This window comes from Sorex araneus, chromosome 3, assembly GCF_027595985.1.
Source record: "Sorex araneus isolate mSorAra2 chromosome 3, mSorAra2.pri, whole genome shotgun sequence".
NCBI lineage: Eukaryota > Metazoa > Chordata > Mammalia > Eulipotyphla > Soricidae > Sorex > Sorex araneus.
This window is the reverse complement of record NC_073304.1, coordinates 111,140,149-111,211,549: the sequence shown is the minus strand read 5'-3', so window position 1 is coordinate 111,211,549 and position 71,401 is coordinate 111,140,149. Positions and strand designations below refer to the sequence as shown.

The 71,401-nt window shown below is 46.8% G+C and overlaps 1 protein-coding gene across 4 annotated transcripts; it reads left to right on the top strand.

The window, feature by feature from the left end:
* Positions 1-47,481: 47,481 nt before the first annotated feature.
* Positions 47,482-71,152, top strand: ENTPD6 (ectonucleoside triphosphate diphosphohydrolase 6). 4 transcript variants are annotated; one of them, XM_055130051.1, is made up of 15 exons: positions 47,485-47,619; positions 50,174-50,276; positions 55,269-55,592; positions 57,399-57,475; positions 60,577-60,720; positions 62,745-62,820; positions 63,817-63,852; positions 64,277-64,365; positions 64,781-64,860; positions 65,382-65,446; positions 66,238-66,348; positions 68,143-68,283; positions 69,255-69,311; positions 70,426-70,538; positions 70,623-71,152. In XM_055130051.1, exons 2-15 carry the CDS (start codon positions 50,228-50,230, stop codon positions 70,719-70,721), a joined length of 1,461 nt encoding a protein of 486 aa, XP_054986026.1. In that variant the 5' UTR covers positions 47,485-47,619; positions 50,174-50,227; the 3' UTR covers positions 70,722-71,152. The 4 variants fall into 4 exon arrangements, with proteins under 4 accessions (XP_054986028.1, XP_054986026.1, XP_054986027.1 ...); XM_055130052.1 differs by having other exon boundaries at positions 47,486-47,619; positions 50,174-50,292; XM_055130053.1 differs by lacking the exon at positions 50,174-50,276 and having other exon boundaries at positions 47,482-47,619.
* Positions 71,153-71,401: the final 249 nt, after the last annotated feature.

The window sequence follows — 71,401 nt, the reverse complement described above, 5'->3', positions numbered from 1 at the left end:
TATGTGCAGGCCAGTGACTGACTGGGCCATGCAGGCAGAATGTCCAATCCCTTTCCTGCCACCTCTGGGAAGATGGAGGCGTGTTGAGCAGGATGACAGCAACACTGTCTGTATAGATAATCTTTCACCTCTCTCTGCATTTCCACCACCATTCTTACAACATTACCTGTGGATTAGTGCTCAAGCTCAGGGGGAAATGGTGTGGACTATCCCTACAAGAAAAAAGAAAAGGACATACACCTGGAGAAACAAGAAAAGAAATCAAATTTACTAGTACTCATGCCAATCCAGCAGAACCACCTCCAAAGGCTGAGCACTTGGCCTAAGGTTCAGGTTGCATCTATACAGATGTACCAATGTTATATCTCAAGCAGTGGTGTGGCCTCTGCTGGGGACCTGCAGCGAAGGAGGGGATTGACTTTGTTATTTCTCCCTATTCCATTTCATTATTTACATATCAGAAAAGTTATGAATTTCTGCTTATTGATTTTGAAGGCTGCCATTTTACTGGGTAAGTCTGCTATTTATAGGCACCACTTTGTAGAGGCTTTAGGGTTCTCTAAATACTGAATCATATCACCTACAAATTGTGATAGGTAGACTTCTTCTTTTCTGATCTAAATGCCTTTAATATCTTTCTTGCCTGATTGTTTTTTTGTTTTTTATTTTATTTATTTTTTAAAATTTTATCACCATGTGGAAAGTTACAGAGTTCTCAGGTTTATGTCTCAGTTATACCGTATTCAAACACCATCCCTTCACCAGTGCCCATATTCAACCACCAAAATCCCCGGTATACCCCCCGCCCCCCACCCCAACTGTATAACTGATGAATTTCACTTCATTTTCTCTTCACCTTGATTACGTTCCATATTTCAACACAAAACTCACTATTGCTGTGGGAGTTATATCCCCAAACAAGATAATCTTAATAAGGAGGCATTTGATAATTAGTTTTCCATTAAAAGATTGTATGTGGGGCTGGAGCGATAGCACAGCGGGTAGGGCGTTTGCCTTGCACGCGGCCGACCCGGGTTCGATCCTCGGCATCCCATATGGTCCCCCAAGCACTGCCAGGAGTAATTCCTGAGTGCAAAGCCAGGAGTAACCCCTGAGCATTGCTGGGTGTGACCCAAAAAGAAAAAAAAAAAGATTGTATGTTTTCAGGTTTTAGAAAAGGTCGCGCGGCTGCATAAGCAGCCGCGCGGCTCGGATGTGTCCCAGTCCTGAATCCTGGAGCCGTGTTAGTTGCTGCTCAGTGTCGCCAGGGCTCCACCTAGAGAAGGTGTGCTGGCGGCACCTCCTCCTTCTGGCCCCCGGTGTTGCTGGCCCCGATTCGGGTCCGGAGCATTTTCCGGGCCGTGTTGCTCACCAGAATGCCTGCCGCTTCTCTGTGGATTGTGACTTGCCTGATTGTTATTGTAAGAGCTTCCAATACTATATTGAAATAGTGGTGGTGAGAGTGGGATATGTATTATCTTGTCTCGTGCCTGATATTATAGGAAAGGATTTCAGTTTTCACCAATGAGTAAAATGTTTGCTGTGGGATTATGGTAAATGGCTTTAACTATCTTGAGGAATTTCCTTTAATTCCCATTTTATTGAGAGGTCATATCATAAATGAGTGTTGATCTTGTTGTGTGCTCTCTGTATCTATTGATGTTACCATATGATTTTTACTTTTACTTGTGAAAATAAGAGCTTTAAATGAAAAAAATAGAACAGATAGGCTTAGCAGAGACTTACAGAGTATTTTATCCTAATACAGCTGAATTTACAATTTTTTATCCCAATAGACCTGAATTTACAATTTTTATCTCAATACAGTTGAATTTACAATTTTTAAGGGCACATGGAATTTTTTGCAAAGATAGACCATTTTATGGGAAACCAAACAAGTATCCATATACTAAGGAAAAAATAAAATAATAACATGCAAATTTTTCTAACCATAACATAAGCAGGTAGATGGGAGGAGGGGAATAGGAAGATTCTGGCAGAGTTCTCCAGAAGCAACAAAACCAAGATGGGACTTCAGAGTAGTTACCCTGTCATTAACCCTAAAGCATCCAAAGAGCATTATGACTGAATCTACTTCGTAGATACAGGATCAGAAACCTGATTAGACTCCGACTGACACTTGTGCCAGCTCCATAGAGATAAGGACACCTGCATGAGATGAGAAACTTCAGCAGAAACACAGGCTGTGATAAGAACATGAAAGACGCCCAAGAGTTCAAAACTCCTACTCAATGACAAGACCCCAATTAACTTTTATGTCTACAGAAAATTCCAGGCAGAAGTAATTTGAAGAATATCCATATATAAACTTCACCCTAAAAGCCATTCAGATGCCATGCTCTCTCTTGAATGCTATTCTCTCTCTTTTCCTTCTTCACTGTATTACTGTCATCCTCTTGTTCATCGATTTGCTTGAGTGGGCACCAGTAACGTCTCCATTGTGAGTCTTGTTGTTACTTGTTTTGGCATATCAAATACACCACAGGTAGCTTACCAGGCTCTGCCATATGGGCAAGATACTCTCATTAGCTTGCCGGGCTCTCCAAGAGGAATCGAATCCAGGTCGGCCATGTGCAAGGCAAACGCCCTACCTGCTGTGGTATCCCTCGCACACACCTTTCTTAATCCCACAGTGGAATCTTCATCTGTCTGTACAGAGGTCCAAGCAGTCCGCAGCAAAGGCTGCACCCTGGAATGACAGAATGCTCCTAATTCAACCCTGCACATGTCTCTAACACCCCAGAAAACCCAGTCTCAGGTATTTTTTGAATCACCGTGAGAGACACAGTTCCAAGGTTGTTCACGACTGCATTTCAGTCAGACAATGTTCTAATACCCATTACCACTGGACACTGCCCACCACTAATTCCCCATTTTCCTCCCAACCCCAGCCTGCCTCTATGGCAGAGAATGAGAGAGCTTTTCCTTCTTCACACTTACTAAATAACTTGTTTTACTTCACTATTCTTCTCCTGAAATTTTTTTCTGTGAGATCCAGAAAATCTGGGTAAAATTTAGAACTAATTTTCCTTTTCTGCAAAGAGCAATTCCCAGATTCCTATTGGGTTCCACGGACCCTGAGAAATTGGGTGGAAAGCAGGGATCAAATTCCATGCCAGGAAGAATAAGTGGAATCCAGTTGCAGTATGTTGATCACCTCATGAGGTCAGTGAAATGTCAGTTCGACCATGCAGGGGCTCAAAGCAGAATCTCATCAATCGAAGATTTCCCAGGAATGTCCCTGGTGATCTAGGTGGGTAGATAAGGAAGCAGTGGACTTCCTTCTCTGGACTGACATCTTTCTCCTCCCATTTTACACATCACCTGCAACAATCACAATGCTATAAAATTAGAAACAATTATGGAAAATAGAACTCAAGTTTAAACATGTGGACACTAAACAATACGCTTCTCAGCAACCACAGATCAGTAGTGGTTAAAATCACTGTATCACTGTCATCCCGTTGCTCATCAATTTGCTCAAGCAGGTACCAGTAACATCTCCATTGTGAGACTTATTGTTACTGTTTTTGGCATATCCAATACACCACAGGTAGCTTGTCAGACTCTGCCGTGCGGGCGGGTTACTCTCAGTAGCTTGCCAGTCTCTCCAAGAGGGACAGAGAAATCGACCCAGAGGAATCGAACCCAGGTTGGTCGCATGCAAGGCAAATGCCCTACCCGCTGTGCTACAGAGAATCTAAAATATCTGGAAACACATTTGGAGTGCCCCGGATCCGGGGCAGGTGAGACCCCACCCTGCCCCAAGGGACCCAGCCCCGGCAACTGAAAACCTCCAGAACTCAACCACTGCCATGCTCACAGTTGCTCTCCACATGCTCAGTCTGAGCCTCACCCACGAGTGAATCTATTCCTAGATGTAGCCACGCAACACTTCAAACCACACACCCTACCCATACTCCAAGAGTACAGCACCACATTTGATGGGGTTCAAAGTAGAAGGCAACCAATCATAGAGGGAAATATATTTTTACAGATACACACACACACACACACACACGCACGCACATATAAGTACACAAGGCTCAACCTTTAACAACATGTCAGTGATCTCTTATAGAAGAAAGATGAAATACAACAGTCTTCACACTCTTTCCTCAAAGGAATTTTTTGGAGCATTTTTCAGTGGTTTTTCAAACTAACAATACAAAATAAATTATTTCAGTTCTGCACTGGAGCAAGGGTTGGGGCTCGGAATGGAAACATTTGAAATATAGTGATGGGAAGGTGTAATGGTAGTAGGATTGGTGTTCAAATATTAAATGTAATCAAATATTGTGAACTACTTTATAAAATTTTTTAAATTAAATACATAAATAAAATAAAATACCTGGAAACAAAGGACAATGAAAATACAATTTATCAGAAACCCTGAGACACAACAAGAGCAATGCTAAGAGAGAACATAAGGTCAACTTGCCCTCTGCTGCCGCCTTCCAGTGCCTCCACTTTCCTCCTCCAGGTGCGCCAACTTCCCTGACCAAGTGCTCCAGTCCCTGCCAATGAGCCCTGGCCTGGCAACCAGACAGGAACTCATCCCAGCATCCCACAGGCCAGCAGGGGCGTGACCTCCACAGTAGTGAGTGTGGCCTCTGTCGCAGGGGGCGTGGCTTCTGGGGCAGCCGAAGTCATTTTTCCCTCTTCCACCACTCTGGACTCACATCTCAATTCCTATCCCCTAACTCTGTGGAGAACTCCCTGGCTATCTCAAACACAACAGGACAATGGGCCACTAGCCTATTCCAATTGCACCAAAATACCAGTGAACACAAGTCTATTCCAATTTTACCAAAATACCGATGAACACAAGAAGCTGTACAAGCCCAATATAAAAGAACACATCCTCCAAACCTTCAATAGAGGCCAAACATAAGTCACAGAGAAATACCTGACAGGAAGGACATACTCTTGAAGGAGAAAAAGGCAACAACCATCAACCAAGTTCTTCAAGAACCCTTTCTCGCAGTAAGAGGGAACAGTGCTAGTGAACTGGAAGGTCCCACCTCCATACAACCACAACAGCATGAAGAAACAGCACAAATCCCCACCACGAGGAGAGGATGAAGAAAAGAGTACAAAAGCCTCAACAGGGGTTACCCACAAATACCATCTCTCCGATAAAGAATTCAGAGATAAGAATGATGGCCACTCAATACCTCTATTGCAAACCACAACACCCATAAGGAGAGAGAGAGAGAGAGAGAGAGAGAGAGAGAGAGAGCAAAAGGGAATTCCCTGGCATAGAGGTGGGGTGGGGTGTGGTGGAGGAATACTGGGATCATCGGTAGTGGAGAATAGGTACTGGTGGAGGGATGGGTACACGATCATTGTATTACTGAAACGTAAGCACGAAAGTGTGTAAGTCAGTAACTGTATCTCACTGTGATTCATTAAAAAATAAAAAATAAATAAATAAAAATAAAAGAGAGAACATAATAGTGATTTAGGCCTTCAGAAAGAAATAAAAAAAATACAGATAAAAATATAACCTTATCACTGTATCACTGTCATCCCATTGTTCATTGATTTACCTGAGCAGGCGCCAGTAACGTCTCCATTCGTCCCAGCGCTGAGATGTTTTTTTAATTTTTTTTTTTTATTGAATCACCAAGTGGAGGGTTACAAAGTTCTCAGGATTATGTCAGTTATACAATATTCAAACACCCTTCCCTTCACCAGTGCCCATCTTCCATCACCAACCCCCCCAGTATATCTGCCGCCCCCTCCCACCTCCCTAGTCCCCACCCTTGTACGTGATAAGTTTCACTTCATTTACGCTTATCTCGATTACATTCCATGTTTCAACACACAACTCACTACCGTTGCTGGGGTTTCCCCCAAAAAAGAAAAAGACAGTCCTATTGCCAATGAGGCATTTGATAGTTCTCCATTACTAAGAATATAGAGATATTAAGTCCTGCTGTTTGTTACATAACTTTTCTTTTTCCCCCTTGCCCCGCGCCACCGAGTTCACGCCTGTTTAGTAATCGCCACGCTGTCTGACAAAGGGAAAAAAACCGAAGAGGATGGTTATTTCCCGTCATCAGCCGGCGTGGGGCTCTGGCTTAGTTGATAGTCTAGTAGAGTGTCTGGAAGCAGTTTCTGGAACCAAAGGTCTTGCGCTGATATCGGCTCCGGCTCGAGATACCACCAGCGTCCCGCTGGTCCATGTATCTAATTTTTCCCCTTATTTCCCATTCCCACGCCACCAGGTCTGTTTGCTTAATGGACATCACACTATGTTTGACACCACGCCACGTTTCTTCCCGAGAAAGAAGGATATTTCTTCTCAGCCGGCGTGGGGATATAGCTTAGTTCAGTCTTGAGAGATGGCTACCATTTTGATTGCCTACAATATTTCAACAAAATACTTACTATTCTTGTTAGAATCACCCACAAAAGTCCGACCCATTAAGAAGGAACCATTACATATTGCTGATACTAAGATGACATTAGGTCGCGCGGCCGCGGCAGCGGCCACGCGTTTTTGGGTTTCTGTCTAAAGTCCAGGGAAAAAGTTGAAGGAGAGAGAGAGAGATTTCCGCACGGGGGACCTGGCGGAAACTCTCAAGTCACATACTGCAGGTTGCTGGTGGGCTGCTGGTGTCCCAAGCAGCTCCCTCCTCTTTGTCAGTCATTCTGGGGGTGCGGGCGCGGAGAAATGGAAAAGCCCACGTGGCTGCACTCTCTTTAAGTGTCCGATGTGGGCGGAGACCGGTACTTCCCCGCCCTCGATCCCCCGCCAGCCGCGCCGCGCATTTGGGTGCGTCTCTCCATTTTGTGCTCAGAGAAGTGGAGTAGATGCTGTGCTGTGCCCAGGAGAAGTTGAGAGAGAGAGAGATTAAAGAAAAAAAAAAAGAGAAACGCCGGGCCCCCGCTCGGGGGACCTGGCGGAAACTCTCAAGTCACATACTGCAGGTTCCTGGTGGGCTGCTGGTGTCTCAAGCAGCTCCCTCCTCTTCGTCAGTCATTCTGGGGGTGCGGGAGCGGAGAAATGGCGAGATGTTTTTTTAATTTTTTTAAATTTTTAAATTTTTTTATTGAGTCACCATGTGGAAAGTTACAAAGTTTTCAGGTTTAAGTCTCAGTTATACAATTTTCGAACACCCATCCCTTCACCAGTGCACATATTCCACCACCAAGAATCACAGTATAGCTCCACCCCGCACCCCCACACCCCTAGCCCCCCCCCGCCCCTAGCTCCCCCCTTAACCCCCCTGCCTGTGTAACTAATAAATTTCACTTTACTTTCACTTTACTTTGATTACATTCAATATTTCAACAAAAAATTCACTATTATTGATTTGGAGTTTCTCCCCCCTAAAGTCGATCTGCTGAAAAGGAAGCATTAGATAATTTGCTTTCCATTGCTGAGAATGAAGAGGTATGAGGTCGAGTGACCACACTTAGCGGCCTCACGGTTTTGGATTTCTGTATTTCAGTATTTTAGTAACTAAGTCCAGAGAGACATCTGCCAGAAGTTGCATCATTGCCAACTTGTACTTCTCAGTTACATTATATTCCACATATGAGTGCGATCTTTCTATGTCTGTCTCTTTCTTTCTGACTCATTTCACTCAGCATGATACTTTCCATGTTGATCCATTTATATGCAAATTTCATGACTTCATGTTTTCTGACAGCTACGTAGTATTCCATTGTGTAGATGTACCAGAGTTTCTTTAACCAGTCATCTGTTTTGGGGCACTCTGGTTTTTTCCAGATTCTGGCTATTGTAAACAGCGCTGCAATGAACATAGAAATACAGATGCCATCTCTACTATACCTTTTTGCCTCTCCGGGATATATTCCCAGGAGTGGTATTGCTGGGTTAAATGGAAGCTCAATTTCTAATTTTGTGAGAATCGTCCATATTGTTTTCCAAAAGGGCTGAACCAGTCGGCATTCCCACCAGCAGTGAAGAAGAGTCCCTTTCTCCCCACATCCACGCCAACACTGGTTGTTTTTGTTTTTTGGGATGTGGGCCAGTCTCTGTGGTGTGAGATGATATCTCGTGGTTGTTTTGATCTGCATCTCCCTGATGATTAGTAATGTTGAACATTTTCTCATGTGCCTCTCAGCCATTTGGATTTCTTCTTTGGGAAAGTTTCTGTTCATTTCATCACCCCATTTTTTGATTGGGTTGGCAGTTTTCTTCTTGTGGAGTTCAACCAGTGCATTGTATATCCTTGTTATCAACCCTTTATCTGATGGGTACTGCGTAAATATCCTTTCCCATTCTGTAGACTGTCTTTGTACTTTGGTCACTGTTTCTCTTGAGGTGCATAAGCTTCTTAGTTTGATATAGTCCCATTTATTTATCTCTGTTTTCACTTGCTTGTCCAGTGGCGTGTCAGCTTTGAAGATACCTTTGGCTTCAATGTCGTGGAGGGTTTTGCCGACCTTGTCTTCAATGTACCTTAGGGATTCTGGTCTGATGTTGAGGTCTTTAATCCATTTTGACCTGACTTTTGTACATGGTGATAGGTGGAGATCTAAGCCCATTTTTTTGCATGTAGCTGTCCAGTTTTGCCAGCACAATTTATTAAACATGCTTTCCTTGCTCCACTTCACATTTCTTGCTCCCTTATCAAAGATTAGTTGGTCAGATATTTGGGGGGCTATGTCAGAGTATTCAACCCTGTTCCATTGGTCTGCTGCTCTGCCTTTGTTCCAGTACCAAGCTGTTTTAATGACTACCGCTTTGTAGTAGAGTTGGAAGTTAGGGAGGTTGATTCCTCCCATTTTCTTTTTCCCAAGAATTGCTTTAGCTATTCGTGGAGGCTTATTGTTCCATCTGAATTTCAGGAGCGCTTGCTCCATTTCTTTGAAGAATGACAAGGGTATCCCTATAGGGATCGCATTGAATTTGTACAATGCTTTGAGGAGAATTGCCATTTTGACAATATTAATTCTTCCAATCCATGTGCAGGGAATATTTTTCCATTTCCCCGTGTCTTCTTTTATTTCCTGAAGTAGCATTTTGTAGTTTTCATTATACAAGTCCTTTACTTCCTTAGTTAAGCTGATTCTGAGGTATTTGATTTTTTTGAGGCACAATTGTGAACGGGATTGCTTTTATCATGTTGCTTTCTTCTCTCTCACTATTTGCATATAAGAAAGCCATGGACTTTTGGGTATTGATTTTATAGCCTGCAACTTTACTATATGAGTCTATTGTTTCTAGGAGTTTCTTGGTAGAGGTTTTCGGGTTTTCTAAGTATAACATCATATCATCAGCGAATAGTGAGAGCTTGATTTCTTCCTTTCCTACCTGAATGCCCTTAATATCTTTTTCTTGCCTAATCGCTATTGCAAGCACTTCCAGTACTATATTGAACAGAAGAGGAGAGAGTGGGCATCCTTGTCTTGTCCCTGTTCTCAGAGGGAAGGGTCTTAGTTTTTCCCCATTGAGGATGATGCTTCCGTAGGCTTGTGGTAGATGGCTTTGACTATATTGAGGAAGGTCCCTTCTATACCCATTTTGGCCAGAGTTTTCATCATAAACCGGTGCTGGATCTTGTCAAATGTTTTCTCTGCATCTATTGATATGATTATATGATTTTTATATTTTCTTTTGTTGATATGATGGATTATGTTGATTGATTTCCGAATGTTAAACCATCCTTGCATCCCCGGGATGAATCCCACTTGGTTGTGGTGTATGATCTTTTTGATGAGTTGCTGAATTCTTTTTGCTAATATTTTCTTGAGAATCTTCGCATCTGTGTTCATCAGGGATATTGGCCTGTAGTTTTCTTTTTTTGTGGTGTCTTTGTTTGCTTTTGGTATTAGGGAGATGTGAGCCTCATAGAAACTGTTTGGGAGGGTTTCTGTTTCTTCAATTTCCTGGAAAAGCTTGAGAAGAACTGGCAATAGGTCCTCTTTAAATGTTTGAAAGAATTCACTAGTGAATCCGTCTGGGCCTGGGCTTTTGTTTTTGGGAAGACTTTTGATTACTGTTTCAATTTCCTTGATGTTAATAGGACTATTCAAGAACTCCAGGTCTTCTTAGTTCAGCCTTGGGAGATTATAGGAATCCAGGAATTTATCCATTTCTTCTAGGTTCTCTTGTTTCGTGGTATATAGATTTTCAAAGTAGTCTCTGATGATCTTTTGAATTTCATTGGTTTCTGTTGCGAGGTCCCCCTTTTCATTATTTTTTTTTTTGCTTTTTGGGTCACACCTGGCAATGCACAGGGGTTACTCCTGGCTCTGCATTCAGGAATTACCCCTGGCGGTGCTCAGGGGACCATATGGGATGCTGGGAATTGAACCCAGGTTGGCCGCGTGCAAGGCAAACGCTCTACCCGCTGTGCTATTGCTCCAGCCCCATTTCTGATTCGACTTATAAGTGTTCTCTCTCTCTCTTTCTTTGTGAGTCTTGCTAGTGGTTTATCAATCTTATTTATTTTCTCAAAGAACCAGCTCTTGGTTTCACTGATCTTTCGAATTGTCTTTTGGGTTTCCATGTCGTTAATTTCTGCTCTAAGTTTTATTATCTCTTTCCTTCGGCCTGGTTTGGGCTCCTTTTGTTGGTCCTTTTCTAAGGTCTTGAGCTGTGAAGTCAAGTTATTTATGCGGGCCCTTTATTCCTTCCTGAGATATGCTTGCAGAGCTATAAATTTTCCCCTTAAAATGGCTTTAGCTGTGTCCCACAGGTCTGGTAGCTCGTGTCTTCATTCTCATTTGTTTCCAGGTACCTTTTGATTTCCTCCTTGATTTCCTTCCTGACCCACTCATTGTTCAACATCAAGCTATTTAATTTCCAGGTGTTTGATTTATTTTTCTGCATCTATCCATGATTAACTTCTATTTTCAGTGCATCATGGTCTGAAAAAATAGCTGGTACAATGTCTATTTTGTTGATTCTGTTGAGGTATGTTGCGTGGCCCAGCGCATGGTCTATTCTGGAAAATGTTCCATGTGCACTGGAAAAGAATGTGTATTCCCCTTTTTTTGGATATAGAGCCCTATATAGATCTATTAGCCCTCTCTCTTCCATTTCTTCCTTCAAAGCCAGTATTTCCTTGGTGAGTTTTAATCTTCTTAATCTGTCCAGAGATGATAGGGCGGTGTTGAAGTCTCCAACTACTATTGTGTTGCCCACAATGTCCTTCTTAAGATCTGTTAGCAGCTGTTGTAGGTATTTAGCTGGCCCCTCATTGGGTGCATACACGTTTAGGAGTGTGATTTCTTCCTGCTGTACATATCCCTTGATTAATAAAAAGTGGCCTTCACTATCCCTTCTAATCTTTTTCAACCTGAAGTCTATGTTGTCTGATACTAGTAAAGCCACCCCAGCTGTTTTGAGGGAGTTGTTTGCTTGCAGAATTGTTTTCCATCCTTTGACTTTGAGTCTGTGTTTTTCTGGCTATTCAGATATGTTTCTTGCAGGCAGCAGAATGTTTGGTTGAGTCTCTGAATCCATTTTGCCAGTCTGTGTCTCTTAATTGGTGAATTAAGACCATTGACATTGAGAGAGATTATTGTCATAGGGTTTTGTGCCATCTTTCTGTAAATGTTTGTTTTGCTTGTAGGGGTTTTTCTTGTCTTATAGTAGCCCCTTTAGGCCTTCTTTTAGGTTTTGTTTAGAGTCTATGGAGTTCCTGAGTTGTTGTTTATCCACAAAATAGTGTATAATTCCTTCGAGTTTGAATGAGAGTTTGGCCGGATAAAGTATTCTTGGTGAGGCATTCATTTCATTGAGTTTTTTCACTATATCCCACCACTGCCTAGCCCTGAGATTTTAGCAGCTTCTCCTTACTTATCTTTTCCAGCGATTGGAGGCTTCTTTCAGGGTCAGGGGAATGAGATATATTATAACCTTATAGCTAATGCAAATTGAAAACAACAACAAATAAAACTGAAAATCAGTGGAAGGAAAAAAAAATAAGAAGAATCAGACCAGAAAAAAATAGAAAACAAAACAAAATACAAGATCAACAAAACTAAAAGCTGGGTTTGGGGGGGTTTAGTGTGGAGTTGTTGGGTTGGTTTTGGTTTGGGGAATCACGCCTGGCATTGTGTAAGGGCTACTATCTGTTTTGTATTTGGGGGCTACGTTTTTAGTGGTACTTGCCAGGAGAAATGGGGCTTGTAGTACCTGCTATAGAACCCAGGCCTCCTGCACACAAAGTAAGCACTATTGAAATGTCTCTATAGAACCTGCTACATTTTTAGTGGTACTTGCCAGGAGAAGTGGGGCTTGTAGTACCTGCTATAGAACCCAGGCCTCCAGCACATAGAGTAGCCTATTGAAATGTCTCTTCAGTCCCTAGAGATGGATTTTTTAAAGATAAATAAAATTAACAAGCCTTTTATCTAAGCTTATAAGCAACATGCCAAACTAATTAATAGAATCAGAAATGCAAGAGGAGATATTACAACAAACATTATAAAAATAAAAAAAATTTAAATTGGCTACTGTGAATAACCATATACCAATAAATTTGATAACCAGAAGAAATTGATACATTTTTAGATTCCAGAGAAACAGTGCAGGTGCTTGTCTTGCAAATGGTCGCTCTCATCCAACGCCTGGCATTGCAGAGTCCCTGGAGCACTGCCAGGGGTGATCTCTGAGCAGTCAGGAGTCAGCCCTGAGAGCCATAGGGTGTGCCCCAAAAACAAGAATTTTATTTTATTTTATTTTTTGCTTTTTGGGTCACACCCGGCTATACACAGGGGTTACTCCTGGCTCAGCACTCAGGCATCACCCCTGGCAGTGCTCAGGGGACCATATGGGATGCTAGGAATCGAACCCATGTCGACCGCGTGCAAGGCAAATGCCCTACCCGCTGTGCTATCGCTTCAGCCCCCAAAACAAGAATTTTAGATAAATACAACCTTTCACACCTGAAAGAAGAAATAGCATTGATTAATCATAAATATGGAAATTGAAACAGTCATTAATAAATTTCCTAAAACTTCATATAAGTCCTGAAAAGATGGATTTATTAGTAAATTTTACCAAATCATTAAGTGAATGCTTTATCTTCTCAGACTGCCCCAAAAGATCAAACTGCCCAAAAATATCAAAAAGGGAACATGTTCAGATACATTTCATGAATCTAACACTATAATGACTTCATAGTAAGACAATGTCACCACAAAATAGAAAACTATATACCAATATCTCTGATGATAATATAGGAAAAAAATTCTCAACAATGTACAAGTAAATTGAATTAAAGACTGCATCCAAAAGACTGTTTGTCATGACCTAGAGTTTATTTCAGGGATGGAAGGGCAGTTCAACAGATACAAACCCATCAATGTAGTAATCTGTATCAGTGAAAGGATACAAATGGCATCTGATAATAGACAAAAAAAAGTCCCATCCAACAACAGAACTGAGGTTACCAGTAGTGGCGGGAGTGGACTTGGGTGGCAGAAAGAGCAGTGATATAAAAGTGACATAGGTAGATGGTCTCTGGAACTTTGATTATGATGCCAAAAAACACAAGCAAAAACAACAAAAACACATGCTTATTCTTTGTACACCAAAGAATAAACATACACATTTTTGTAACTGTGTAATCTCAAGCACAATATAATAAAACATATCATTATAAATCAATAAATTATATTAAACACATTTCTTTTAAAAATCAATCAATGCAATACATAATACTCATACAGCTGAGAACCTGCAGCCTCTCAGGTTTTTTCTTTAGCAATTAGAAAGTGCTTAGGAGCTGGAGTATATGCTACACACGCAGGAAGCCTGAGTTGGCTTAACTACTTTGTACCAGTCAGCCTGATTTTCAGGAAATAAAATGAAAATGGAAGAACAAATCCATCTGAAGAAAAATAATCTAACAAGGAAGTTGTTATTCTCCAAGGGACGCACTCTCAATGTTTGACAATCAAATTCCAGATTGTCCCATATTGTGGTAACCACATTTTTTTGAAGTCCTGTCTTAATAGGCCTATGGATTTGAGGGTGTCAAGTGAGAAAAGGGAGAGACAGAAAGGAGAAGACAAACGAATGCTTGTTTTATCTTCCATACCATGATGGGTTTTTGCAAAGGAGGCAATGTGTGTTGACATCAAGAAAAGCATCTCTGTCCCTGTATCTGTCTCTCTGTCTCTGTCTCTCTTTCTCTCTCTCTTTCTCTCTCTTACCGTTTCTTTAAATAGAACTATTTTACTTCACTGAAAAACAAACAAGACAGAAGAAGTGGCCTCTGCATAGGCCCCACCTAGGTTCTTCTGTCATGCTGACATTTCAAAGGACCCTATTACACATCTCCTGAACCTCTGTCTCTGTCCTCCCCTCCAGTGAGATTAATCTCTTGGCTTTTTCAGAACAGGAGGCAGAAGTCCCTCCTTTCTGCTTAGGCCCTAGCAGCCTCCATGCCCAACCTTCACCATTTCACCAGGCCCCGCTCCACATCTCATGAACCACATTGCCACACACACAGTCATGCAATAGATTTACTCCTCACACTTACACGACGTGTTGCTGAGTAAAGACTAGTGGGAAGAAACAAGAGTTACCAGAACTTATGGGACATGGCAAAAGCAGTGTTAAGAAGAAAGTTTGTAGCTCTATAAGCATTCCTCAGGAAGGAAAAGCGAGCCCACATAAGTAACTTAACCTCACAGCTTAAGATCTTGGAGAATTACCAACAAAAGGAGCCTAAACTAGCCAGGAGGAAATAAATAATAAAACTTAGAGCAGAAATTAACAAGATGGAAACCCAAAAAAAGACAGTCCAAAAGATCAATGAAACCAAGAGCTGGTTCTTTGAGAAAATAGACAAGATCAATAAATCACTTTCAAGATTCACAAAGAAAGAGAGAGACCCATAATAAACAGAATCAGAATGAAAGGGGGACAGCACAACAGAAACCATAGAAATTCAAAGAATAATCAGAGATTACTTTGAGAATCTTTATGCCATAAAACAAAAGAACCTCAAGAAATGTATAAATCCCTGGACTTCTTTAATCTCCCAAAGCTGATCCAAGAAAACTTGAAATACCTGAACAGACCTATCACCATCAAGTAAAATGCAATAGTAATCAAAAATCTCCCCCAAAAAAGGGGGCCGGAACAATAGTATAGCGGGTAGGGCATTTGCCTTGCATGCGGCCAACCTGGGTTCGATCCTCGGCATCCCATATGGTCCCCCAAACACTGCGAGGGGTAATTCCTAAGTGCAGAACCAGGAGAAAAAGAGAAAATTATAGGCTGATACCCCTGATGAACAAAGATACAAAGATCCTCAACAAAATACTAGCAAATAGAATCCAACGACTTATCAAAAACATCATACATCACGACCAAGTAGAATTCATTCCAGGGATGCAAGGATGATTTAACATTCGCAAGTCAATCAGCATAATACACCATATCAATAAAAGGAAATATAAAAACATTATGATCATATCAATAGTTTCAGAGAAGGCATTTAACAAGATCCAGCATCCGTTTATGATAAAATCTTCTTCAACAAAATGGGAGTCAAAGGAATTTCCATCAATATAGTCAAAATCATCTACCACAAGTCCACAGCAAGCATTACGCTCAATGGGATAAAATTAAGAGCCTTCCCTCTAAAATAGGGGACAAGACAAGGTTGCCCACTCCCACCATACCTATTCAATATAGTACTGGGAGTACTTGCCATAGCAATTAGGCAAGAAAAAGATATCAAGGACATCCAGATAGGAAAGGAAGAGGTCAAGCTATCACTATTTGCAGATGACATGGTATTATACTTAAAAAATCCTAAAACTCTACAGAAAAGCTCCTAGAAACAATAAGTTTGTATAGTAAAGTGGCAGGTTACAAAATCAGTACCCAAAAAAGTCCATGGCTTTCCTACATACAAATAATGAAAGAGAAGAAAGATATTTTTAAGAAAATATCCCATTCACAATCCCTCAGAAAATCAAGTACCATGGAATCAGTTTAACTAAAAAAGTGAAGGACCTAAAAAAGAAAATTATAAAACACTACCTCAAGAAATAAAAGAGCGGGGTATGATGCTGCCGACAGGTCAACCTGTACCTGTGGGGCGAGTGCATCAGCAGCCTGATGGTGTCTTCAGGCTTTCTGGCACCCCAAAACTGCTGCTGTGCCTTTGGCCATAACCCAACAACTTGGGAACAAGTTTACCAAGAAATTAAACAGCCAAAAGGTAGGTATGTGGGAGCTATGCCCATAAACTAGCTCATTTATTGGCCTTATCTCAGAGACCCATAGATAAATCTCAAAAGAGACCAAAAGCCACAGTTAATCACAGACCTGTGCATGGCTGAACAGACTGGGGTAAATCGGAGCAAATCGGAAGGGGGCAGGTTGGTCTGTGCCTGCCCAAGCATAGTCCCTAGCAGCTGCTTGCTTCCACAATCCAAAATCACTGTCGTACTCCCAGCCTGACTCCACCATTTCAGGGCTGACCTCACCAAGATATAATGTGCTAAAAATTCGGGTATGAAGGTTTTGTGTCTAAAATCTCCAGGCTTTCACGGAGTTGAGGTGGGCTACTTTTCCCCACTTCCCAGTATTCATGGAAGCACTGTCAGTTATCCCCATGAACCAATTCCAATACCACCCTGTAAACTCTATTACTGGCCTTCTGCAGAGGCCCATAAATAAATCTTGAAGGAGATCAAAAGCCAGAGACACAGCAGCGAGTCCCGGAAGACACCACAGAACCAGAGATCTCTCCAGTCTCCATACAGAGCCAGTTTCACCGGGGCACCCCAGATGAAGCAGGTGCATTCCCCACCTACTCCAGAGGGAATCCCTGCAACTAAGAGTTTCCAGAAGCAAAGCCCAGGTATGCGGGTTCCAGGACTAAATCTCCATCCAGCATGGTGGCAAAGGTGCCAGGCTAACCCTCCCCAGCTTCCCACCCTCTCCCTGCATGGCTGTCATTCATGCCCACAATGTGCCTCTGGGCACCATCTTAGTGCACCAACCGCCCTGGTTCAGATATGCCCAATTGAATCCAAAATGGATTAGTGTCCTACAGAATTGTCTCTGGCTATTTCTCCAAACCGTGTGGGGGCACTGGAACTGGGAGATTCCATCCCAGCTTCCAGCCTGACCCTGCCCCCAGAAGTCACATCCTCAACCCGCCCCTTGTGCCATCTTGCTGCACGCAGCCATAAAGAATGCGGGCCGTTGGGCACCACACCAGAGAATGCTCCGGGCCCCAGACCAGGCTGACAACACCGGGACACTCCAGATGGAGAAGGTGCAGCCTCCCCGCCTTCTCCAGATGGAGTTCCAGCAACACTGAGCTTCTACTAACATGGCTCCGGTATGTGGGGACTGGGACTATTTCTCCAAATCGCGGCCGCATGACCTTTCCTGATAAACAAAAAGCCGTTCAGGAATGGCTCCCCTGCCCCTGTGTGACCATGATCCCAGAGGCACAGAAAACAATCTCGGAACTCAGCGGCTGCTGCCAGATATACTCCTGGACTGTGAACTGAGCTATGGCCCTGTGCAGCCCCAGAAGGGGAAGGGTTTTTGTCCCTCGACCTTTTCCCCTTTGCAGCAGCATGGTGACCGCCACCTTTCAGAGTCAATTGGACAGAGAGGTAGGAGCTTGCAGTGATGGGACACGTGGGGAATCTCTCGATGGCGGGGAGGGCAGAACCAGCCCTGCTCCCCACCCAAATGAGATCCCAGTGCCCGCCCACAAACAGCAACTCCGCTCCGGAACAGCCATGATCCCAGAGGCACACAAACCAATCTAGGAATGCAGTGGCTGCTGGCAGAAATACCTCTGGAGTTAATTACTAAAATAGCAGAATCCCAAAACTGTGCGGCCACTTTCGCAGCCATGCAACATCATATGGTCTTTATTATCAGCAATAGAAAACATATGATCTAATGATGCCACTTTGACAGGTCTGATTGTTGGGGGGGGGGGAAACTCCAATTAATAATAGTGGGTTTTCTGTCGAAAATTGAATGTAATCAAAGAGAGAGTAAAGTGAAAATCATCTGTCACACAGGCGGGGGGGGCCTGGGGGGACTCTACTGGGGTTCTTGGTGGTGGAACATGTGCACTGGTGGAGGGATGGGTGTTTGGTCATTGCATGACTGAGACTTACTCCTGAAAGCTTTGTAACTGTTCTCACGGTGATTCAATAAATAAATATATATTTTTAAATAAGATAAAATAAAAGACGTAGCAGGGGAAAAAAAGAGAATTGTCTCTGGAACCCAACAATTTACAATCTAGGATTCCAGAAGCACATGGCTGCAGCACTCAAGATATTCAAAATGAGCAATGGACAATAAATGATCTAGCATCTGCCCCTGGCAGGCAGTCTCGAATGATGGTGGGAAAATTCGACCAAAACATAGTGTCCTAAATTAGAGAGAGAGTATTGGGAAACTGTCTGCCATAGAGGTAGGGTGAGGTATGAGGTGTGTGGGGAGGGGAATACGAGGAGGAGGATACTGGGGACATTGGTGGTGTAAAATGTGCACTGGTGGAGGGATGGGTGTTCAACCATTGTACGCCTGAATCTCGAACGTGAAAGCCTTATAACTTTATCTCAAGTGATTCAAAAAAGAAAGAAAGAAAAAGTAATATGGAATCCATGCCCAATTCAATCAGCTTAATCAGTAGCTGGATAAATAGCAGTACTCCTGCATTTAAAAGCAAAGAAAAGAAATAAAAGAGGACACTAAGAAATGGAGACACATCCCCTGCTCATGGATCAGGAGGATTAACATTGTCAAGATGGTAATACTCCCCCAAACAATATATGAATTCAATGCAGAACTTATAAGGATACCCATGATATTTTTCAAACAGAGAAAACCCTCCTGAAATTCATATGGAGCAATAAACACCCAAGAATAGCTTAAGCAATCCTTGGGGAAAAGAAGATGGGTGGCATCACCTTCCCCAACTTCAAACTGCACTACAAAGGTGTAGTAATTTTAAAAACATGGTATTGGAATAGAAACAGACCCACAGACCAATGGTGCAGAGTTGAATATTCTGACAGACTCTCAAATATAGTACTGTAGCACTGTCATCCCGTTGTTCATCGATTTGCTCAAGCGGGCACCAGTAACGTCTCCATTGTGAGACTTGTTACTGTTTTTGGCATATAGAATACGCCATGGGTAGCTTGCCAAGCTCTGCTGTGTGGGTGGGATACTCTCGGTAGCTTGCTGGGCTCTCAGAGAGGGGCAGAGGAATCAAACCCGGGTCAGCCACGTGCAAGGCAAACGCCCTACCTACTGTGCTGTCACTCTCAAATATATGATCACTTAAACTTTGATAGAGGAGCAAGAAATGTGGAATGGAGCAAGGAAAAACTTCAACACGTGGTGCAGGGAAAACTGGACAGCTACATGAAAACAAAAACCTCAGACCTCTGTCTAATGTCAAGCACAAAAGTCAGATCAAAATGGATTAGAGATTCAATATCAGACCTGAATCCATAAGATTCATGGAAGAAAATGTAGGCAGAACTCTCCATGATATTGAAGCTAAAGCCATCTTCAAAGATGAAACACCACTGCACTGACCAAGGAAGTGGAAACAAATATAAACAAAATGACTACATTAAACTAAAAAATTTCTGCACCTCAAAAGAAACAGTGATCAAAATACAGAGAGATCCCATGGAATGGGAAAAATTATTTACCCAGTATCCATCAGATAGGGGCTTAATATCCAGGATATACAAGACACTGATAGAATTTTACAAGGAAAAAACCTCCAACCCCATCAAAAAGCAGGGAGAAGAAATGAACAGAAACTTCCTCAAAATATAAATACAAATGGCCAAAAGGCACATGAAAAAATATCTACATAGCTAATCATCAGGGGGATGCAAATCAAAACAACGACATATCTTACATCACAGAAACTGGCACATACCAAAAAGAACAAGAACAAGTAGTGCTGGTGCAGATGAGGGGAGAAAGGAACTCTCATTCATTGTTGGTGGGAATACTGACTGACCCAACCTTTTTGGAAAGCAATATGGACATTTCTCCAAAAACTAGAAATTGAGTTTCCATATGACCCAGCAGTACCATTTCTAGGAATATATCCCGGGGATGCAAAAAAACACAGTAGAAATAACACCTGCACCTGTATGTTCATTGCAGCACTGTTCACAATAGCCAGAATCTTCAAACAACCTGAGTGCTCTATAACAGATGACTGGTTAAAGAAACTTTGGTACATCTACACAATGGAAAGACGAAGCCATGAAATTTGCTTTTGAGTGGATGGCCATGGAGAGTATAATGCTAAGTGAAATGAGTCAGAAAGAGAGGGACAGACAGAATGACGGCACTCATTTGTGTAATATAAAATTACATAATATGAGACTAACTCCTAAGGATAGTAGAGAAAAGAGCCAGGAAAATTGCTCCTTGGTTTAGAAGCCTGCTTCATGTGTTGGAGATAAAGGCAGTCGGGATGGAGAAAGGACCATTAAGTCAATGATGGTTGGAGGGATTGCTCAGGATAGGAGATGTGTGCTGAAAGTAGACTAAGAACCAAAGATGATGGCCTCTCTGTATCTGTGTTGCAAACCATAATGCGCAAAAGTAGAAACAGAATAAATAGGAAAAGGCAGGGGGTGCAATATGGTGGGGTGAGATGAGGGAATACTGGGAACATTGGTGGTGGAAAATGTACACTGGTGGAGGGATGGGTGTTCATTGTATGACTGAAACTCAATCATGAATGCTTTGTAACTGTATCTCACAGTGATTCAATAAAAAAACATTTTTTAAAGGTCACCAAAATGTCTCATGTGCCCAAGAGCAACATCAAACTCCTGCTTCCACAGGGGAGTTCTCAGAGAAGCCCAAGACTCCAGTTGGCCTTTTTCAGGAGAGAAAGTCTCCATACCACTGATTAGAGAAGAAGAAGCTGAAGACAGAGGGGACTGAGTTATCTTGGGATGGAGGAAAGTGCCCCATCTGTCCCCATTCTCTGGACCATAGAAGTATTCCCTTTCTAGACTCAACAATAAGATTGGTTCAAAATGTCTTTGCTATCATATTGAAAAATATTGGGAATGATAACGAGAAATATTATTTGTAAGAACAGTAAAAACTAACAAAAAGTTCAAGGGAAAAGTACTGAACTTCTGAGAAATTCCATTATTAATAGATACTCTCTACCCCCTCCAAAAAAAAACCCGAAATTGTTTAAAGGAAAAGAAAATTAAAAAAAAAGAAAATTAAAATACTGCATTTTTATAAAACTTGGAAAAAGTAGTATTTCAATTGCATAGTTCCCAAAGTCCATGGTAACTGAAAGGCACACACATGACTTGGTTTCTCCAGCACCTTCTGCTTTCCGTGTCTGGGAAGTGGACTGTTTTGATTTCAGATTTTTATTTCAGACTGTTCTGAAATCTTCACTATCTGCAGTTATTACCATCTTTGCCAACACCAACCTTCCCCTTATGCCTTGGAGTATGGGAATAAGATACCTTAGATACCACATACCTCATATACCTTCTCTCCCTTCCTTTGAGAGGGAAAGCTTTGTAGGTGCAGCCTCTGGGTCTGCTGGAAGCATAGCCTTTGGGTCTGCTGGACAATTAGGTGTAGCACCTAATTGTAAACATGCATTGTCTCCTGTATTCTTTATTCCCTTCAGCCTTTTTAGTTGTTGTGACCTGGTTGGTTTGGGTTCACAACTGACTGTGCTCAGGGATATTCCTGGCTCAGTGCTCAGAGTTGGCTCTTGGTGGTGCTCAGGGGTCCAGGTGGTGCTGGACATCAAATCTTTGGCTCCCACATGCAAAGTATGAGCTCCAGCCATTTAAGCATCAGTCTTTCTCTTGAGAAAGGTGGCAGCAAGTGCAGTTAGACAGAGCCACTAGGTGCAGAGGCAGAAGAGCCTGGATGGGTCATAGGGGTCATTCTCATGTCTTCCTCATATTTCTGGGGTGGGGCTGATGTGGGCAGCAATTCTGTTGAATAAATGGAGGGCAGGAAAGGTGGTACAGGAGTTAATGTGCTTGCCTGGCACAAAGCTGGCCTGAATTCAACCTCTGCTACTGCTCACAGTTCCCTAGGAAGGACCCCTGATCACAGAGCCAGGAATAACCACTGAGTATCACCATCCACGGCGCCAAAACCAAAGTGGGGAAAAAAGGAAATCCTTATCTTTGCCTAAAACTTCTCTAGAAGGAAGCAGGAGAAATGGATAGAGCATTGTCGTTCAGACAGAAGAGAACGGAGTGGCTATGTGCTTGTTGTGGGAAAAACAAGTTGAAGGAATCAAATGTGCTTGATTTGATTAAGGCTTTTTATTTTTTTTAATTAATTTATTTTTAATTCGTGAATCACCATGAGGGCACATTTACAGATTTATACACTTTTGTGCTTATGCTTCCCTCATACAAAGTTCGGGAACCCATCCCTTCACCAGTGCCCATTCTCCACCACCAGTAAACCCAGCATCCCTCCCACCCTCCCCGATCCCATCTCCCCCCACCCCACCCTGCCACTGTGGCAGGGCATTCCCTTCTGTTCTCTCTCTCTAATTAGCTGTTGTGGTTTGCAATAAAGGTGTTGAGTGGCCACTGTGCTCAGTCTCTAGCCCTCATTCAGCCCGCAACTCCCTTCCCCCACATGGCCTTCGACTACATTATAGTTGGTGATCCCTTCTCTGAGTTGACCTTTCCCCAGAATGTGAGGCCAGCCTCCAAGCCATGGAGTCAACCTCCTAGTACTTATTTCTACAATTCTTGGGTGTTAGTCTCCCACTCAGTTATTCTATATACCCTAGATGAGTGCAATCTTTCTATGTCTGTCTCTCTCTTTCTGACTCATTTCACTCAGCATGAAACTTTTCATGCCCATCCACTTAAATACAAAATTCATGACCTCCTTTTTTCTGGCAGCTGCATAGTATTCCATTGTATAGATGTACCAAAGTTTCCTCAACCAGTCATCCGTTCTAGGGCATTCGGGTTTTTTTTTTCCAGATTCTGGCTATTGTAAATAGTGCTGCGATGAACATACATGTGCAGATGTTGTTTCGATTATACTTTTTTGCCTCACTGTCTGTGTTGCAAGCCATAATGCTCAAAAATAGAGAGAGAGTATGAGGAATATTGTCTGCCATGGAGGCAGGGGGAGGGTGGAAAAGGGGGGGTACACCAGGGATATTAGTGGTGGGGAATGTGCACTGGTGGAGGGATGGATGTTTGATCATTGTGAGATTGTAACCCAGACATGAAAGCTTGTAACTATCTCATGGTGATTCAATATAATTTTTAAAATTGAAAAAAAAAGAAATCAGACTAGGGTTGTAGCCTACATGTCTACATGCAAGTCAAACATCATCCATCCTGAACTATCTCTCAAGACCTGTCCACCTAAGTTTTTAGGTAAGTGAAACACTAAAGCAGTTTTTGAACCTTTTTCCAACTGTGATCCCCTCCAATCTTGTTTCCTTCCTGAGGACTGCTGTCCTGCAGGTCTAGTCTTGTACTGTGCCCCCTGTTTGTGTGATATTCATCTGTGGCCCCTTTGGAATATTCTGGGGGCCATACAGCCTTAAATCCCTGATCTGATGCTGGTTTACAGAAATTTCCTGGTGGTTTGGGTGTGTTTTCTTTGACTGTTTAAATGTGTTTCTTGGAGGCAGCAGAGTATTGGGTTCAATTTTCTAATCCATCCTGCCACTCTGTGCCTCTTGATGGTGCATTTAATCCATTGACACTGAGAGAGATTATTATGATAGGGATCTGTGCCATCTTTATGTAGGAGTTTGGTGTGCTTCTGAGGCTTGTCATATCTTAAAGTAGCTCATTTAGTTCTTCTTGTAACAATGGTTCTGAGTCTATGAAGTTCCTGAGTTGTTTATCTGTGAAGTTATATATTGTTCCTTCAACTCTGAATGAGAGTCTGGCTGGGTAAAGTATCCTTGGTGAGACATTCATTTCATTGAGTTTGTTCACTATGTCCCACCACTGTCTTTGGGCCTCGATGGTTTCATCTGATGAGTCTGTTGTGAATCTTAAGCAAACTTCACAGATCTTGCTGCTTTCAGCATTCTAGCTCTGTCTATGGTTTTCATCAATCTGATTAGGGGTATTTTTATTTGGATTTCCTTAGCTGGTACCCTTCAGGACTCCTGTATCTGGATGCATGCACTCTTTAGCTCTGGGAGCTTAGCACAGATGACTTTGACCATTGCTTCTTCATCAGGGTTTTCTTTCTGCCCCTTTAAGACCCCCAATGATTCTTACATTGTTCCTCTTCATCCCAATGTTCACTTGACATATGTTGGTTTATTTTGAGGTTCTTTTCCATCCGAAACCAAAAAAGGTCCCAGCAGTTCCATTTTCTAATAGATTTTAAGCTTTAGGAAAGATTTTAAACTTTAGGAAAGGAGTTTAGATTTATCTAAACTATTTACCTAATAGGGGCTGGAACGATAGATAGCATAGCCGGTAGGGCATTTGCCTTGCACGTGGACGACCCGGTTCAATTCCTCCATCCCTCTCAGAGAGCCTGGCAAGCTACCGAGAGTATCCCGTCCGCATGGCAGAGCCTGGCAAGTTACCAAAAACAGTAACAAGTCTCACAATGGAGACGTTCTGGTGCCCGCTCAAGCAAATGGATGAACAACAGGTGACAGTGCTACATTAATCTAATAGATTTTAAACTTAGCCAAATGCTCAGTGATTTGTTAAACTGGGTAAGCATTTTACTTAGCAAACAGCCACAGGGCGATGAGTGCTCCACAGGTCACTATGCATAGGATTAGTGCATAGTGTATAGATTAGTGCATAACCAAGCGAAGTGGTGCTTTATTTTTGAAGATCTCTCCAACACACACAACAACCCTCCATTTTCTGGTAGAGTATGCCACCTAGTGTCCCCACAGCAACATGAAATTGTGAATTAGGTATCATGGAGTGAAAATTGAAAAAGATACCATATATGTATATTCTTGTGTGTATACAATATACCACTGAGAATACAAACAAGCTGTTAAAGTCATCACCAGGAAGGAGAAATAGGTGAGTGGGAAAATTATCAATTCTTTATTAATTTCTCTTAATTTTCATAAAATTTTAAGAGATGCACAAGAAGGTATTGCTAACTGAAAATTTTTAGAAAGGTAATATTTAGAAAATAAAATCTCTAATTCAGTAAGCTCACTAGAGACTATCTTCTCATCAGTGATTGACTAATCACTACATGCTTTTGATACTAGATGCTATGTGGTAGACACTATCTAGGAGACAAGGGTGAAGTGCTCAGCTGCCTCTTGCTGGTTTTAGACACCTTGGCCTTGGGCAGCACGTGTTATGGAATCCTGTACTTCTAGGGAGGTGTGGAGTCCTTCCTGGGGCAGTGTCGTGGGTAGAAAATGTCTTCTTGTGGGGGCTGGAACAATAGCACAGCGGGTAGGGCGTTTGCCTTGCACGTGGCCGAACCCGGGTTTGATTCCCAGCATCCCATATGGTCCCCAGAGCACCACCAGGAGTAATTCCTGAGTGCAGAGCCAGAAGTAATCCCTGAGCATCGCTGGGTGTGACCCAAAAAGAAAAAAAAAGTCTTCTCTTCCATCAGGCCAGAATGGGGTGCTGCAGCATGGTAGTTCTTTGCTATGGCCCTACACAAGTGCAATTTAACGGGTACCTTAGTTACCCAAGAGCTGAAAAACATACATTCTTCTCAAATAAATGCAGAAATTTTACAAAAAGCAGACATAGGGGCCGGAGCGATAGCACAGCGGGTAGGGCATTTGCCTTGCACGCGCCCGACCGAGGTTCGATCCCCGGCATCCCATATGGTCCCCCAAGCTCTGCCAGGAGTAATTCCTGAGTGCAAAGCCAGGAGTAACCCCTGAGCATCGCTGGGTGTGACCCAAAAAGCAAAAAAAAAAAAAAAAAAAAAAAAAGCAGACATAAATGCGGTCAATTACAATGAATGAGTACTACTAAAATTATAAATAAACCACAATATAATCATGTGAAACTTCACTAAATGGGAGGTTTTCAAAATTCACTCAAAAAAATTAAAAACATTTCTAGAGGCCAAAGTAGCACAGCAGGTAGGATGATTACTTTGCCTGCAGCGGATCTGGGTCCTATCCCTGTCACATGTAGTCCCCGAAGCTCCAGTAAGGTGATTCCTGAGCACAGAAACAAGAGTAAATCTTAAGCACTGTGTATTCACAAAATAAATGTGCAAGCATGGGCTCTCCCCCACCATGTGCATTCGGTGGCCATGAGACACTTCCCCACCCCAGCCTGCAACTGCCTACAACAGACGCATGATAGAACAGGGCACCAAGCTAATTGGACATTTTATAACAAAGAGTGCTCTGGGTTCAGGAGTGGGTTGAAATTTCAATTTTTTTGTGTTTTGCAAACAGAAAATGGGGAGGTGTTGGATTACATTGGGTTATCCTTGCTCCTTCCGCAGGGAGCTTAGGTTTATTGAGCTACTCCTACTACAGTGCCCCAATTCCATCAAGCACTAATAAACCTATATGGCTTTTCTCTTTCCCTTATGTCATTTGCGTGGTTTATTTAGCAATGTCCTTTTTTATAGACACAGGAAGACAGTTCATGCTATGCTTTTGTAACATGAGAGTTAATTGACTCCAAATATTTATTCCTGGGCATCCATCATATTAACCTGACTTAAGTCTCAATTGCCTTTAACTCCTAGCACTCCAAAAGCAGGGTCCCAATGAAGGGACTAGACAAAGACTAGAAGATGAGGACCAAACAAGGACTATGAGACTACAATGAGACGAGGGAGAAGACAACGAAGTAGAGCACTTTGAGGTCTACAAGGAGACTAGGTTGATGGAACTATGATGACTGGGACTATGACCAAAACTACAACTACAATTGTGCTGTAAGGGAGAGATCAGACTATGCTGCAGAGAAGAGAGAAATAAACTGACTGCCAACATGCTCAATTCCCCTGTTTCTCCATTCCTCCGGTCTTTCATCTCTTCATCGCTGTGGGCCAGCCAGGGAAATGATTCTCAGCCACCAAATGCTCGAGTCCCATGCACCTCCATGCTTTCTTTGAAACTCACAGTGATCAGTCACCATTTATTCCAATCTCTGTCCTGTTGTTTATTCCATTCTCCCAGTGTTGGTGCTAAGCCCAGATCATTAAGAATGAGTCCCTGGACTCTGCCCTGTAAGCAAGAAGCAGAACTGGGACCCCACGTTTAACTAAGTGGGCAAGCAGAAGCTTGTGAGTCGGATGTCGTTCTGGAAAAGTACAGCATTTTCTCAAATGCCCATCTGATCATCTTGGCAGTACAAAGCAGCAGTTTCCCTCTCTCTTACACTTCCTTAATCTGGTTTGACTGTCAAGTATCAGTATGAGCCTTCTCTTTACCCCCTGTGTAACTGACCACAAGAATGTGGGGGAAGTAATTTGTAGAGCCTATGTGTCCATATCTTCCTCACGTTTTAATCATGACAGCATAGCTTTGACACGGCTATGTATAGTCTGATGTTCTTTCAACAAATGCTCATCCTATAACTGTACTCTCGTTAGTGAGTCTCTCTGTGATGAAGTCATTAGGATGTAACTGATAAAAAATAGAATAAAAGGAGGCCTCTGGTAGCCACTCTTTGTCATGAGCTGCAGTGATGCCATGACTCTCTGTGCTCTCTACATTCCTCTCACATATCTTGTCTCTGAGCCTCCAACCAACTGATATCTCTTCATACAGCAACCCAGCATGCCTGTTCCAATCTCACTGAGCACCTATTCCAGTGTCACACACCCCTTATTCCTATCTCCTACTTTCCCCCATGCTACTCTCCCTACACTCAGTCTTGAAGCCTAGTCTAGCGCCCAACCTCCAAGCATTGCAGGTAGCATCTACACTTAAGTCACATATGTAAAGCCCTTCTTTCCAGGGAAGCTCTTCTAGGACAAAGATCTCCTCTACTAGGAAATCTGCTCAAGGGTAGAATTACATCTAAGGACACACTTCTCCTTTCCTTAGCCCATAAACAATCATAGATTTACTTCTTAATAATCTTTCCAGTCATTTTTTATGGACACAGTGAGAGTTACATAAGCCAGTCTTACAGGTGGCCCTTCTGGGAACATCTTACTATAGACTCAAACTAAAGTCTCAGGCCAGATTAGTCCTTCCTAACCCTGGCAGGGTCCTTGTCCAATCACTTCTCTTTGGGTCATGAAAAAAATTGTCCACAACCGTGCTTTTAAATTATAAGTTTTATGGCATTTGTCCTGTCCCATTTTGATGTCAGGGTAGTTTATCGCTTGCCCTGGGTCTATCCAGTCCCTTCATCTGGACCCTGCTTTTGGGATGCTAGGAACTAAGAGCGACTGAGGCTAAGTCGAGTAAATATGACATATGCCCAGGAGTGAATATTATTCGGAGTTAATTATCTCCCAAGTTACAAAAGCATAGCATTAACTGTCTTCCTGTGTCTATACAAAAAGGACATTGCTCTAAAGTAAACTATGCAAAGGATATAAGGGAAAGAGTAAAGCAATATTTCACTTACAAATACAAATCTAAAGATTTCTGAGGAATTTGACTTTACATGTCATAGGTGCTGCCTTGGGGATAAAAGTGACTAACCAGCTGGAGAAGCAGAGCACAGAGAAGAGGTTAAGGACAAACACAGAGAAATGGGAGTGCCTCAAGAGCACTGTGATGGGTGTAAGCCAATCAACCTAAGCTCCCTGTGGCAAAGGAGAAAGGACAAACCAATGTTATCCTACAAAGCACCATTTGATGTGGCCCCAAAACATACCAAAAAAATCAAGGTAATTTCTAGGTAACTCTTGGGACAGAAAACTTTAAAAAGATGATATTGATAAAATTTTTCGAACTAACTGTTCGAAATCAACAGAAAATTATAAACTACAACATAACTGGGCCAAGAGGCAGCTCAAAGTCCCAGGTCCAACTGCTGGCACCCACCATTTGGTGCCTCAGGCAAGCAACCAAGGACAGTGACCTCCACTCCCCCCAAGCACCAAGCCGGGAGTAGCACCTAAGAACCACCAAGTTGTGGTTCCCAAAAAGCAAACAAAATAAACTGAAGAAATAACAATGAAAGAAATTTTAAAATACAAAACAAAGATAAAACAGATTTCTACGAAGCCAGTTAGCTCTTGGCAAGGAGAGAGTATAAAATTTAAAGTTTTCTGGGAATATTGATAAAGAGAGAAAAGGAGCAAGTTTAGAGAAATAAGAGTGAAATAGATAAAATGTGATAACATCATGCCAACAAAGTTGAAAATGAATAAAATGGGCAAATTACTAGAATGGTGCCAGCACTGCCACCCAAATAAATAGAAACCGGGGCTGGAGCGATAGCACAGCGGGTAGGGCGTTTGCCTTGCACGCGGCCGGCCGACCCGGGTTCTAATCCCAGCATCTCATATGGTCCCCTGAGCACCGCCAGGAGTAATTCCTGACTGAAGAGCCAGGAGTAACCCCTGTGCATCACTGGGTGTGACCCAAAAACAAACAAACAAAAAAAACCAAATAAATAGAAACCTTGAATGGTTGGAACAGTTTTTCCCAGGGGACTGGGGTGTGGCTTAGTAACAGCAAATGCCTTGCTTGTGTGAGACTTGGGGTTTGATCCCTGCCACCACTGGGATGATACAATCCCCAACACCAACACAACGAAATGTTTCACAAAGGCAATAGGCATAATTCATCAAATATACACTTTATGCAATCACGGAGGGTTTGGAAAACAGAAAAACCCAAGGTCTGAGAGATGGCACAGAGTTAAGCTACTTACCTTACATGTGGCTGATCCAGGTCCTATCCCTGGAACCATCAGGAGCGACCCTGAGTACAGAGCCAGTAGTAGCCCTGGAGCACTGCTAGGTGTGGCCCCCAAACCAACAGAAAATTAACTACCCCAAAATAAAGGGCAACCTACTGACTGGATATGAAGTATATGTAATAGTTTTATTAATTTTTTATTTTGATTTGGGTGCCACACCCAGGAATTTTAGGGGCTATGCTCCTGGCTTAGTGCTCAGTGGTCACTCCTAGCAGTGCTCAGAGCGCCGGGGTCAGACATGCAAAGCATGAGGCACCAGTCCTTGGGGTCTCTCAGGACCCTGAGTGGGAGAAGAGAAGCACAATACACACATGTGACAAGAAATTAATACTTGAGATATATAGAAAATTAAACAAAATGCAAATTGAATAATGGTCAGGGATTCTGAATAGATACATCTCTAATATGGACATACTGATGGTTAATAGGCACAGGGCAAGTTTATCACAACTTACTAGGGGAATCCAAATCAAAACAGGTGATCACTTCACATTTGTGAGGACAACTATTATCAGAAAGAAAAGAAAATAGTGTTGGGGAGATTGCAGAAAAAGAGGAAACTTTGTACATTTATTAATAAGCATAAATATCAGTGAAGACACAACAGAATACAGTTAATTGGTTCCACAAACAATTACAAATATAACTACCATATGATTCAGAAGTTCCACTTTAGGTATCTATCAAAAGACAATGAAAACACTGTATCACTGTCATCCCGTTGTCTGTCGACTTACTCGAATGAGCACCAGTAATGTCTCTAATACACTTAGCTCTGATAGCTCTGATATTTTAGCAGCCTCCCTTACTCGTCTTTCCCAACAATTAGAGGCTCTTTCAGGGTCAGGGGAATGAGACCTATCATTACTGTTTGGCATATCAAATACGCCATGGGTAGCTTGCCAGGCTCTGTTGTGCGGCAGGATACTCTCAGTAGCTTGCCAGGCTCTCCGAGAGGTATGTACATATCTTTTATTGTATGTGGGATATGAATTCGCCACGGGGAGCTTGCTAGGCTCTCCTGTGTGGGCAATAGACTATCGGTAGCTTGTCAGGTTCTCCAAGAGGGAGAACTAGGCTATTAGATGTCTGGGAGCTTGGTGTTTTAGTCCCTGGATGTTGGCCGTTGATAGGATTACACGGTGGGGGGTGGCAGTTTCTGGAAGTGACTGCCTAGCTACTGGAAATAGGGGATCTGGGTGGAAGAGGCCCAGTCCCAATCCGAGCAGCCTTGGAGATCTCGACCACAGGTCCCACACACCTGGATTCCTCTGTCGGTTCCTTCATGTGTGAGGCTCATCCAAACATGTGGAGAGGGGCCTTGAGCATGGCTGTGGCTGGGTTCCAGAGGTCTTCAACTGTTGAGGCTTTGCTCGAGGTGGGGAGGGAAACCAAAACCGTCCCCTCCGAGGGGCCCCAGTGAAGACAGTCAGACATGGGGGCAAGAGACTCTGCCAATGAAAACACTAACTTAAAAAATTTAAAAGACAGAGTATTTGTTTTATTTTTTTAATTTTTCTTTTTTAAAAAATTTTATTGAATCACTGTGAGATAGTTACAAGCTTTCATGTCTGGGTTACAATCACATAATGATCAAACATCCATCCCTCCACCAGTGCACATTCCCCACCACTAATATCCTGGGTATACCCCCCCTTTTCCACCCTCCCCCTGCCTCCATGGCAGACAATATTCCTCATACTCTCTCTCTACTTTTGAGCATTATGGCTTGCAACACAGACACTGAGAGGTCATCATGTTTGTTCCATTATCTACTTTCGGCATGCATCTCCCATCCCACTGGTTCCTCTAGCCATCATTTTCTTAGTGATCCCTTCTCTATTCCATCTGCCTTCTCCCCTCCGCTCATGAAGCAGGCTTCCAGCTATGGGGAAATCCCCCTGGCCCTTGTATCTACTGTCCTTGGGTGTCAGCCTCATGTGATGTTATTTTATACTCCACAAATGAGTGCAGTCCTTCTATGTCTGTCCCTCTCTTTCTGACTCATTTTGCTTAGCATGATACTATCCAGGTCTATCCATTTATAAGCAAATTTCGTGACTTCATCTCTTCTAACAGCTGCCTATTATTCCGTTGTGTAGATGTACCAAAGTTTCTTTAACCAGTCATCTGTTCTAGGACACTCGGGTTGTTTCCAGATTTGGGGTATTGTGAACAGTGCTGCAATGAATATGTAGGTACAGATGTCATTTCTACTGTGCTTTTTTGCATCCTCAGGATATATTCCCAGAAGTGGTATTGCAGGGTCATATGGAAGCTCAATTTCTACTTTTTGAAGGACTGTCCATATTGTTTTCCAGAGAGGCTGAACGAGTGGGTATTTCCACCAGCAGTGAAATAGCGTCCCCTTTTCCCCACATCCATGCCAGCACTGATTGCTTTTGTTCTTTTGAATGTGTGCCAGTCTCTGTGGTGTGAGATGATATCTCATTGTTGTTTTGATTTGCATCTCCCTGATGACTAGCGAGGTGGAGCATTTTTTCATGTGCCTTTTGGCCACTTGTATTTCTTTTTTGAGGAGACTTCTGTTAATTTCTTCTCCCCATTTTTTGATGGGGTTGGAGTGTTTTTTTTCTTCTACAATTCTACTAGTGTCTTGTATATCCTGGATATTAATCCCTTATCAGATGGGCATTGGGTAAATATTCTTTCCCATTCTGTGGGCTGTTTCTGTATTTTGGTCATTGTTTCTTTTGAAGTGTAGAAGCTTCTTAGTTTGATGTAGTCCCACTTGTTTATGTTTGCTTTCCACTTGCATAGTCAGTGTTGTTTCATCCTTAAAGATGCTTTTAGCTTCAATGCCATGGAGGGTTCTGCCTATATTTTCCTCTATGTACCTTATAGATTCGTGTCTGATACTGAGGTCTTTAATCCACTTTGATCTGACTTTTGTGCCTGGCATTAGACAGAGGTCAGAGTTCATTTTTTTGCAGGTAGCTGTCCAGTTTCCCAGCACCACTTGAAGAGACTTTCTTTGTTCCACTTCACATTTATTGCTCCTTTGTCAAAGATTAAGTGGCCATATATTTGGGAGTCCATGACAGAATATTCAACTCTGTTCCATTGGTCTGTAGGTCTGTTTCTAGCCCAATACCATGCTGTTTTAATTACTACTGCTTTGTAGTAGAATTTGAAGTTGGGGAAGGTGATGCCACCCATCTTCTTTTTCCCAAGGATTGCTTTATTGTTCCATATGAATTTCAGGAGTGTTTTGTCTATTTCTTTGAAAAATGTTATGGGTATCCTGATAGGGACCGCTTTAAATTTGTATAGGGCTTTGGGCAGTATTGCCATTTTGATAATGCTAATTCTCCCTACCCATGAGCAGGGGATGTGTCTCCATTTCCTAGAATCCTATTTTATTTCTTCAAGTAGTGTTTTGTAATTTTCCTTGTATAGGTCCTTCACTCTTTGGTTAAGCTGATTCCAAGGTACTGATTTTCTGAGGTACTGTTGTGAAGGGGATTATTTTTTAATATCTTTCTTCTCTTTCATTATTTGTATATAAGAAAGCCGTGGACATTTGGGTATTGATGTTGTATACTTTACTATACAGACCTATTGTTTCTAGGAGCTCTTCTGTAGAGTCTTGAGGGTTTTATAAGTATAGTATCATATGTCTGCAAATAGTGATAGCTTGACCTCTTCCTTTCCTATCTGTGTGCCCTTGATATCTTTTTCTTGTCTAACTGCTATGGCCAGGACTTCCAGTACTATATTGAATAGGAGTGGTGAAAGCAGGCAATCTTGTCTTGTGCCCAATCTTAGAGGGAAGGCTTTTAGTTTTTCCCCACTGAGAATGATACTTGCCATGGGCTTGTGGTAGATGGCTTTGACTATATGGAGGAAAGTTCCTTCGATGCCCATTTTTGCTGAGAGTTTTCATTATAAACGGGTGCTGGATCTTGTCAAATGCTTTCTCTGCATCTATTGATATGATCATATGGTTTTTATTATTTCTTTTATTGATATGATGAATTATGTTGATTGACCTGTGAATGTTAAACCATGTTTGCATCCCTCGGATGAATCCTACTTGGTCACGGTGTATGATCTTTTTGATGAGTCATTGAATTCTATTTGCTAATATTTTGTTGAGGATCTTTGCGTCTGTGTTCATCAGGGATATTGGCCTGTAATTCTCTTTCTTTGTGGTATCTCTGTCTGCTTTGGGTATCAGGGTGATATTTGCTTCATAGAAACTGTTTGGAAGTGTTTTTGATACTTCAATTTCCTGGAAAAGCTTAAAGAGGATTGGGAGTAAGTCCTCTTTAAAGGTTTAGAAGAGGCAACAGCCAGCAGTAAGAAGCCGGGCCAGCAGCACCACAAACTGGAGAATGCTTCAGACCCCAGAATGGGCCAACAACACCGGGGTGCCAGACAGAGAAGGTACAGCCAGCACGCCTTCTGCATATGGAACCCCGGCGACACTGAGCTTCTATTAATACAGCTCCAGTATGTGGGAGTGGGACATCTCTCCAAAATGCATGGGAACACTAGAATGGGACAGCGCCAGCCCAGTCTCTAGCCCGCCCCTGCTGCCGGAAATCATGCCCTCAACCCACCCTCAGCACCATTTTGCCGCAACAGCCAGCAGTAAGAAGCTGGGCCAGCGGCACCGCACGCCCGAAAATGCTCCGGACCTCAGACCGGGCCAACAACACCGGGGCGCCAGATGGAGAAGGTGCAGAGCCCCCGCCTTCTCCAGATGGAGTCCCAGCAACACTGAGCATTTACTAATACGGCTCCAGTTTGTGGGACTGGGGTATCTCTCCAAACCTTACAGCCGCTTATGGCCGCACGACCTTTCCTGATATCCAAAGAAAACACTCAGGAACAGCTCCACCACCCATAAGCAGCCATTATACCAGAGGAACAGAAACACAGAGGCTGCTGGCAACTACACTCATGGACTTTGAACTTAACTACGGTCCCGTGCAGCCCCGGGAGGGAAAGGGTTTTGGTCCTCATCCTTTTCCCTCTCGGCAGCATAGCGACCACCACCGTTTAGTGCCAATTGGACAGAGAGGTAGGAGCTTGCAATGATGGGATGCATGGGGAATCTCGCAATCAGGGGCTGGGGGGGTCGGGCGCAGAACCGGCCCTGCTTCCTGCCCTAATGAGACCCCAGCGGCCTCCCACAAGCAGCTCCCCCAATCCTGAACAGCCATGATCCCAGAGGCACACAAACCAATCTCAGAATGCAGCGGCTGCTGGCAGAAATACCTCTGGACTTAATACCAGAATTTCAAAACTAGGCGGCCAATTTTACGACCATGCAACATTATATGCTCATTGTTATCAGCAATAGAAAACATACGATCTAATGATGCCATTTTGACAGGTCTGACTGTTGGGGGGAAACTCTAAATAACGATAGTGAGTTTTCAGTCAAAAATTGAATGTTATAGCAATGAGAGAGTTAATTGAAAATCATCTGCCACACAGGCAGAGGGGGAGAGGGAGGGAGGGTCTCTCTGCGGTTCTTGGTGGTGGATCATGTGCACTGGTAAAGGATGGGTGTTTGATCATTGTATGACTGAGACTTGGAAAAAAATTAAACTAAATTAAAAAAAAAAAGAGTGTGTCTTACAAATACCACTCTCCTATAGCATTTGTACACTACTCAACCACCACCAAAGAATTCTACAAGGCAAATAGTAATGGTTTTCCACTCAACAAATGATTAAATTTACATTGGGGATAGGAATCTGGTTGATAAGGCAGACTGCTTAAGTCCTTCCATTATCTAGTCTCCTTCCTTGGTACAAGAACTCTAGATTTACTGAATAAAAATAGACTAAGCCCTGAGCAGTGCAGGCTGTGGCCCCAAAATATCAAGAACCTAAGCACACCTAGGCTCTCCCTCTACTCTCTAGCTTTAAGGTGGTCTCCACCCTGGAGTTGCCTGCATCTCGGTCGAGGATGAATGGTGTTCTCTTTCATATTTCAGAGTGTCATCTCTCTTTCTCCTTTCTCTCTTACTTTCTTCTTTATTGGTTTCTCTCTCTCTTTCTCTCTCTCTCTCTCAGAATACCACCTTTGCCTTGAAATTAGTATCCTCCCTCAATAAAACAATTTTACTATGAAAACAAACCAGACACAATACATTTCTTAGATCCATTGCTAGAATTTGCCAAGGGGGCATGTGTGGGTGTAGGGTGAGATATACACAAATATATGGGTGAGATACATAAAAATATCTATTTTAAAAATCAGCTAGCTAATGCCTACTAAGCACTTTTTCATTTTCCTCCAGCTTCCTACCTGGATATTGAAATGTTGGCAATAAATATATAAAATTATTAAACTATAGAGAATTTTTTAAATAGAAACCAAGAATTATAGTGTAGGGAAGCATTTAAATCATGCATGGCTTGAATCTGCATACCATGGCCTAACTAATCTTCTCTCTCCTCTATTTTAGTGAATTCTTTTAAGGTAACTCTCTGGAAATCTTGTGATAGAGTTATGTCTGGGTTCGGTCCCTGGAACCCCATATGGCCCCAGAGCCCAGGCGTGAGTAATGTCTGATACTGGTGTGATGAGGTTAAGATCTGAGGTCAGGTAAACCATACACATGGAATTTTATATTGGCTGATTGTAAAGTTGGGAGCTATGAATGAATTTGTAAATTACAGTAACTCAATAAAAAAATTTTTTTAAAAAGGTTTAGACGAATTCTCACTAGGCAGTCCATCTGGGCCAAGACTTTTGTGCTTGGTCAACTGGACAACCACATGCAAAAAAATGGGTTTAGACCTTGACCTGACACCATGCACAAAAGTCAGATCAAAATGGATTAAAGACCTCAACATTAGACCACAAACCATAAGGTACATTGAAGACAAGGTCGGCGAAACCCTCCACGATATTGAAGATAAAGGTATCTTCAAAGGTGGTACGGAACTAAGCAATCTAGTAAAAACAGAGATCAACAAATGGGACTACATTAAACTAAAAAGCTTCTGCACCGCAAGAGATACATTGACCAGAATCCAAAGACTATCCACAGAATGGGAAAGGATATTTACACAATACCCATCAGATAAGGGGTTGATATCAATGGTATATAAAGCACTGGTTGAACTCTACAAGAAGAAAACATCCAACCCCATCAAAAAATGGGGCGAAGAAATGAACAGAAACTTTACCAAGGAAGAAATACGAATGGCCAAAAGGCACATGAAAAAGTGCTCTGCATCACTAATCATCAGAGAGATGCAGATCAAAACAACTTTGAGATACCACCTCACACCACAGAGACTAGCACACATCCAAAAGAACAAAAGCAACCGCTGTTGGAGAGGATGTGGGGAGAAAGGGACCCTTCTTCACTGCTGGTGGGAATGCCGACTGGTTCAGCCCTTCTGGAAAACAATTTGGACGATTCTCAAAAAATTAGATATTGAATTCCCATTTGACCCAGCAATACCACTGCTGGGAATATATCCCAGAGAGGCAAAAAAGTACAATCGAAACAACATCTGCACATGTATGTTTATCGCAGCACTGTTTACAATAGCCAGAATCTGGAAAAAACCCGAATGCCCCAGAACGGATGACTGGTTGAGGAAACTTTGGTACATCTATACAATGGAATACTATGCAGCTGTTAGAAAAAAGGAGGTCAAGAATTTTGTAGTTAAGTGGATGGGCATGAAAAGTTTCATGCTGAGTGAAATGAGTCAGGAAGAGAGAGACAGACATAGAAAGATTGCACTCATCTATGGTATATAGAATAACAGAGTGGGAGACTATCACCCAAGAACTGTAGAAATAAGTACCAGGAGGTTGACTCCATGGCTTCGAGGCTGGCCTCACGTTCCGGGGAAAGGTCAACTCAGAGAAGCGATCACCAACTACATTGTAGTCGAAGGCCATGTGGGGGAAGGGAGTTGCGGGCTGAATGAGGGCTAGAGACTGAGCACAGCGGCCACTGAACACCTTTATTGCAAACCACAACAGCTAATTAGAGAGAGAGAACAGAAGGGAATGCCTTGCCACAGTGGCAGGGTGGGGTGGGGGGGAGATGGGATTGGGGAGGGTGGGAGGGACGCTGGGTTTACTGGTGGTGGAGAATGGGCACTGGTGAAGGGATGGGTTCCCGAACTTTGTATGAGGGAAGTATAAGCACAAAAGTGTATAAATCTGTAACTGTACCCTCACAGTGATTCTCTAATTAAAAATAAATAAAATTAAAAAAAAAAAGACTTTTGTGCTTGGGGAGATTTTTTTTTTATCACCATTTCAATCTCTTTGATGGTGATAGGTCTATTCAGGTATTCCAGATCTTCTTGGTTCAGCCTTGGGAGGCTATAGGAATATAGGAATTCATCCATTTTCTTGAGGTTTTCATGTTTTGTGGCATAAAGATTCTCAAAGTAATCTCTGAGGATCCTTTGAATTTCTGTAGTTTCTGCTGTAATGTCCCCCTTTTCATTTCTGATTGAGTTTATTAGGGTTCTCTCTCTCTCTCTCTTTTTGTGAGTCTTGCTAGAGGCTTATCGATCTTGTTTCTTTTCTTAAAGAACCAGCTCTTCGTTTCATTGATCTTTCAGATTGTTTTTTTGGTTTCCATCTCGTTGATTTCTGTTCTGAGTTTTATTATCTCCTTCCTTACTGTTCAGATTGGTCTCCTTTTGTTGGTCATTCTCCAAGCTCTTAAGCTGTGAGGCTAGGTTACTTATGTGGGCTCGCTCCTCCTTCCTGAGGAATGCTTGTAGAGCTATAAACTTTCCTTTATAACTCCAGGAATCTTTTTATTTCCTCTTTGATTTCCTTTCTAAGCCACTCATTGTCCAATAGTGAGGTGTTTAATTTCCTGGTGTTTGATTTTGTTTTCTGTTCGTGTGTGTGATTTATTTCTAATGTCAGCGCATCGTTGATACAATCTCTATCTTCTTAATTTTATGGAGGTATGTTTTGTGGCTCAGCATGTGGTCTATCTTGGAGAATGTTCTGTGCACACTTGAGAAAAATGTGTATTCAGCTTTTTGAGGATGAAGTGTCCTGTATATATCTACTAAGTCCCTTTCTTCCCTTTCTTCCCTCAGATGAAGTATGTCTTTGTTGAGCGTTAGTCTGGTTGATCTATCAAGAAGTGATAAAGTGATGTTGAAGTCTCCCACTAGTATTGTGTTTCTATTGATGTCTTTCTTTCAGTCTATGAGTAGTTGTTTTAAGTACTTTGCTGGTCCCTCATTAAGTACATATATATTTAGTATTGTAAGTTCTTTCTGTTGTACAGATCCCTTTATCAATAAGAAATCACCTTCACTATCTCTTGTGATCTTCTTCAGTCTGAAATCAATGTTGTCTGATACTAGGATGGCTACTCCAGCTTTTTTATGGGAGTTGTTTGCCTATAGGATTGTTTTCCAGCCTTTGACTTTGAGCCTGTGTTTGCTCTGACTGTTGAGATGTGTTTTATGGAGGCAGACAATATAATATTGGGTTCAATTTTCTAATCCATCTTGCCACTCTGTGTCTTTTGTTGGTGCGTTTAGCCCATTGACATTGAGAGAGATTATTGTTATGGGATTTTGTCTCATTTTTCTGCTAAAATTTGGTGTATTTGAGGATCCTGTCTTGTCTTAAAGTAGCCCATTCAGTTGTTCTTGTAACCATGGTTTTGAGTCTATGAAGTTTCTGAGCTGTTGTTTATCTGTGAAACTGTGCATTGTTCCTTCTGTTATGAATGAGAGTCTAGCCGGGTAAAGTATTTTTGGTAAGGCATTTATTTCATTGAGTTTTTTCACTATATCCCACCACTGTTTTCAGGCCATGAGGGTTCCATCAGACAAATTGGCTGTAAATCTTAAGGATGCTCCTTTATAGGCAATTTCTTGAATCTTGCTGCCTTCAGGATTTTGTCTCTATCTAAGATTTTAGTCATTTTGTTTTGTTTTGTTTGTTTGTTTGTTTTCTTTTTGGGTCACACCTGGCGATGCACAGGGGTTACTCCTGGCTTTGCACTCAGGAATTACTCCTGGCAGTGCTCAGGGGACCATATGGGATGCTGGAAATTGAACCTGGATTGGCCGCGTGCAAGGCAAACGCCCTACCCGCTCTGCTATCTCTCCAGCCCGGTTTTAGTCATTTTGATCAGGATGTGTCTTGGGGTATTTTTATTTGGATTTCTTTAGCTGGTACCCTTTGGGCCTCCTGAATGTGGTCACATGTTTTCTTCAACTCTGGGAACATCGTAGCAATGATGTCTTTGATAGTTTCTTTTTCATCAGGGTTTTCTTCCTGTCCTTCTGGGACTCCAGTAATTCTTATATTACTCCTTTTGGCTTCATCACGATCTTCTCTTGCCATCTGTTCCTGGACTGTCAGTCTCTTTTCCATTTTCTGTTCTTTTCTAGAGTCTCTGGACTTGATCTTCGAGCTCACTTATTCTGTCCTCAGCAGCTGTTACTCTGCTGCTGAGGGACTTCCACTGAGTTTTATAATTCGTGAACCAGGTTTTTCAGGTCAGACACTTCCGTTTGTAATTTTGTTTGCATTTTCCGCATTTCTACCTTCAAATCCTCTTGTATTTTATTGGCATTGCTTTCCATTGTTTCTTTTAGCTCCCTAAGCATCCTCAGTAGCTCCCTTCTAAATTCGTTGTCAGAGAGGTTATCTAGCACTTCATTGCTGTTGGGGTCTTCTGGGCTAGCCTCTTCAATAAGTAAGCTTGGTGGGGTTCTGCGTTGCTTTACTATTGTGACCTATGTGGTTTACCCCTTCATGCTCACTGTTACTATTCTGCTTATGATGCAGTATTAATTAAGGTGGGCTTTATGAGTTATTGGCTAATGTGTTTCTGGTGGTTAAGCTAACCTAGTCAAAGTTCCAACTAAGAGGGTAACTTTATGGTTCTTATGGATATGGAGCGGGGAGAATAACTCACAGCCACGTTAGCAGCCGCGGCTCCGGGAAGGAGCCCTGATACGGGCCGGATACTTGAATAGGATGAGCAGAGTATGCCCAGAAAGTTGCAGCCTAGGGTATGTGCACGGTGAGTTTCAATTCCCATCCCCCGCAGATCAAGGATGAAAACCGGCCGCCCTGGGGTCTGGTTAGAATCGCGGCTCCAGGAAGGAGCCCTGACACGGGCCGGATACCTGAATGGGATGAGCAGAGGGTGCCCAGGATGTTGCAGCTTGAAGACAGAGTATTTGAAAGATAAAATCATTCCTATGTTCATTGTAGAACTATTTGTAGTAGCCAAGACAAGAGAACAACCTAAGTGGCCATTCATGTTAAGTGAATAAAGATGTGGACCATGGAATAATATTTAACTATTTAGAGGAACACAGTTTAGATATTTCCAACAATAAAGGTGAGCAAAGTGATATAAGTCAGACAAAAACAAATATGATTCCACAGTCATATGAATCACGTGTGGTACTTTTGACAACAATCATACCACATATGGAATATGTACTGTAGTACTGTCGTAGTACTGTTGTCCCCTTGTTCATTGATTTGCTTGAGCGGGCATCAGTAACATCTCCATTATGAGACTTGTTGTTATTGTTTTTGGCATATCTAATACACCATGGGTAGCTTGCCAGGCTCTGCCGTGCAGATGGAATACTCTTGGTAGCTTGTCGGGTTCTCCGAGAGGGGCAGAGGAATCAAACTTGGGTCGTCCGAATGCAAGGCAAATGCCCTACCTGCTGGGCTATCTCTCCAGCACACATGGCATATAAAAAAAATACCAAACAAAACAAAAACAAACAGATACAGAGAACAGACTGAGGGTTATCAGAGGGAAAAGGGATTGGGGACAATTCAAAAGAGTGAAGAGTCAGTTACATGGTAGTGGAACAGACTTCAGGTCATGATTGTATTGTAGCATACACATATGTCAAATTATAGCTTCTGAAGTATGTAATAAACCAGTACTGGTTTATTAGTTTTAAACCAATATTGTTTTTTTTAAATTACGTATCGTTATACCTTAACCACTTGTGGAATAGTAGACAAGTGAGAAGTTAGAATTTATTTATTTATTTATTTATTTATTTATTTATTTATTTATTTTGCTTTTTGGGTCACACCCGGCGATGCACAGGGGTCACTCCTAGCTCATGCACTCAGGAATTACTCCTGGCGGTGCTCGGGGGACCATATGGGATGCTGGGATTCGAACCCGGGTCGGCCGCGTGCAAGGCAAATGCCCTACCCGCTGTGCTATCACTCCAGCCCCAAAACCAATATTGTGTTTAATAGAAAAAATATTCCAGTAAAGAATTCAACAAATAATGATGGGTGTGGTGAATGCTATGAAGGAAATAACAGAAACAGTGAAAAACTCAGAGCTGGTGTAAGCTACTTTAGATCACTGTCACTATATCACTGTCATCCCATTGTTCATTGATTTGTTCGGGCGGGGGCCAGTAACATCTCCATTTGTCCCAGCCCTGAGAGTTTAGCAGCCTCTCTTTACTGTCTTTCCCAACAGTGCTGCATTGGAGGCTCTTTCAGTGTCAGGAGAATGAGACCCATCATTGTTACTGTTTTTGGCATATTGAATACACCACGGGGAGTTTTCCAGGCTCTGCTGTGAGGGCAGGATACTCTCGATAGTTTGATGGGTTCTCCGAGAGGGAGAACTAGACAATAAGAGGTTGCGCAGCCGCATTTTGTCTTATAGTCTCTGGATCTTGGTTGTTGATGGGATTATACGGTGGCGGGGACAGGGGCAGTTTGTGGGTATGACTGCCTAGCTACTGAAAAAAGGGGGATCTGGGTGGAGGAGGCCCGGTTCTGATCCGAGCAGGCTTGGAGATCTTAGTCCTGAGTCCCGCACACCTGGGTTCCTCTGCCGGTTTCTTCATGTGTGAGGCTCATCCAAGCATGTGGAGAGTGGCCTTGAACATGGCTGTGGCTGGGTTCTGGAGGTCTTTGGCTGCTGGGGCTCTGCTCGAGGCGAGGAGGGAAACTCTAGATAAAATGACTCAAAGAGGTGTTACCTGAGACAAGGTGCTTTTTGTTTTTGTTTGTTTCTTGGTGCCAAGATTTGAAGACAGAATTTACAGATACAGAAGAGTGCTCTGCCATGACCTTCATCCCTGGCCTGAAGCTAAGATCTACAAGATTTATTCATGGATTTATCCAGACTTCCGGAATATAAATGCCATAAGCTGGGTGGTATTTTATTTCTAAAATAAATAAAATATCAAATGTTTATTGCTCATAGTTCTAAGCATGGGAAGCCTAAAATCAAGGTACCTATAGAGGTCATGTCTGGTCAGGGTCAACTTCAGAACCCTTTCTTCTCATTCTCACCTTGGCCAGGGCAAATGATGAGGAATCTCTTTGGGGTTTTCTTTTATTTTTTTTATAAGTTTATTTATTGAATCACCGTGAGAACATATTGATGCCCAACCAGAACTATTAGGATGAGACCGTGGAGACTGACCTGCAAGCGGGCAGGACCCATGGAAATGGGTGAGTCATGACTCATGTGTCCGGACTGGTTTGGAAAGGGTTAACATCTCTTCCTTTGGCTGCCTTTTAGCTCTTAGTATTACATAGAAGCAATCTCCCCTTTCTCACAGATCCCTAACCCAGCTCAGCTTTGGAATGAAAACATTCTCTCACATCTTATCATGCCAGGTGCAAGAGGCTGCATCTAACGGTGCCAGGCTACTTGGGTCGGATTCCTTTCTGGAGACTGTGACTGTTAAGCTTGCAGATGTGACAGAACAATGTAGCCATGATGTCTCGATGTCCCTCCTATAACTCCTTTTCCCCGTTAATGTTTCCTTTGTACTGAGTGCATCAGATGCATGTACTTAGGATAGTAAATAAAAGAGACCATGGGATGGTTCCTCGTTACTGCCCTGCCAGAGCAAGCTAGCAGCCCTCCTGCCATTTTTAAAATTCTTCTTGTGGTTCTATCTCTGCACCCCGAGGAAAGAATATTCACACAACAAGAACAGTTACAAAGTTTTCGGGTTTAAGTCTCCTTCATACAATGATGAAACACCCATCCCTTCGCCAGTGCACATTTTCCACCACCAAAACCCCCAGTATACCCCACTTACCCCCCTCCCCCTATCTGTGTGGCAGATGATTTCCACTTTACTCTCTCTCTACTCTGATTACATTCAATATTTCGACACCAGTCCCATTATTATTTGGAATTTCCCCAATGCTCAGACCTGTCAAAAAGGCAACATTAGACAATTTTTTTCTATTGCTGATTATGAATAGCAGATGATGTCACACAACCTTGATAGTGGTTGCGCAATCTTGGAATTCTGAAATTTTAATAATTAAGTCTGGAGAGGTTTCTGGCAAGAGCCACTGGGTTCCAAGATTCGTTTGTGTGTCTCTGGGATCATGACCATGAAGGAGCTTTGAAGTAGCCAGAGGGGACGTTCGTGGGTGGCGTCTTGGTGTCTTGTGGGGCAAGGGAGGAGAAGGAGCAGCTCCACCCCTATCCCATTAGGCCCCTCGTGTCTCGTCACTGCTGACCCATACCTGACTGTCCAATGGGCTCTGGAAGATGGCGGCCACTGGGTCGTCAGGGAGAATAAGCACCGTTTCCCACTTGGGGTGGGACGGCACCAGTAGCCTAATGCAAAGTCCAGATGCTTTTCTGTCCAAAGCCGCTGGGTTCAAAGACTTGTTTGTGTATCTCTGGGATCATGACTGTTAAGGCGGGTTTTTTAGAAGAGCTTAAATCCCAACCATTTCCCGGATGCCTCACCTTGTAATGCACCAACTTCAGATTTAGGGTTTTTTTTGTTTTTTTTTTTTTTGCTTTTTTTTGCTTTTTGGGTGATGCTCAGGGGTTACTCCTTGTTCTATACTCAGGAATCACTTCTGGCGGTGGTCGGGGGACCATATGGGATGCTGGGAATCAAACCTGGGTTGGCCACCAGTGCAAGGCAAACACCCTACTTGCTGTTCTATCGCTTCAGCTCCTGGAATTAGGGTTTAAACCTAATTAGAGGGACACACATTCAGATCAAAGCGATTTTCTGGAGGAGGAGCTTTGCAAGCAATGACTAGCATATACAATATCCCAGATCAGAATACAGATTCTGGACACTAGAATGGAACTAAAGAAGTTATGGAACTAAAGAAGTTAAAGAACTAAAGAAGTAATGGAACTAAAAGAGGTCTTGGAAATTAGGTAAACAGAAGCCAAGTTCGGATGATTCAACGAACAGAAATTTTGAAATGTTAGAAAAAATTAGAATAGCATGTGTGATGAAATTTTATAAGAACTGGATTGACAAAGAACTAAGGGCTTGGAAAGATCCAAATGAAGGAAATTTGAGGAAATAAATGTCCACACAATGTGAAAATCACAAAGGACCACAAGCACTAACTGCAGTATGAGCAGCCACATCTTGTGGTGTAATTTGGTAAAGGAGGATAATTCACAACAGATGTTCACAGCTACCAGGTGATTAGGTTAACAACTCACCCTTTCTGCCTGTCCTTCTAGAGACACCTATTTTCACAACCCATCTATTTTAGCAACTACTCACTCCCCAAACAGTTACACCCAATGATTTTTAAAAATTGTATACTTAGGTATAATGATTTTCAAAGTTATTTATAGTTAAGTTTCAGGCATACAATGTTCCAACACCAATCCCATAACCAGTATCAACTTCCCTCTGCCAGTGTCCCCAGGTTCCCTCCCATGCCCAAGCCTGCCTTCTTGATGGGCATTTTAAGTTTGGTTATAGTTTAGATCTCCTGATTTAAGTGTTGTTGGCTCCTGTGGTTTATATACATATTTACCACACCTCTATACCTGCAATGTTCCTAAAGCTCTTCACCCTGGCCCTGTTGCCAGCCGTACACTTCTTACTTGCCCCCTCGATTTCATTTCCTCCCTGTCTTTCTCCTTCCGATACTGGCTGACCTAGGCATTCCTCTTTGATATCTTGCATTCCCTCATTAAGCTATTCTGTAGACCACAGATAAGTGAGAGCATCCTGTCTGTCCTGCTGACATTTCACTCAACATGATACCCTTCCATTCCATATAAGTTGCAGCTAAGTGTATGATTTTATCATTCCTTGCAGAGACACAATATTCCACTGTGTCTTTATACCACACCTTTATAGACAATGATCTGAAGACTACTGTGCAACTCCAGAACTCAGACTGGGTCTCCCACACCTGTCTTGGTGCAAGAGACATTTTCCCCATCCAGGCATCGAAAAGGGCTTACAGCACAATGACTGTCACCCAATCCAGAGGAGCTGGAAGGGGGCTGGCACTCCTCTGCTAAGAAAGTTCTGATAGAGGGGACAGTGCTGTCTGCAGGGGTCTCTAAGTAAACCAGGACCAGTATTAAAACTTAACCTGAAAGGGGCAAATATGTTTCTGACTTCTGAAAGACACCAAAAATGGTACTCAATCACAGGCCAGTTTCCAGCATCCCCTCTTCTGATGTGGGCTGCATTTTCTATATTGCCTGGAAAAAAGAAAAACTTTAAAAGGGGTTCAAGACCCAAGATCCAAAACACTATTCAGAAAAGACATTTGTGTCCCTATGCTCATTACAGCACTATTTGCAATAGCCAAAACCTAGAAATGACCCGTATGGCCAAGAACAGATGACTAATAAAATAAAGTATAGTACATATACACAGTGGAATACTACTTGGTTTTAAAATGAAATCATGCAATTTACAGCTCTGTGGATTGGTTTGTATAGTCCTTGATGAAGTTGGTCGGCAGAAAAACACAAAGAATGTATCTTTTTCAAATGTGGGATATACAGGAACATTTTAGGGTAATAACAAATGCCTAAAGGTAACAGAAACCGAGAACTGGTCTTCAGTAGGTAACTTAGCATGGGGGTGGGGACAGTGGAGGATGGCATAGGGGTGGTAGAGGGATGATACGGGGATAATGGTGGAGGGCAGTACACACTGGATGCTGTGGTGCTGAATGTTCTAGGCATGAAACCCTACCACGAACAGTACTGTTCATCACAGTGACTAACATCTATTTTTAAAAATATATGGGGCTGGAGCGATAGCAGCACAGCGGGTAGGGCGTTTGCCTTGCACGCGGCCAACTTGGGTTCAATTCCCAGCATCCCACATGGTCCCCCGAGCACCACCAGGAGTTATTCTTAAGTGCAGAGCCAGGAGTTAACCCCTGTGCATTGCTTGGGTGTGACCCGAAAAGCCAATATATATATATACATATATATATACATATATATATACATATATAAAGGGGCCCGAGGCATTTGCCTTTCAGCGGCCAACCTGGGTTCATCCACAGCCAGGTCCTACCTGGGCAGGAATGATACAGAGCCAGAAGTGCGCCCTGAGCATCTTCGAGCGGCCCCAACTCAGCCCCATAATGAAGGGAGACGCAAATGCCCAAGGAAATCCAACTATTCCCCCTGGCTACCGAGGGTGAGGCGGGGTGGGGTTGCTGACTTCCGCGAAGCGCTGTGGGGAGAGCTAGGCGGGCAACTCTGGACCAGGCGCCGAGATGCCCAGAGAGCGCGCGGAACGAGCCGCTCCTACAGTGCCAGCGGGGGCCGGCGGAGCCACGCCCCGTCGTGTACGTCGCGGCGCGTGGGCGGAGCCCGCGCTGCTCCCCGGAAGCTCCGCCCCACCGGCGTGACGTCACATATCGTGGGCGGGGCCTGGCCCTGGTCTCCGGGCCCGCGGGGCACGGGCCGCTCCGTGGACGCCGCGCGTGGGGTAGCCGAGGGGCCGCCGCGGCCGGAGCGGTGCCTGCCAGGTAGGGCGGAGGGCACGGGCGGGCAGGGGGCCCTCGCGGCAGGTGGCCACGGCGGGAGACCGCGCCCGGCAGACCTTCCCTCTCTCCCTTCTTCCTCTCTCCTTTCCTCCCTCCCTCCCTCCTTCCTCCTTCCTTCCTTCCTTCCTTCCTTCCTTCCTTCCTTCCTTCCTTCCTTCCATCCTTCCTTCCTTCCTTCCTTCCTTCCTTCCTTCCCTCCCTCCCTCCCTCCCTCCCCCTCTCCTCCGCCCTCCCTCCCTCCTGTGGTTGGGGGTTCCCTTCCAGCCCTTCAGTTCCTTGCAGCTCAGTTTCCAGACCAGGGAGCAGATTCCTGCTGTTCTGAAAACGGGAGAACAGTTCCCTCGAGCAGTGGTGTTTCTGCCAGGGCTGATGGCAGAGGGAAGGAGAGAGGGGGGAAGGGAAGACCCCAGGTTGAGAGGCAGGCCGGAGAGTGGGGAGAAGGCAGTGTGGGCAGGGTGGTTGTCAGTGCTGCTGGAAGCCGGGGCCTCTGCTGCTCCGTGATTCATGTGGACATTCGTCCCTTCATAGCAGCCTCTTACCAGCGGCTCTTCCACTAGATGCCCCTTATCAACACTTCTACACATCCCTCTGGGAGTCTGAGACTGTGACACCACGATGGTGTTTGCAAGCCCCTGGTACCCACCAGGATGCTGAAGTGCTCCTAGTCCTTGTTCCCCAGTGAGGAGACCTGAAAGCTCCAGGGAGAGGAGTCCCGGAAACACGTGACTGAACACTGTGCTTGCTCTCTGCACTGGAGTGGGGGGGCATGGGTCTGGCCCATGCCAGAGGGGCTTTCCTGGCGGGTGGATAGTGCCCTCACCCATCGAGTCCAGCAGGCCAGGGGTACAGACCAGAAATTCTGTTCCCTGTGTCCACAGTCACATGCACTGCTTGGCTGGGTGTGTCTCTGTGTCTGCCCTGAGAGCTCAAGGTAGAACCAGAGAGGTAGAGAGCTAGAGGGACCTCCCTTCCACTGCGCCCTGTCTGAAGCTAGCAAGTGGTTTGGATAGTGCCAGCGAGCATATAGCTTTTTGGAGAAAGGGGAGAAAAGACAATTTAAAAGACTAGTAAGCCTACGGGGAGAGTTATTAGGGATTTGTTAAGTAGGGTCTAATTTTGGACGGGTGGACTGCACCACCTTGGACAGTCTTGAGGAAACAGCCAGCGGAGTCGGGGATCATGAATTAGGTAGAGCCTGTGTCGGAGATCCAACCCTATCTGACCTCCAGATCACAGGCTTGCCCTGGCAGAGGTCCCAGCCAGGTCCACCTGGGACACCCCTTCCTCCATCCCCTGATTCTGAGCCCTGCACCCATTTTCCTCGACCTTCTGTTGATTCCACCTGGCCAACTTGGTCCTTAGGGAGGCTCTTTTTGTCATGTCATGCCTTTGACAAACAAAACTCAAGTTAGATTGTTTTCCCTCCAGAGCCTGTGAAAGGACATGATCCACACATTCACTCTGAGGTATTAATGGTCTCTATAGAAAGGTGTTTTCTTTCCTCCTGTACTTGTCTTTGGTAGAGCCTGGCAAGCTCTCCGTGGCGTATTCATATGCCAAATACAGTAACAATGATGGGTCTCATTCCCCTGACCATGAAAGAGCCTCGTATGTGGCACCGCTGGGAAGAACGAGTAAAGAGAGGCTGCTAAAATCTCAGGGCTAGGACGAATGGAGACGTTACTGAGACTGCTCAAGAAAATCAATGATTGGGGCTGGAGGAATAGCACAGCGGGTAGGGCATTTGCCTTGCACGAGGCCAACCCAGGTTTGAATCCCAGCATCCCATATGGTCCCCTGAGCACCGCCAGGGGTGATTCCTGAGTGTAGAGCCAGGAGTAACCCCTGTGCATCGCCGGGTGTGACCCAAAAAGTAAAAAAAAAAAAAAAAAAAAAGAAAAGAAAATCAATGATCAACGGGATGACAGTGATACAGTGATACTTGTCTTAGTTCTGGGTGCTTATCTGAGCCCAGTGGGAAAAAGTGAGTTCACGTTTGAGCGCCAGCAACCTGGAGGTGCTGATGGCCAACTTCCTCCTGGCTCTTCCTGGACCACTTATTTCACACTTGACTTGCTGGTGTGTCACCCTAATATTCCACATATTTCCACATATGTGATTTCATGTGAGCTTTTTTATTTTTGCTTGTCTAAAGTCGAATATTGTGTTAGTAGGGAAAGTGAGGTATATTTGATTTTGTGCTGGAAGCCAGATGCTCTTGTCTGTACCTCACCTCCTGGTCGCTCTGTGAGATAGCCTTGTCCTTTCACAAATGGTCTCAGGTCTGTTCATATAAAGAAAAAGTCATCAAGGGATGACGCCACAGCACAGGCAGGTCAGGTGCCTTCCTGGCACCCCATATGGCCCCCTGAGTGCCATCAGGAGTAACCCCTGAGCATTTCTGGACATGGCCAAATTAAAATAAGAAAGAAGTTACATGTTAAACAACTTGTGTAGGCCTCTGCAAAGTGGATTAGCATATGAGAAAAGTGTTTTTTGGGTTTTTGCATTTTTTCTTTTTTCTTTTGGCTTTCAGACCTAGCTGTGCTCAGGGCTTACTCCTAGCTCTGAGCCTCAGAAGTCATTCCTGATGGTGCTCTGCTCAGGGGACCATACAGCATACCAGGGATCGAACCCAGGTCCGTTGTGTGCAAGGCAAGTACCATATTCCTATCACTACAACCCTATGGAAGAAAATGTTTAATGTGTAGACAAATTTAATAAAGAAAAATTTTTACCTGGAAATGTCCGATGCCACCTATTAAACTAACTACTTAGTTCATGGTTTTTAGACTAGCTGATAACATGGTAAAACTTGGTAATGTTAAAGGATTTAATGAAACATTTTCACCGTTGTAAAACTTCAGTGCTCTTTTAATATCCCTATTATTCATCCTTTGAAAGCACTACTTTAGAATTTTATCTATAAATACTTTTGACTTAATGATCACTTAGCAACAGGAAGCCATGGGTTCGACAGCCCAGCCAAAGGAGAACTGGCAGGTTGGGACCCGACTTCCACTGGCAGCTTCTCATCCTCTGCTCCTTCCTGGCTCTTTGCTCTGCCGTTGTTTCCTTCATTCTTGAGCTGACACCCGCTTCATGCAGATGACTCCCCAGTTCCATGTTGCATCAGTGTCTTGCTGTCATTTCTGTTCTACAAGCACAACATTCCTTTATGTTACCTTCCTACTCCAGAGTCCTTCAAGGATATTTTTATCGTGGTAAGATACATATTCCATGAAATCGGCTGTTGGGATCTGGAGAGATACAGCAGGGAAGGCATGCTGCTATCTTGCATGCTGCTGTTCCTGGTTCCCATAGCACCCTGTAGGGTTCCCTGAGCATCTCCAGGCGTGATCCCTGAGCACCACCGGGTGTGCCCACCCCCTCCCCAAGTTATCAAGTTCACTATTTTTAAGTGGGCAGTTTTGTGTTAAGTACTTTCACGTTGTTGTGTTCATCAGGACCATCCAGCTCCAGAATTTTCTATCTCCCAGATGGTATCTCTACCTGTTAAACCTTTAACTATTCTTCCTCACTGTCCCCCAGTCCCTTGGAGCACTAGTCTACTTTCTGTCATGAATTTCACTTGTTCAGGTAAGTGAAATTACATCAGTGGACTACATGTCCTTGTGACTAGTTTCTGTCAGTCAGCACAGTGTCCCCAGGGTTCAGTGGCCTTTGAGCTGGTCCCACTCTCCCGTGGTTATCCGGCTAGCACTCTAGGCCCCTACTTACAGTTCCCCTGGACACATATCTGTAAGACTGCTGGATCCTTTAGTGATTCTTAGCTGTTTGAGGAAATACCACACTGTTTCCATATGCCAGCCCGGCTGTACAGACCTACAGGGACCAGCCTTCTCCCGGCCTTTCCTGCACTGCTTTTCCTCTTGGTGGTGGCGAGCCCCAGGCCAGGAGGTGGGACTCAGCTGCTGGACGCCTCTCTGCTGATGCGGCTGAGCATGTTTCCTGTGTTTCCGGGCCTCTTAGAGATCTTTTGAAAGCAGTCTCCTCGGGTTCTTGGCACAGTTGTTGTTGAGTTTCAGGATTCTCTGCAGAATCTAGATGTTTATCCCTTACAAGATGATTTGAAATATTTTCTCCCAGTCTGCTGGACACCTATTTAGTGTGAGTGTTGGGGAAGGGGCCTTCCAAGCAGTGCTGGGCACGGGGGAGCTGCTGCTAGCGATCTGGCCCTGAAGGCCTGCCGAGGGCCCCCTGAGGAGGTGCTGCTCTGCCCTGCTGTGTTGAGGGGGCCAGGACCAAACTCGGAGCCTCTGCTTGCTGTGCGCATGCTCCAGCCTAGCGCCGGCGCCCTACACTCCGCTGGCCTTTTTGCTCAATTGTTCGTGCCCTTTAATTAAAAAAGGTTTGGGGGTTCTTTTTTTTTTTTTTCAATGTGGTCCCATTTGCCTTTGTTTCATTTTTCCCTCTTCTGTTGCCTTTGCTTCTGGCACTGTATCCAAGAAATTATTGCTCAATTTGGAGTCATGGAAGATTTCCTCCTATGCTTTCTTCTAGGAAATGTGTAACTTTAGATTTTACATTTATTCACTATTTGGATTGTCATTGGGCCACTCTGGTGGTGCTCAGGGACTCTTCCCAGGTCTGGGCTTGAAGGGCGGTCCTGGGATTGAGCCCAGGCCTCCTGCACGTGGAGCATATGCTCCAGCCCTTTGAACTGTCTTTCCAGCCCCTACACTTAAGTTTTTAATCCATGTTTAGTAGATTCCTATATATGATATAAAGCTCCACCTTCATTCTTCTGCATGAGGACATCCAGATGTCACAGCACCAATTGTTGAAGAGACAGCTTTCCTGTGAGTGGTCCTGATACCCTTGTCAGATATCTTTGACCATAGTGTGAAGGTTTGTTGGGGTCTCTTCCATTCTGTTGGTCTGTGTGTCTGTCTTTATAACACTGCCACAATGAATGAATTACTAGAGCTTTTTTAACATTTTTGTTACATCTAGCTGTGCTCAGGGCTTACTCCTGCTTCTGAGCTCAAGGATCACTCCTGGTAGACTCGGGAGACTGTGTGGGTGCCAGGGATTGAACCAGGTTGGCCATGAGCAAGGCGAGTGCCCTAGGTGCTGTACTCTCTCTCCTGTCCCTGCTTTGTAACAGCACCAGAGACTGGGACCTCGGCTTCATTCTTCAGGTATTCCGTTTGGGGGCCACACCTAGTGGTGCCCTGGGGGATGGGCCATGCAGCGCCAGGGATGGAACCCAGGCCCCCCAGTGCCATGCGTGTGCTCCAGCCCTTTGAGCATCTCCCTGCGATATACCTTTACTTACTTGAGTCTCATTTAACTTTTTTCTGCAATATTTATAGTCTTGAGCGTGTGACCCTTCTGTCCATCTGTTTGAAGTACAAAATGGGTCTGCTCTGATTTTACTCATCGTCTTCAGGTTTTTTTTCTTTCCTTCTAGTTTAATCTGACCTTTTGCTTTCTTGCATCTATTACATTATGGGCCCCCGCAGCAGTGTGGGCCCTGAGCCTTGGCACACTCGGCTCGGTGCTTCGCTCTCTGGGCTGGGCCTGGCTGCCGGTGCCTGCCCCAGGGGCACACACTCTTAACATTGAAAGTTAAAGTTCCTGTATGGGAGAAAGAAGGAGAATTAGAAAAGTCAGATATAAGTCAGATATACCTTTCTATTACCATGAAAGCTTTAGGGACAGTTTTTTAAAGTTTTAATTAGGGCATCATGATGTATAGTGTTGTTCATAGAAGAGCTTCAGGTATAGAATGTTCCAGCACCAATCCCACTACCAGTGTCCCCAGGTTCCCTCCCCAGCCCCACCCCCAGCCTGCCTCCTTGGCAGGCACAGTTTTAAGTCTGGCTGTTGTAGCTTGGATTTCCTGCTTTCAGGGTTCTTGGCTCCTGTGATTTAGAAATACACATGAACCTCCATGTCACCATGTCCTCAGAACCTGGCCCCTGCCTCCATCTCCATCGCCTCTTCTTCCCCACCCCAATTTCTTTTTTTTTTACTAGTGAATTCTTCCAAATCTTAATTTTTTTTTATTTTTATAAAGTAGTTCACAATATTTGATTATATTTAATATTTGAACACCAATCCCACCACTATTATACCTTCCCACCACCATATTTTGTATATTTCTGATCCAAACCCAGCCCCTGCCCCAAAGCAGAACCTAAATAATTTATTTTTTATTGTTTGTTACGAATAAACTGCTGAAAATGCTCTAAAAAGCTTTCCTTAGGGGAGTGCGTGAAGATTGTTGTATTTCACCCTGGGGCTGTTAATCCCGTCTATAAGAAATTACTAATATGTTGTTAAAAGTTGAGCCTTATGTGCATATATATATATAAAATACACACAGAGACATATATATATCTGTAAAAATATACTTCCCTCTAAGTTTGGTTGCCTTCTACTTTAAACCCCATTTAATGTGGTGTGCTACTTTTAGAGTATGAGTGGTGTGAGGTATGAGATGTCACATGGCTGTTTTGTGGCCACATGGTCCAGGAAGGAATAGGGCCACTTGTGGGGGAGGCTCAGGAGGGTGGTCGTTTTATGTTCTCTTCTTTTTTTTTTTTTTGCTTTTTGGGTCACAACTGGGGATGCACAGGGGTTACTCCTGGCTCATGCACTCAGGAATTACTCCTGGCAATGCTCAGGGGACCGTATAGGATGCTGGGAATCGAACCCGGTTTGGCCACATGCAAGACAAACTCCCTACCCGCTGTGCTATCGCTCCAGCCCCTTATGCTCTCTTCTGAGAGGAGGACAATGAGTCTCTAGATCATGGCCTTTGATGAGATTACCTGGCACCAGCCAGAGGTGGCTTATAGGCATGACTGCCCCATTGCCAGAAACGGGATGCGCCCATACCAATTTCTCACCTTCCCCATCCTTCTCATTTCTGTAACCAGGATACTCCCTCTGATACCTTGTGTCCTGTATCTTCTGTTTGTCTGTCTTACTTCACTGAATGTGAGATCATCTTGTCCACCCAGTGCAGCGAGTTGCATGATTCCATCACCCCTTGAAGCTGCAGAGGATTCTGGCCTGTGTAGGACAGAGCTTATTGTCCCAGTCTCCTGAAGATTATCTCCTAAGATTTCCTCTTTTTACATAATTTTCTCTATATATAAGTTACCTCATTTTCATGGTATACGTTTCTTGCATCTTTTGTTAAGTTGATTCCCTGAGGTCTTGGTGCTTTTGAACACTGTTTTGAATGGGGTGGAGTCTGATTTCTTGGGGACACGGTATACATGAGACTTAAAATATCAAGGAGCTCAAAAGCCTGTTACCTGGAACAGCCCTTAGAGGGGGCGTCTTCCTGCTGAGACTGCCCACTCTGTAAACCTCCATTTTGGGGCCAGAGACAGCACAGGGCCTGAGGTGCTTGCCCTGCACCAGCCCTGGCTGGGACCCTAGCACCAGCAGGGGTGACCCCTGAGCACAGCCAGCTGTGGCCCAAATATTTTTTAAAAGGTATTAATTCCTCAGCTTCTCTTCTGCGATTGGGATCACACTCTCCAGAATCACTGGGGGGAAGGGGAGCCTGGCTGTTCGTTCCACACACCAGCGCCTGGCCCCGAAGCCTCACAGCTGCTCTGCTCTTGCTGCCTCCCCCTCTCCTCCAGCACCAGCAGCTCCCGCCTCCGCTGACGGAGCCATGAGGAGAGTCCCCACGAGCGGAAACCTGAGGATGACGAAGGTGGCCTACCCGCTGGGCCTCTTCGTGTGCCTGTTTATCTACATGGTCTACATCAAGTGGCACTGGGCCTCTGCCACGCAGGCCTTCCTCAGCCTCACCGAGGCCGCCACGGGAGCCCGGCGGGCCCAGCAGACCCGCGGCCCCTCTGGGGTGGCCCCCCGCGGCCAAGAGGTCTTCTACGGCATCATGCTGGACGCGGGGAGCACCGGCACGCGAGTGCACATCTTCCACTTCTCCCGCCGGCCCGGAGGTACTGCGGGGTCGCTCCCCTCCCCCGTCACAGCTCTCTAGGGCCCCTCCCCGGCCCCCCCACTCGCCATTTCATGGGGCAGCAGTGGATGGGGTGTGGCAGCTGTCTCCCTGTCCTCAGGAGGCTGTTTGGTGGTTGTATCTCCCCCCCTCACTAGCAGCCCGTCTGGTGGCTGGGACCATGGCCCAAACAGGAGTCCCAGGCGAAGGGTGGGGGCGGGAAATCAGCCCCTTGGGCCGGCGCGGGCAGGTCAGTGGGCGTCCATGGGGCCAGACCACGAGAGCACGAGAGAGGTGCCAGCAGCGAGGACGGGGCCAGCACTTCCTGTTCCCGGGCGTGGCTGCGTCCCCTGCCTCAGGGCACTCACGACTCCAGCCTTTGAGCCTGGCTGGTCCTGCCTCTTCTGCGCCTCTCCAGAGCAATTAGGGCACATTTGACTGACTTTTCCCCTGCTCTGTTGTTTTAACTTACCACTACAGATATTCACATGCTGCCTCTGCCTGTCCCCCTAACTAGTTTTTGAAGTTTTAAGGTCACACATGGCAGTGTGTGCTTCTTTATTTATGCCAGTGTTTCTAGGAGAAAGTTCTTACGCACGTGTTGCTCCTGATTCCCCCCTTATGTCTCTGTCTGAATCTTCTGACACCAGGTGTTCCGAACACTTCTCCATGCTCTTTGCACCCGTGGCCCAGTTCTCCCTAATTTTAAATGGCCCTTTTGGTGCCGGAGAGACAAGGACAGTGGGTTAGGGCTCTGGCTTTGTTTGCAGCCAACCCAGGTTTGCTCCTGGCACCACATATGGTTCTCAAGCCCGCTTGGTGGAGTAAGCCCCGAACATCAGGGGGACCCAGAAAACAAAGACCAACCAACAAAAAACGCCCCTTTTTGTCAAGAAAGAAAACAGCACATACTTTTGAGAATGTTGTAGTATGTCCTTGCATAATCAAGGAAATGATTTTTGTTTGTAGTTTGGAATCTTCTGCCACCCTCCTCGATGGGTTGACTTGGCAATAAATAAGTGTCAAATTTTAACATCTTTAATGAGTACTTTTTCATATTGTAAATTATTCTTAAAAGTTGCTCAGCAGTCGAGCTCGTGACTTGTTCTGTGTGACCCTGGGTTCATGTTGGAGGTAGTTGGGGCCACACCTGGCTCTGTGCTCAGCAGTGACCCCTGGTGTTTGGAAGGCCAAATGCAGTTCCAGGGTCACTGGATCGCCACACACAAGCCAAGTGCTTTAACCCTGGTGCTATTTCCATCTTCAAAGACTGGGGGTTTTTTGTTTGTTTTTTTTTTTTTTTTTTTTTGAAGTAAAAGATTTTATTCAGAGATTTCTAAGAGAGGGAGGAAGGGATAAGTGGAAAAGAAAAACCAGTAGGAGTAACGCGCTCAAGAGAGAACGCGGGCTTCTCCAAGGGTGGAGGAAGCCTTTGTTTGTTTTTTAAGTGAAGCTTTTGTCTAAACAGATGTAATAGTTATCTTGGTTGACCAAACTACAGAAGCAGAATTCAAGCAAGAAGTGGGGATGGGCTCTTGCTATTCTGGATCAGGCTTTTTTCTTCATTTTTTAAATTTTGCGATGTCTGCCTGTGCCATATTCCCAGTTTGCCTTTGCAAAAACACAGTTTTCCAGGGTTGGGAAGAGCCCAGTGGCCCTCAGTGCAGCTTGGCATGTGGCAGCCCTAGGTTCCATTCCTTGCACTGTGTGTCCCCTGAGCACTGCCAGGAGTAACCCCCAGTCATTGGGATGTGGCCCAGGAAAGAAAAGGAGGCAAGTGAAGCAAACAAACATGTTTTTCCCTTAGAAACTCCCACCTTGACCCATGAAACCTTCAAAGCACTGAAACCTGGCCTCTCTGCTTACGCTGACGATGTGGAAAAGGTAACCGTTTCTGCTGCTCTGTGTTTGCCCTGCTGATCGCCGCCTCACAGCCTCTCCTTCCCTCCAGCTCCCTTTCCCGGAGCCCGGTCGCCCCCTCTCAGGCAGGGCCTCTCTGATGCGCTGCCCGCACTCTGCCCTTGGAGGAACCCAGGACAGCCCTCGGGGCCCAGGCCCGCTGCCCCTGCCCTCCAGACACATGCACCACACCCCTGCCCCTGACCAGTCCAGGCTGGGACACGAGCTCTGCAGGCTGAGGCCCCGCTTCCAGCACGAGCACCCACTGGTGCCCATGCACTGCCAAAGTAGCCCTTGAGCAAAACAAACAGGTTCAGGGTTTTTTTGTTTGGGCTCTTCTGATTGATGGCTGTTGACTGAAACAGCTTGAAAGTGTTTAAAGCAAGGTTTACAAAGCCAGACAAGTGTGAAAGAAACAGGCTGCCAAACTTTAATTTGGAGTCAAAGAGTGGCTGCTCAGAATACACTTACTCACCATGGTGTACAGTACTGTCGATGGTGGGCCTTCACGCATTCGGCATTCCAGCCCTGCACCCCCATCATTGTCTCAGGCCCCAGCCTCCTTCTCGTTCCCGCCATGGTAAGCTCAGCTCTGTGTCAGTTCTCAGGTTCTGTGGCACCTGGCCGTTTGTCATCCTCCACCGTATCAGTGCATCTGCGTCTGTCTGTCTCTTCTGCTCTGCGTCTGTCTATCTGTCTCTCTCCTTCTCGATGACTCATTCAGCATGGTCCCCACCAGCTCCACCCCTATAGTGGCAGCTTCATCATTTCCTCTTATATTACAGCCAAGTAGTATTCCATTTTGTGTTTATACCATAGTCTCTTGTCCAGTTCTTGGATGTTTGGGTTGTTTGTAGATTTGGGCTGTCATGAACATTGATGCAATGAACATGAAAAGAGCACAAATGTTTGTTATCAATAGTTTTTGGGTCATTGGGGTCAATCTTACAACCAGGAGAGTTTTCTATTCACATCTCTATAATGATTGAGGCTCTATTTCAATCATTAGAAACTATCTTAATCATTAATAAAAGTATTATGAAGGAGTTAGAATACTGCTTGGGGTTTACAGTGTTGTGCCCCACCAAAAAGCATGTTCTCGCGCCTGCACACCACCCGACAGACTTCTGCCTTCTGAGTCTGGAGGATGCACAAATGGGAAGGCTTCTGAAATCCCAGGCTCCAGACTCCTCGAAGAGCTACACTGGCTGCTTTCATTCTTTGTGATGTATTTCACTTTCATTGGTGGGAGATGGTTTCTCATTGTTTTGATTTGCATTTGCCTGATGATCAGTGCTATAGATCATCAGGGATGATGATTTTTATGTATATACCTATTGACTTCTGTCTGTCTTACTCGAGTAAGTTTCTGTTCATCTCTTCTATTTTTGGACAGGAATAGAATGACTTAAAAGTCTGTAATGTCTGTATCTGTAAGGCCCATACATTTCAACTGCTTTTAATCAAGGCTCCTGCATTTCCGCTAAGTCACTTATGACGCTGGGATAGCTATTCAGTTCTGCTTGGTTTAAACAGGTCTTAAAAAAGAGTATACAGGGGCTGGAGCAATAGCACAGCAGCGAGGGCGTTTGCCTTGCATGTGGCCGACCCGGGTTCGATTCCCAGCATCCCATATGGTCCCCGAGCACCGCCAGGAGTAGAGCCAGGAGTAACCCCTGAGCATCTCCGGGTGTAACCCAAAAGGAAAAAGATCAGTCCTCAGTGTGACTCCTGCTTGACCCTCAGCACCACAATGATCCTCCAAGTTCTGCTAGCAGTGAGCCCTTAGCACTGCTAGGTGTGACCCAAAGACAGGGCTTTGGTTTAAAACAAAATTGGTAATTTCAGAATAGTCATGAGTTTAGACCTGGTTGAATTCGCTTTCTCTACAGTAAACTCATTGGGATTTTAATCTTGCAGTAGGCTTTTCCACAACCAAGTGTAACAGATTCCCAGCCTCAGGGGTGAGTCGAGGCTGTGCCCCTGCCCCACAGCCCCGTGCCTCCAGGGGGCAGTGTGTCCTGGTTCCCCTGGACCCTTCAGGAGGGAGCGCAGGTGTCTGGAGTGATCATCCCGCAGGGAAGGAGGCACTTGCCTTGCTCGTTGCAGCTGACCTGAGTTTGATCCCTGACACCACATAGAGTCCGCCCAGTCCTACCAGGAGTGATCCCTGAGCACAGAGCCAGGAGTAAGCTCTGAGAACTTCCAGAAGAGCATGTGTTTGTGTGTATCTGAGCCAGGTGTCGCCAGCTTCCTGTATTCCACCACAGTGGTACGTGCACTTTGCTCTGCCGTTGTAGAGACCATCTACTCCTGGGACGTTTGAGAAGAGATTTTTTTGTTTTTTGTTTTTTTAAGTAAAATAGTTTTATGTAGGTACTATGAAGAGAATACCTAATTCAAGAGAGAAAGCAGGCTTCTCTCTAGGGGAGACAGAGTGCTGAGGGCAATCCTGAAAGCAACGGAGAGAATTCACCACATTCCAGCTGCAGGTGCGGAGACCCCAGAATGGGCTGCGTGAAGAGCATTGTTCATCCTCCTGGCCCAGCGGGCTGTGTTGTACAGGTCGCTGCGGAACTCATGCGGGGCTTCCCCTCCTAAGGGCACTGAGGTGTGGCTTTTACCTCAGCTGCTCTTCATCACCAGATAAAATTGGTGATGAATTGGCACGTTGCCCCTTAGGCCTACGGCCTGAGAATCCCAGCGATGTTTCACCATTTTTCTCCTCCTTCCAATCCCCATGTCTATGAGGCCTCCTCTCCCTTTTGTACCTTGAACATTCTAGCGGTTATTTATAGGATGTGTTGTAGTTGCTGGAACTGTCCGGGGATTTTAGTGCTAGAAGAGCGCCAGGACTTACCCATGGTCACAGGGGAGTGTAAGCTCCCTGGGAGGTCCCCTGGGAGGTGGGAAGTGGAGCCTGGAGCCGCACTGCCAAGCCCCGTGCCAACAGGGCGCTGCTCCCGCCCTGCTGCTCTCTGGGCTCTCCTCCTGCCCAGTTAGGAAACCGAGACGGAAAGGTGTCTTGCACCTGCGTCAGAGCTCTGCTGTGTGCCGACAGACCCCACTCTCCCCTCCTCATGCAGAGCAGCCAGGGGATCCAGGAGCTGCTCGATGTCGCCAAGCAGGACATCCCCTTTGACTCCTGGGGGGCTACGCCGCTGGTCCTCAAGGCCACTGCTGGGTTGCGCCTTCTGCCAGGAGAAAAGGCTCAGAAGTTACTGCAGAAGGTAACCTCCCCTCTCTCCGGGGCTCGAGGGGCCGGGGCCGGGGCCGGGGCTTCTCAGCCCCGAAAATCTCAGCTGCATGGCAGTGTCCAGCATGTAGCTGTGCTGGGCAGTTCTGTGCAGGGCTCCAGCAGCCCCCTAAGGGGGCGGGCTTATGGATGATCATTTTCCTCCTTCGGTGTTCAAAACTGTTTGTGTGCTTGCAGGTAGAGTCAGTGTTTTATCATAAGCAGAACAACTTTGTTAAAATTGCTTTACGGGGACCAAGAAAGGTAGCACAGCGTATAGTGCACTTGCCGTATCTTCAAGCCAACCCAAGTTCGATCCTCGGCACCCATACGGTCCCTCAAGCACAGCCAGGATTGACCCCAGGTGTGGCTTAAGAACAAGCCGAGAAACTGCACTCTGTCTTCAGAGGTGCCTGTCAGGTCCCAGAGGGCCTGTGTGCCTCAGCCTCCCCTCCTGAAGAGCTGCCGACCCCGCGCTGCCAACCCTGTGCCTGGCAGTGCCTGGCTGTAGTCCGGGGGAAGGCCCTTTAGCCTTCTGCACCTCCTCAGGGTTTCTGTCACAGCCTCGTCCCCACCCTCTCCAGCCACCCCTGAAGACAGCCCTGGGTCCCAGCACTGGGTGCTCGCAGAGTCCTTTGTCACTGACTAGGCCAGGGAGCAGTTCTCGGCAGAACGGTTGTCTTGCATTCTGGATAGTTCTTGATAACTTAGCAGTTCCATGATTGACAGCTGTATCTCTGCACTAAGTGTTCAGCAGGACAAATGGTCACATGTTCATGCCAAATGGGGACAGGCCAGACTGCATCCGGAGGGTCGGGTTCATCCCTGGCATTCCATGTTCCCTGAGCACAGCCAAGCGTGACCCCTGAGCATTGCTAGTTGTGGCCCCTCAATAAAGCAAAATCTGGGGCTGGAGGTGGGCTCTTAGCTTGTACATGGCCAATCTGGGTTTGGTCCCCAGTTCCCCATATGGTCCCCGAACCCACCAAGAGTAATCTCAGAGCACAAGAGTTTGCCCTGAGCACTTCCTGGTATGGTCAAAAACACCAAAACTGAAAATTGCACAAAAGAATACACAGTGCGGGGCTGGAGCAATAGCACAGCGGGTAGGGCGTTTGCCTTGCATGCGGCCAACCCGGGTTCGATTCCCAATATCCCATATGGTTCCCCGAGCACCGCCAGGAGTAATTCCTGAGTGCATGAGCCAGGAGTAACCCCTGTGCATCGCCGGGTGTGACCCAAACCCCCCCCCCCCCAAAAAAAAAGAATTCACAGTGCAATATTGAATAATAATGCCGAGGCTTGTGTTCAGGAAACAATTCTGAAGATAATTTATTTCTTTCTATGTTATTATCAGTTTGGCAGAGAATTGTACTTAAATATATTGCCAGACTTGATAGATGAGATTGTCAGCAGATGCTGAGTGAAGATTGCCCTCCTTAATGTGAATTGGCCTCATATAATCTGAAGAAGCCTTTAATTAAAACCAAAGGCCGATTGCCCTGAACAGGAGGGAATTCCATACCTTTGCACTAGAACTGAAACATGGATTCTTCACTGAGCATGGATTCTTTCCAGCCTGGTGGGAAATTGTCTTTCTTAATAGTAACCCCAAAGTCAAGGTATTTCCCAAGGTGACATACGTGTCTTTGAGACGGTGAGGCTTCAAAGGGGCACCAGGCAGGGATAGCAGAGGACATCAGAGTGCTTGCTGATCGTTTATCACCCTGCGGCCAAAGCTTGGAACGGTCCCAGCCTTTGCTCTGAATGAACCTGTTCTGGATGACTCACAGGGGCTCCTGAGTCTGGAGCCAGGGAGCCAGGATTGGGGAGCGGAAGCTGAGCCCCTTAGACTGTCAGCCTGTCCTCTTGCTGAGGAGAGATGAAGCTGCCTGAGCTCCACCAGCCAGCAGCTCAGCAGCGCCCCCTGCTGCTCCGTGGCCACCATCGGAAGCCTGGCCTGTTGGGGGCTGCTGGCACCGAGCTCCCTGTGGTGAGGACCTGTCTCATTGCATGCAGGTGGAAGAAGTGTTCCGAGCATCCCCGTTCCTGGTCGGGGACGACTGTGTTTCCATCATGAACGGTACAGATGAAGGTAGAGTTCCTGCATGCCCGGAGGAAGGAAGGCATGAGTCCAGCTCACAGCTGACCTCAGGGTCCTCCTGGCCTCAGGCAGTCCCCTTCCCGCCTCTCCTGGCCCAGCGCCGTCTCTAAAAGCAGGTCTTCCTTATAGCTGAAGAGTTCGTAGCTCTGTAACTGCTGTGTCGTTAGCAGAGAGATGCCGAGCAAGGCTCTTCCCCAGACGCTGGTTTGAAGTAGGGCCTTAAGAATGAGTGGAGAATGGACACTGGTGGAGGGAAGGGTTCTCGAACATTGTATGAGGGAAACACAAGCATGAAAATGTGTAAATTTGTAACTGTACCCACACGGTGACTCACTAACTAAAAAAATTTTAAAATTAAAAAAAAAAAAGAATGAGTGGAAGGGGCTGGACGAGTGAGTCCAAGCCTAAAGGGCATTTGCCTTGCATGCGCGGGCTGGGGGTTGACCCCCAACACCCTGTGTGGTCCCCTGAGCCTGCCAGGAGCAATCCCTGAGCGCAGAGCGAGGTATGGCCCCCAAACAAAGCAAACCAGCAGCAACAAAAAGGAGTGGAGAGGGTGGGGCTGGAGAGGGTACAGGGGTTAGCGTGCTGGCCTTGCCTGCGGCCGTCAGAGGCCCCCAGTGCCTGCCAGGAGTGATCCCTGCGTGCCCAGCCAGGAGTAAGCCCTGAGCACCACAGGGCATGGCCCCAACACAAAACCAACAGCAACAACAGCAGAAGTAGCACAGGAACTGAAGAGAAGCGTTTGGTTCTCTCCCAGCCTCTCCCAGAGCAGGCCCTGAGGGAGACCTAGGGAGGGGCTTCCTGAGCACCTGGACTGAGCTCGGGGCTGGTCTGACACAGGAGGGTTGGGCCATCTGCTCTGAAGTCAAGATGAGTCCTGGGAAGGCCTCGTGGTGGTGGCAGCCGGGCCATGGGCTGGGTGCCACTTTGGTCCTCTCTGTCTCTCTGTCTCTGTCTCTCTCCCCTCCCCTGTCTCTCTTGCAGGCGTCTCTGCATGGATCACTGTCAACTTCCTCACAGGTGTGTTGGGGCTGCTTCTCGGGGCTCGGGATGGTGGGGTTCCCTCTCAGGAGCCAGATTCCTGGTGTTTCCAGCCCTGCGGGGGCACCCCCATGGAGGGCAAGGTGGAGGCAGCCTGTGGAGAGGAGCAGGGGTCTTCCCCATGACCTGCCCTCGGGCTTGGGGGAGGCGCCTGACAGCCAGGCAGACCCTCCGGAGCTGAGTGCTGCTCCTCCGCCACCATGGCCCTTGGGGGCAGCTCTCTTCCCGCCCGTGACCGTGAGGTCAGCCGAAAGCCCAGTGCCTCTTCCAGCGACATAGACACTCCTGGGCCTGGAGAGCCGAGGGCTGCAGCGCGTGGCCTGTGGGGCTCTGCCCAGGGACTCCTCCCGCGCGTGCTCGCCACGCCTCAGCAGCTGCTGCACTTGACTCCCCTCTGCCGCAGGATCCCTGCGAGGCCCCGGCCGGCACAGTGCGGGCATGCTGGACTTGGGCGGAGGGTCCACGCAGATCACCTTCCTCCCGAGGATGGAGGTAACCACCCTCTGCTGACCCCTGCAGGGTCCCCGGGGACGGACGCGGCCCCGGTGCAGTGCTTTGCTCCGTGAGGTTCGTTTCTCCCTTTCCCTCGGCTGGAGCTCTGCCCGGGCAGTGGACGGACATGTGGGCTGGGGTGATGAGCGCTGCCCAAAGCCCTGTGGGCACAGGCCAGAGCGCCTCCCCCGCCCCCGGCCCATGCTGCTCATGGGACAGGGCTCAGCCTGTGCCGGGACAGTCGCCACCCAGGAGAGGGAGGCATGCCCGTGACCCCAGGGCCCCAGTCATCCTTGTGTCCGCTGGTGGGCGGCATCTGGCAGCGCGGAGAGGGCGGACAACCCCTGGCCACCTTGCTGCCCACGGTGGCCGAGCACGAGCCCTGCGCGAGGGCCTGGCCCCTCTGTCCTCGCAGAGCACACTTCAGAACTCGCCCCCGGGCTACCTGACGTCCCTCCAGATGTTCAACAGAACCTACACGCTCTACTCGTACAGGTGGGCCTGGGCCCCCGCGGCCCCTCCGTCCCCCTCGCGTCCCCCACACCTCCAGCCTTTCCTGCCTTTTCTTCTCCCCCACCCCCTCCATTTCCCTTCATTTTTTTTCTTTTTTTGAGGGGGGAGTGGGAGGTTGGGACACACCTGGTGGCACTCAGGCCTGTGTGGTGGCACAGATTAAGCCCAATCCTGCTGCTCGAAGCAGCTGCCTTTCTGGCCCGGTTTCATTTTACCTAGAGTAAGGTTCCTCTCCAGTGCTCCTGTGGCGGAGAGTGTTCAGAAAGGTGTGGGAGGACCCCCAGTGCCACCGAGTCCTGTCCCAGACAGGCCTGTCCCTGTGGGGAGGCTCTGGTCTGTTGGTGTCACTAGCTGAGCGCCTGAGCTCCAGAGAACCTTCTGGCAGAAAAGGAACAGCCTGTTAGCAGCCTGCCCGGTTCCCTCCCTCGCCGGCTCCCTCGGGGTCACATGAGGGGCAGTGCCCAGAGCCCCCAGGCCACCCTCACCCCTCTCTCTCCCCACAGCTACCTGGGCCTGGGGCTGATGTCCGCACGGCTGGCGATCCTGGGTGGCGTGGAGGGGAAGGCGGGTGAGTGCGGGAGAGCGCTGTCCTGCAGAGCAGGGCTGAGTCTGGAGGGGCCAGGCAGGTGGGTCCTCGTGGGGAGCCCTGGGGTGCTGGGAGGGAGGGGCATGCATTTTGCCTGCGGGTGTGTTCTAGAAGAAAAGAGGTGGGAGTGGAGTCATTTCTGAAGGCCCAGGTAGGGCCTTCCCAGGGCGCAAGGCCGGGTCGACTGTCAGGGCTCGTATTTAAGGGCTCAGGCCGGGGCCAACCCTGAGCTCTGGCCAGCACCACCGTGACGCGCTTAGACCTGAGCTGGCCGTGAAGCCTGGTGGCGGTGGCAGTTCCACCCTCAGAGACCTCAGGGCCCCCGTCCTGGTTCTGCAGGCCGCATGGGGTAGCTGCTCTGAGCTGGTGTTGGGCCCTTTCCTGGGGGCAGGGGTGAGCCGGGGCTGTGCTGTGGGCCCGCCTGGGCCTCCTCCAGCCCCAGGCCCACCCTCCTGGCACCCTGGCAGGGCCCTGCTGTGTCTGTTCTGGCGGGGTGGCTGTGAGTGGTGACTGGACAGTGCTTGCCTCAGAGCCTAGGCCCACGTGCCCACTCTGGAGGACAGCGGAGTGCTTGCTGGACCGAGAGGCCTCGCTGCGAGGGGCCCAGGCCACCTCCCTGCAGGGCAGGCGTCAGCTGGCAGGGAGGAAGGCAGTAGCCGCAGTTCTGTGCGCGTCCAGTGCCCCGAGCCTGCCGTACCCTCGCTGCCTGGCGCCATGGGCGTGCCAGGGTCAACTCTGTCCTTCCGCCTCTCTCCTTTCTTCGTGTTTCTCAGCCGAGGATGGAAAGGAACTGGTCAGCCCTTGTTTGTCTCCCGGTTTCAGTGGAGAGTGGGAACACGCGGAAGTGGTGTACCGAATCTCAGGACCGGCAGCAGGTACCACAGGTCTGTAAACGGTCAGTGGCTTGGAAGGGTTCGGGTGGGCAGTTAAGGAGGGTGGTGCCTGCTGGCCCGTGAACTGGAGGAGGCCGTGACCTTGCAGACAGCCTGAGGCTCAAGGCGGGAGATCATGAACCAGATCATTTTTCCAAGAAAAACTTTAACATTGTAACCAGAAAAATCAACCAACATCCAGAAGCAGAAAGGAACCTACTTGGATAGGATCCAGGGATCCACTTACCTTGGAGTTAATGCTACTTCATAGCAGATAGTTTCAGGGTCTTACATGTGACAGGGCTTCTAGCTTCAGTGGCAGGGGTCCCATTCTTTATAGCAGATGTATTTTACAAAGATTTTATAAATTTACCGTTGAATACAAGTGATTTGTATTGTGGAACCTGTACCACAGAACAGGGAGGATTATTTGGTCTTGTTTGGGGTGGTGCGTGCCCTGCTTTCTTGGCTGCCCCTGTCACAGCAGCTCTGCCACCTGAGGAAGGAGACATCCCAACTTTCTGGACTGGAATTCCCAAGCTGTCTTGAGAGAGGTTTCCCATCTATTTCCCATGTTGCTCCAGACTCTGTTTCTGGCCTGTGGTGGGGCTAGACAGTATAAACCGTATATAAAGGCTTTTCACTTAGCTCAGCATGGCCCCAAAACTCAATGGTCATTAAGCAAGGTTGCACAAAAAGAAAATTGTAAAAAAATTTCTTTTTAATTAAAAAAAAAAAAGATGGGCAGTGTGTCCCCCCAAATGGCAGAGACGTGGGCCCAGGGCTCCTCCCCGGCAAGCCCGTGCTCGCCGTGGAGCAGAAGTAGAGGCTCTGAGCTTGTGGGTGCTGCCGTGCAAGGGTGCGGGACGCTCCTGCAGGGCGTGTCAGTTGCCCAGGGTGGAGGATCCAAGTGAAGCGTCTGTGTTTTCTGATGGGCGTCTAGGGAGGAGAGGCCTCAGTATCCAGGGCCCAGACACAGGCCAGAGCTGGGCTACTGAGCCAGCAGTTTGGGATCCAGGATCCCGGCTTCCCTCCCGCTGGGGCGGGGCGGGGCGGGGCGGGGCGGGGCGGGGCTTCCCACACAGCCCCTGGGGCCTCTGTGCTCCATACTTGGAACTTTTGCAGACCTGCCTTCAGTCCCTGGCACTGGGTATGGTCCTGCGTCCCCTTCAGGGGTGACCCTTGAGCACAGAGCAGGAATAAGCCCTAAGCTCCACAGGGTATGACCCAGAAGTAAAACCAAAAAGTAATAAACTGGAAGAAAAGTCGTGGTGCCCTGTCCCTGGCTGGCCCGTGGCGGAGGCCTAGCTCGCGTCCCTTGTGGACCTGGCCTAGTCCTCAGTCTGGCACGTCCACCGAAAGGACATGCTGGGGCCAGAGGGGACCGCTGGGAGGGGGCAGCTTCCACAAACTCCCCGCACAGAGGCCTGCTCCCGTGTGGCCTGCACCTCAGTGCTGATGGCAGGCCCCGTCCGGCTCCCTCCGAGGCTGGCTGTGCAGGGGAGATTTGCTAGAGTGACCGGAGTGCTCGGGAAGGCGCTTCGTTTATCCTCACCTTCAGACGTATAAATGACCAGATGAAGGTGCGCACAGGACAGGGTGCGGGGGGCTCAGGGCTGGAGGCCTGTGGGGAGATTCTGTCCGTAGGCATGCCTGCCCAATCCTTGCTCATTGGACTGGGCGCAATCCTCAGCCCTGTGCTGCAGCTCCTGAGAGTGGGTTTCGAGGGCTGTGGTGCTGGTGAGCACTTAGACTGGAGAGCCCCAGAGCCCACTGACCCTGGCTCTGTGCTCTCCCTCTGCCCAGCTGCGAGCCTCCACGAGCTGTGTGCCAGCAGAGTGTCTGCAGTCCTTCGAGACAGAGTGCACAGAACGGACGAGGTGAAGGACGTGGAGTTTTATGCGTTTTCCTACTATTACGACCTTGCAGCAAATGTTGGCCTCATAGGTAAGGAAGGGCCTGTTGGCCTCCAAGCGCCTCCTGGCCAGACGGCTGTGGCCTCCCTGCCCACCCGCGCCCAGGCCGCCAGGCTGCAGGTGCTCCGTCCCCTGAGCAGGTGGAGAAGTCAGGTCAGCTGACCAGGATGCCAGGCAGGAAATAGACTGTCCTCTGGGCTGCTGGGGACAGACGGGGGCTGGGACAGGACGAGAGAGCCCAGTCTGCTCCCAGGGACCCCCGCGTGGATGTGCAGGGTGGGCAGGGCTCCTGGTGGGTGTGGGCCTCTCTGTCACCCGGTCCCCTCTGACACAGCTGAGCCTTGGGGCTCTCCCGGCACTTGCCCTCCACAGTGGGGAGATGGTCACTTCAACCATACCGCCAGTGGCCACCACAGTGCCTAGGGCCCCAGGGCCCCACTCACCCCAGTTCCCTGCTCAGGCCCCTGGGAAGCTCCTCTCCAGCGTCCAGTGCTCCATGGTGTCTCGTCTTGACCAGGCTGCCCAGAATGGTGTCAAGGTCTGGCCTGGCTCAGCTGGGTTGCCATCCCGTGCATGACGGGTGACCTGTCACCCTGAGACCACCCAGTGACTCAGACCAGCCTTGAGGGGTATGGGGAGCCTCAGGGACACTGCAGAGAGTACTGAGGCCTGGGGTGCCTTCGAGGGTTGGGAGACACGGCCCTCCCTGTGCCCAGAAGGGAGGCCCTGAAGGGCCAGCCTCTGCACCCAGCCACATCCCTGCCGCCTGCGTCCCCACATGCAAATGGAATCTTTTTCATACTCAGGAAGTTGCTTTATTTTCACCTAAAATTCAAGGGTTTTCTGTGGGTTCCAAGGATCTTGAGGTGCCTGACCCCATCACCACTCCCCGCCATGGCTGTGTGGTCACACATGGAAACGCCATCCCTACCCCCAAAGCCGTGTCCTCCCGGGAATGGTGACAGGACCCGCTGTCAGACGGGCGCTCACTTCTCCCCGCAGACGCTGAGAAAGGAGGGACTCTCCTCGTCGGGGACTTTGAGGTCGCGGCCAAGTACGGTGAGTGGCGGCCACGGTGCCGGGAAGGGGGTGGCAGCCCCGCATGCACTCAGGGGGCACGGCCTGTCCCGTGCCAGGCGTCTGATGCTGAGTGCAGCCGTCATCATGCTGGGGGCCTCTCATGGTGCAGGACACTGGGCTCTGGCCCTCGACCCACTCCGCGTGCCTCTTCGTGCCACCACGCCCCAGTCTTCCTCATGAGTGCCCCTCCCCAGGGCCAGCTTGGCCCTGACCAGTTCTCAGCTCATGTTGCCTTTGGGCATGAGTCATCCGGTTAGTCTGTCTCTGTCACCCTCCCCTGAGGGAGACTTCTCTCTGCTCTTGGCATGGTGCCTTCCAGGCCCTTCCCCGTAACTGCCCTCTTTCCTCAGGGCTGTGTAGTGCTCCGCTGTGTAGAGGTCCCAGTTTCTGTTCCCTTTCATTTGTTATTGGACACTTAGGTCACTTCCGGTTTGGGCTACTGTGAATAGTGGCAGAAAGGTCTTTCCTGAGGAGAGTGCGCAGCGTGCAGGCTCTGCGGAGGGTTGGAGAAACCCTGCTTTCACTGCCCCAGGTGCAGCGGGGGCCGAGGTCAGCGCGACCCTTGGTGTCTTTCTCTCAGGAACGTCTCCTTCCTCCCCTTCCGCCCCAGTGGCCTAGGCTTGCCCTATTTGGGGCCCCTGTGGTGCCCGGGACCCGTGTGGACTCTGTGCCTGCTGGGCACACGTCAGCCCTTTTCAGCTGTCTCCGTGGCCCCAAAACTGGCTTTTTTTTTCCCGGCTTCACCCCCGCCTGCGGACACCTGGTGTTCCTCACCTTGCAAGCAGAATTCTGGAAAGGCCGTTGGTGGCTGGTCTTGCCTGAGTCCCTTGGGGACGGGAACCCTGTCCTAAATGTCTGGGTGCTTTCATTCCTCAGAAAGCCCAGGTTCGTGTCCGGGAGAGGGGCCCAGGGCCCGGCCGAGACGTGGCCGGTGCCGTCACAGACCCTGCGCAGCTGCCCTGTGGGGGCCACGCGTGGCGGTGCTGGGCTCCACGCCGTGGTCACAGCCATCTCCACTCTTGGCCAGAGGGGACTGGGGTCGGCCCCGGCCCCGCCACACTCTGGCCCGCTGACACCACCCCCCGCCCCGCAGTGTGCCGAACAGCGGAGACCCGGCCCCGGAGCAGCCCCTTCGCGTGCATGGACCTCACCTACATCAGCCTGCTGCTCCGAGGGCTCGGTTTCCCCGGGAGCAAGGCGCTGAAGGTGAGGCCCTGCGCGGGTGCCCGGCCCTGCACCCCTGCATGCAGCCCAGCCCCCAGCCCCCGTCCTGCCCTTTGTCCTCTCTAGCTGACGCGGAAAATCGACGACGTGGAGACCAGCTGGGCTCTGGGGGCCATTTTCCACTACATCGACTCCCTGAGCAGGCGGCAGCGCCCGCACTCATAGTGGCCCGTCTTGGGGAGAGCAGACCTCGCCGCTCCAGGGACTCTGGGGGAGCACGCCCCCCTACCCCCCCGCCCCAGCTGCAGTCACCGTACTGTGTGCCTGTGACAGGAGCCCTGTGCGTCTCCTCATTGTGTTCCCCACCCTCCTCTCGGAAGCGACTCTGTGCGAGACTGTCCCTCCAGGACAGCGGTCTGCTTCTCCTGGGCGGGCAGGGCCAGCCAGACCGCAGCCTCGGAGAGGGCTCCCTGGGGATGGGAAGAGGGCTGGGGGTGTGGCCGTGCCTGCTGAGCCCTGGGGTGCAGTGGCTGCCTCCCTAGGAAGTGCCCGCTGGGCTCGCCAGGGCTGCCCGCGTCCTGTGCCCAGTGCCCCAGTGAATGTACAAAGAATTGAACCGGCTGAGCCTCATGTTCTGAAATAAAGTGTTGACCAGGTGTCTGTCCTCTGACTGCTCGTGCTGAGGGCCCATGCGCCCACCCTGTTGCTGATGTGTGCTCCGGTGGTGTGGCAAGGGGTGTTGCTGTGCGTCAGGAGGATGCAAGAGGCCGCCCTCGGGTCCTCCTCTGGTCCCCCACAGGGCGCTTCCCCAGATCCTGGCCCAGCATGGTCCAGGCCCTGGCGCTGAGCCCCGGGTGTCCAGGGTCCTCCGCAGACCCAGGAGCGTCTAGCCTCGACTTCCCCTA

What these genes read in the sequence shown, in the direction of transcription:
- ENTPD6 (XM_055130051.1), top strand. Translation starts at nt 50,228, where the DNA reads ATGGTGCTCTGCTCAGGGGACCATACAGCATACCAGGGATCGAACCCA. An exon ending in AGCAAATGTTGGCCTCATAG is followed by an intron (nt 68,284 to 69,254) that starts GTAAGGAAGGGC and finishes TTCTCCCCGCAG; the next exon opens with ACGCTGAGAAAGGAGGGACT. An exon ending in TGAGGTCGCGGCCAAGTACG is followed by an intron (nt 69,312 to 70,425) that starts GTGAGTGGCGGC and finishes CCCGCCCCGCAG; the next exon opens with TGTGCCGAACAGCGGAGACC.